Source organism: Lathyrus oleraceus, chromosome 4 (genome assembly GCF_024323335.1).
Source record: "Lathyrus oleraceus cultivar Zhongwan6 chromosome 4, CAAS_Psat_ZW6_1.0, whole genome shotgun sequence".
Classification (NCBI taxonomy): Eukaryota; Viridiplantae; Streptophyta; class Magnoliopsida; order Fabales; family Fabaceae; genus Lathyrus; species Lathyrus oleraceus.
In genome coordinates, this window is record NC_066582.1 from 440,179,017 (window position 1) to 440,235,755 (window position 56,739).

General features: G+C 37.0%; 2 protein-coding genes across 5 annotated transcripts; one reads left to right on the top strand and one right to left on the bottom strand.

Annotated features, from left to right (window-relative positions):
- The first annotated feature begins 26,396 nt into the window (after nt 1–26,396).
- On the top strand, nt 26,397–27,101 carry LOC127075958 (phosphoenolpyruvate carboxylase 2). Its single transcript, XM_051017497.1, has 3 exons — nt 26,397–26,549; nt 26,642–26,729; nt 26,871–27,101. Exons 1-3 carry the CDS (start codon nt 26,433–26,435, stop codon nt 26,894–26,896), a joined length of 231 nt encoding a protein of 76 aa, XP_050873454.1. The 5' UTR covers nt 26,397–26,432; the 3' UTR covers nt 26,897–27,101.
- Nucleotides 27,102–27,809: 708 nt separating this feature from the next.
- Nucleotides 27,810–32,580, bottom strand: LOC127075959 (putative recombination initiation defects 3). 4 transcript variants are annotated; one of them, XM_051017501.1, is made up of 12 exons: nt 32,330–32,555; nt 31,801–31,954; nt 31,372–31,516; nt 31,053–31,187; nt 30,697–30,749; nt 30,410–30,601; nt 30,100–30,165; nt 29,890–29,939; nt 29,554–29,695; nt 29,230–29,317; nt 28,348–28,456; nt 27,810–28,241 (listed from the first exon to the last, which is right to left on the bottom strand). In XM_051017501.1, exons 1-11 carry the CDS (start codon nt 32,401–32,403, stop codon nt 28,350–28,352), a joined length of 1,206 nt encoding a protein of 401 aa, XP_050873458.1. In that variant the 5' UTR covers nt 32,404–32,555; the 3' UTR covers nt 27,810–28,241; nt 28,348–28,349. The 4 variants fall into 4 exon arrangements, with proteins under 4 accessions (XP_050873458.1, XP_050873459.1, XP_050873456.1 ...); XM_051017502.1 differs by lacking the exon at nt 27,810–28,241 and having other exon boundaries at nt 28,331–28,456; XM_051017499.1 differs by lacking the exons at nt 27,810–28,241; nt 28,348–28,456 and adding an exon at nt 28,490–28,895 and having other exon boundaries at nt 32,330–32,580.
- Nucleotides 32,581–56,739: the final 24,159 nt, after the last annotated feature.

Genomic DNA, 56,739 nt, shown 5'->3' on the forward strand with positions numbered 1-56,739 from the left:
AAAAGTGAATAATGTCAAATTTATTTTACTTTAATGTTCTTCCAACACTTTACAACCTTATAAAATATGAATACCTTCACCCTTACAAAATCACTTCAACAAAAATTAAATCACTCATCTCATTTCTTTTTCACTCTTTCACCTAACTATATTTAATTGTTCTAGTTTTATCAATGATGTCAAATCCTAATCATGTCTCAACATTCATGGAACAACAACCCAAACACCAATCTGAAAATATATTTGACCTAAACAAAACATAAAACTACCACTCATTGTACCTAAACCACACAGAAGAGTGTGATCAATTTTATCATCATTCATTTTGCCAAGACTACCAACAAAGTGAACTTTTAGGCAATTGATAACTTGTTGTTAATTGCCAGTAACATCATGAAGATATTCAATTATGTACCAGCTGTATATATATTCAATTTAGTATCTATAGCATCAATGTCCTTTAATATTAGGAAATTATTTTTGGAATGATTAGCTATTTCCATTCAATCTTGTAATTATATATAGCATATGAGGACTCAATGAAATACATGACATTTTCCATCTCAGAACAATTCTGTTATGGTATCAGAGCAGGTTATACATATAGAATAAAACATTTAAATCATGTCTGACAGTGAAGGTGGAAGTTCTCCTGTGAAGGAATCTTCCAAGTCAGTCAACAATGGCGATGGAGCAGTCATCCGAAAAACCATTTCTCCCCATGATATCACTTCCAATGATAATCCTGGGAGTTTGATAACACAGGTTCAATTAAAGGGAGAAAACTATGACGAATGGGCTCGTTCACTTAGAACGGCACTTCGAGCAAGAAAGAAATTTGGTTTTGTTGATGGATCAATCAGCAAACCTGATGAGGAATCTTCAAATCTTGAAGATTAGTGGACTAACAAATCCTTGTTGGTCTCTTGGATCATGAACATAATTGAACCTTCATTGCGATCAACTATGTCGCATATGGAGGTAGCCATGGATCTTTGGGAAGACATTAAGGAGCGGTTTTCCATTGTTAATGGACCACGTATTCAACAGCTCAAAGCAGAGCTCGTTGAATGCAAACAAAAAGGACTGACCATTGTGACATATTATGGGAAACTGAAGAAGTTGTGGGAAGAATTGGCGAATTACGATCAGATCCCGGCATGCAAGTGTGGGCGTTGCAAGTGCAATCTCAGCTCTGTGTTGCAAAAGAAACACGAAGAAGAGAAAATCCATCAATTCCTCATGGGATTAGATGACGCTCTCTATGGAACAGTACGGTCCAATCTTCTCGCTCAGGATCCTCTGCCTACATTGAACAAAGTTTATGCGACATTAATTCAGGAGGAACGGTTGCGCACTGTGACCCGTACGGCCGAAGATCGTGGTGAGGTCATGGCGTTTGCAGTGCAGTCCAACTTCAAACGTAAAGAAAAAGGAGGAATGTGCAGTCATTGCAATCGAACGGGCCATGATTCAGATGGTTGTTTTCAGGTAACAGGATATCCTGATTGGTGGGGAGATCGACAACGTGGACAGTTGAAAGGAACCGGGCGTGGGAAACCAGAACAATATAACGTTGTTTCTAACAACAAAAAACATGGAGGAGTTGTTAAGGCTCATGTAGCACAAGCAAAACCATCTAAAGAAGAGGTTGCTTTTGAAACGTCAAGTTCTGATATTTGTAATCCAAGAAATATTACTAGTGATCAATGGAAAGCATTGGTCAACCTTTTGAACAATGTAAAGCTAGGTGCAACCGAGAAGCTAAGTGGTAAGTATTCCTTTTTGCCATGGATTATTGATACAGGTGCATCAAATCATATGACCGGTCAACTGGAATGCTTAACCAATGTGCACAATATTTTTGAGTGCTCTGTTCGACTACCAAACGGTGAAGAGACAATGGCGACAAAGGAAGGAATTGTGATGCTCAATGAAAGAATAAGATTAACTAATGTCTTATATGTGCCTAGTCTACATTGCAATCTTATCTCAGTATCGCAGCTGCTAAAAGATTCTAACTACACTATTAAATTTACTGATAAGTTTTATCTTATACAGGACCCCACTTTGAGGACGCCGATTGGAGCGGGTGAACAAAGAGAGGGGCTATATTATCTTAAAGAGATGGTCAAAGCAGCTACAGTGAAAACAAATAAGGAAATTTCTTTGGACCTGTTACATCGCAGACTAGGACACGCATCTTTGAAGGCTCTGCAAATGTTTCCGAATGTTAGTTCTAATAGAAACAATTATCTATGTACCCAATCATGTGAAATATGTCTTAGAGCAAAACAATCTTGAGATACTTTTCCAATTAGTGAAAATAAAGCAACTTCTGCATTTCATTTAATCCATTGTGATTTATGGGGGCCTTATCGCAACCCAACATTTTGTGGCGCTAGATATTTTTTAACCATTGTTGATGACTACTCGAGAGCGGTGTGGATTTATCTCATTGTTGAGAAAACAGAAGTCTCTAAATATCTTTGTCAATTCTTTGCAATGGTTGAGCGACAATTCACAAGTAAAGATTGTTCGTAGTGATAATGGGACCGAATTTACTTGCATGAAAACATATTTTCGTGACAATGGTATAATTCACGAAACTTCATGTGTTGGGACACCACAACAAAATGGAAGAGTGGAGCGGAAGCATAAACATATTCTCAATGTTGCCCGTGCCTTGCGCTTTCAAGCTCAATTTCCAATTCAATTTTGGGGTGAATGTGCTCTTGCTGCGTGTTATTTGATCAATCACACTCCTACAAGGAACTTGGATGGTAAGACTCCATTTGAACTCTTGTATGATAAACGTCCCTCTCTTAAGCACCTCCGTGTCATTGGTTGCCTAGCTTATGCGCATAATCAACATCATAAGGGTGATAAATTTGCTGCTAGAAGTCGAAAATGTGTATTTGTGGGCTATCCATATGGCACCAAGGGATGGCGTATGTATGATTTAGAGCTGGGCGTTTTCTTTAACTCAAGAGATGTTGTTTTCTGTGAAAATGAATTTCCTTTTGCTGCCGAAATTCCGTCTGAAAATGATCACATCTTGCCTGGTGCATCTTTCAGTAATGCTATTGAAGACGATTTTTTCCAGCTTGTTCCTACTATACCTGCTGTCCCCTCAACTCCAGCAATTGAAACTGCAACATTACTTGATAAAGATGTGTCAAGTGTCACGCCACCTGTTTCAATTGAATCTCCTACTGGATCTTCTTCATTTGACTCCCAAAATATGTCATCATTTGTTGAAACCAGTGAGGAACCACAGGCTGCAGACACTATCGAAAATTTGGGACGTGGTCATCGTATCAAATTGCCTTCTACCAAGCTGCAAGACTTTGTGACCAATACCATCACTAAGATATGCCCCTCAAATTGTTCTACTGCTTCGTCACGTCCCTCAGGTACACCTTATCCTTTAGCCAAGTATGTAAATTATGTTAACTTTTCACCACGACACAGGAAATTTTTAGCTGTTGTTTCTGCAGCTACAGAACCTCAAAACTTTGCTGAAGCCGTAAAAAATATTCGATGGCGAGATGCCATGAAGTTGGAAATTGAAGCTCTTGAAAATAATGGCACTTGGACAGTAGAAACGCTTCCTCCAAACAAAAAGGCTATTGGTAGCAAATGGGTGTATCGGATTAAATATCATTCAGATGGAACTATCGAGCGTTATAAGGCAAGACTTGTTATTATGGGGAACAACCAAGTTGAGGGGCTGGATTATCATGAAACCTTTGCACCAGTGGTGAAAATGGTAACTGTGAGAACATTTCTCGCTGTTGCGGCTGCCAAGCGCTGGGAACTTCACCAAATGGATGTTCACAATGCTTTTTTACACTGTGAGCTTGATGAAGAAGTATATATGAAATTACCTCCCGGTTTCAAGACCTCTACACCAAATCAAGTATGCCGCTTGCACAAATCTTTATATGGATTGAAACAGGCACCTCGATGTTGGTTTGCCAAACTCAAAATGCCTTGCTACGGTATGGTTTTATACAATGCTACTGTAACTATTCTCTCTTTACTCTACATCGTGACTATGTAGAGTTGTATGTGTTAGTCTATGTGGATGATCTTATCATTTCTGGAAACAACAACAAATCAATTGAGTCCTTCAAATCCTACTTGAACACATGCTTTCATATGAAAGATCTTGGCCCTTTAAAATATTTTCTTGGCCTTGAGGTGGCTCGCAACTCCAATGGTATTTTCTTGTGTCAAAGGAAATATACACTTGATATCATCACCGAAGTTGGGTTGTTGGGAGCTAAACCCATTGGTTTTCCCTTAGATCAGAATCATCATCTTCCCTTGGCCACTGGAACTCCTCTTTCTAATCCGGATCGGTATCGAAGACTAGTAGGTCGTTTGGTCTACTTAACTATCACTAGACCAGAACTTTCTTACTCTGTTCATATGTTGGCTCAATTTATGCAAAAACCTTTAGAAGAGCACTGGAACACAGCTCTCTGTGTCGTCCGTTATCTCAAGGGAAATCCTGGCCAAGGTATTCTTCTCTAAGCTGATTGTGATCTTCAAATTTATGCCTGGTGTGACTCGGATTGGGCAGGATGTCCTTTGACTAGGCGCTCTCTCACTGGATGGATTGTTTTCCTTGGGAATTCTCCTATCTCTTGGAAAACCAAGAAACAACATGTTGTCTCACGTTCCTCGGCTGAGGCGGAATATCGTTCCATGGCTACTACCACATGTGAGCTCAAATGGTTGAAAGCACTTTTGCTCTCTCTCGGTGTCCCCCAATCTCGCCCCATGAAGATATATTGTGACATTCAATCAGCATTATATATAGCTTCCAATCCAGTCTTCCATGAGCTCACAAAACACATCGAAGTTGATTGTCACTTCTTATGTGATGAGCTTCTCAAAGGCAACATTTCAACTCACCATGTGTCCACTAATATTCAACTAGCTGATATATTTACTAAAGCATTGGGAAAACAACAGTTTGATTATTTTCTAAACAAGTTAGGCATCCACAATCTGCATGCTCCAACTTGAGGGGGGTTTTAGGCAATTGATATCTTGCTGTTAATTGCCAATAACATCATGAAGATATTCAATTATGTACCAGCTGTACATATATTCAATTTAGTATCTATAACATCAATGTCCTTTAATATTAGGAAACTATTTTTGGAATGATTAGCTATTTCCATTCAATCTTGTAATTATATATAGCATATGAGGACTCAATGAAATACATGACATTTTCCATCTCAGAACAATTCTGTTATGAACTATACATGCAAATCAACATTGCTCTTATAGGATCATCAGAAGCTTGACTCAAACATCACTTCAAATAATGTCAAGGAGTGTTAAAAAAAATTTAATCAATGTTGTCCCTAGTTACATTGCTTTATCTAGTGCTGGGACTTTTGTTTCATTTTACTTTGTTCCTTTTTTATGGATGTGTTTCTTAAGTTTCTGAGATTTTAAGTCATGATCAAGTGAATAATACGATATTTTTTTATTCCGATGGAGTATGTTTACTATTGATAATGTCCGAAAAACTACAAAACTTAATTAATACTATAATAAACTTACTTGATATTAAAATGATTAAAATATATATTTTTTAAATTTATAAAATGAAAATTGAAATATAAAATAAAAAAATAAAAAAATATTAAAGGAATGATTATGCATATAATTGAAGGAGGAAGGTAATTGTCCATGTAATTATTCTAAAGATGTATATAATTGTAAAAAAATCAAAATAAAGGATTTATATCGAAAGGAACAAACAAAAGTTTTGAAAAAATCTTTTATATTAATAATTCTCAAGGATGGAGTTTTATCATATTTCTAAAAGGAGCTAGGAGCTAGGAGCATAGGTTGTGGCGTGTTCCATTCCCATTGTTTGCTTTCATATTCCGCCATGGTTGTATTATTGTTTAACCTCATATTACTTCTCTAGAGGTACCCATCTCTACTATAGAGTTGAGTCCACTGACAGTCTTATCTTAGCATAAAATTGTCTCCCCGGGAGAAGTTAGTGCCCTACTTGGATAGGGCCATAAGGGCATTTATTTGTTCTCATGAAATGACGTGGATACGTGATAGATTAACTATGAATTAACAATTCACTAAATAAAATCAATGATCAATACAATTAATTGATCAACTATTTGAATATGTTGTTGAAAATTGTGTTTAATAGTTCCAAAGAACATTTAATCAATTGAGATATTCAAAGTTTGAATTTTTTTTTAATTAAATAGTTTAGTGGTTGGAGTTTTTTTTTTAAGTTTGTACTAAAAGTTGATTCTTTGATTTTTATTTTTTTTTGAAATTGAGTCTCTGACTATATTGTTCGTAGAGATTTTTTTTCTTTTTTCTTCTCTCGAATATTCTATTAGATGAGACTTCTTCATATTCTTTTTTTTATAAAGTTTCTCTATTTGATGTTGAATCCTCCGAGAATTGTTCAACCACCAAGACAATACTTTCGAAGGAGATTACTAGAGTTATACTTTCGAAGGAGATTACTAGAGTTAATTTATCTTCAAAGGAGTTCGTTGGTGAATTTTCTATATATGTTTCTAATTTTGAGTTCATGCCTTCATTCTTTAGAAATAGAATTAACTCATCTAATTTCACGACGATTTCTTCCTTCTTTGATTTTTTCTGAAAGTTACAAACATTCTCTTCTGTTGTTTAAGGATTGGATCAGGTTTTTTATCCCAATTCTTAATCCTTAGCTATTTGTTATCAACAAAAGTTCTAACATGATTTCCAAAGTTTCTAAGGGTTGAAAAGAATTTATGAAGGAAACATTCATCTTCTTCGCCTCATGTGTCTGTTCGTTCTTGTTTAATACTTGGAGAAACTCCATAGACCATTTCAAGAGTGTCCCACATTTTCTTCGCGGATTTACAACTATTGACATAAAATAATTAAGGACTTAACTAAAAGGTTTTTAATTCTAAAATCAATTTCTCACTTTTTCTTTTCCTCTACGATCAAAAGAAAATCTGGTTTATATGCAACTTCAGAATTTGTGTAGTAAGTAGGCATATACAGACCATTGCTTATAGTTTCCCCTAATTCAAAATCAAGATATTGAATGAATATTCTAAATCTAGCTTTCCATAATTCAAACCAATTATCATTAAACGGTGAAGGTGTGTTTAGAAAAGTCATTTTGTTAAAAGTGGTGTTGGAAGTCATTTTTCTCTTGAGACGATAAGCTTTGAAACACGAGTTAGACTTTGATGCCACTTGTTGAACATGCGACTCAATACACAATAAAGGCTGAATTATGGAAGTTTGAATAGTTTAAAATAAAATCATTTTATAAATCAGAATTCAATTTTTTTTATAAATTGAGTCTCTAACTATATTACTCGTTGAGACCTCATTCTTTTTTTCTCTCTCGAATATTGTATTAGATGAGACTTCTTCGTATTCTCTTTTTGATAAAGTTCCTCTATTTGATGTTGAACCATCCGAGAATCGTTCAACCACTGAGACAGTACTTTCGAAGAAGATTACTGAAGTTAGTTTGTCTTCAAAGGAGTTTGTTGGTGAATTTTCTATATATGCTTCTAGTTTTGAGCTCATGCCTTCATCCTTTAGAAATAGAATTGACGCATTCAATTTTTTGATGATTTCTTCCTTCTTGGATTTTTCCTGAAAGTTACAAACATTCTCATCTCTTTTTTAAGGATTAGATCATTTTTTTATCCCAATTCTTAATTCTTAGATATTTATTAGCAACAAAAGTTCTAACATGATTTCCAAAGTTTCTAAGGGTTGAAAATGATTTATGAAGGAAACATTCATCTTCTTCGCCTTATGTGTCCATTCGTTCTTGTTCAATACTTGGAGAAACTCCATAGATCATTTCAAGAGTGTCTCATATTTTCTTCGCGGATTTATAACTATTGACATAAAATAATTTATTTTCATATAAGGACATAACTAAAAGGTTTTTAATTCTAAAATAAATTTCAAACATTTTCTTTTCCTCTACGATCAAAACAAAATCTAGTTTATTTGCAACTTCAGAATTTATGTAGTAAGTAGGCATATACAAACCATTGAATATAGTTTTTCCTAATTCAAAATCAAGACATTGGATGAATATTTTAAATCTACCTTTCCATAATTCAAACCAATCATCATTAAACGGTAGGGGTGTGTTTAGAAAAGTCATGTCGTTAAAAGTGGTGTTGGAAGTCATTTTCCTCCTGAGACGATAAGTTTTTAAACAGGAGTTGGACTTTGATGACACTTGTTGAACATGCGACTCAATACATAATAGAGGGTGAATTATGGAGGTTTGAATAGTTTAAAACAAAATCATTTTATAAATCAGAGTTCAATTTTTTTTTGTTAAAAATGTTTGAGTAAGCATCGAAAAATCAAGGTAAAGAAACTAAGTGGAAAATAAAATAGTTAAGGGAAGAGAGATAACACTAGAGATTTATAAAGGTCCGGTCTTTAAAAAGGTACATACTCATTCTCTTAGAAATATTCCTAGCACGCAGGCATCGGTCACACTTCCTAACAAAAATATGAATATCTTAAAAGATGTTGGGCTAGTAAAGGCCAGGTTGAAGAATCTTGGAAGTTGTCTTGGACTTACTTGCATGCCTACCATATGGGGACGCATGACAATGGGTAATAACACTCTCCATAGATCAACGAAAGATATCGTCGGTGCCCTTTTTAAATAAAATGGGGTTGTCCCAATAATACTGTTTTAAGTCATGAAAGAATTGTTTCTTACTCTGGTAGTCCATACCGGATGGAAAAAATCCATGAGCGAGGTAGTTGACAAAGTCAACATACCATGATGCTTCAGATTGAGGTAGTTCCACAATTGGTTCCTTCTTAAAACACCAAGAGATTGTTGTTTCTCCATACATAAAGATGTATCCATCAGTGGATTTTCTAGCATCTTTATCTCCACACCAGTTTGAGTCGGTATAACCAACAAATTTGCAGCTTCTACCTTTATTCGTTGAGGTAAATAGAATTTTGTAGCCAATCGAACCTTTGATGTATCACAAAATTCTCTTGACTTCTACCAAGTGTGATGCCTTTAGCTTCCCTAGAAATTTTCTCACTATGCAAACAATAAATGCTAAGTCCAGTTTCGTATTACACAAGTATCGCAATGATCCAAACAGTCTCATGTGTTGTGTTGGATTAGTATCTTGCTCATATTTATTCTTTGACATCTGCAATTTTGGCTCTGCATGTCTAATTTCCTCATTACAATGCTCCATTTCGAACTTCTTCATTATCTCAATAACATACCTTCTTTGGTGCATGAGCAACCCCTTTTTGGACTTGTGAAATTCAATGTTATAGAAATATGTCATGAGACAAAGGTAGGTCATTTTAAACTCCTTCGTTAAATAGCCCTTAAACTCGATAATGTAACCTTTATTATTTTCGGTAATCAGTAAATCATCAATGTAGAGACATAGTATGATCACTCATTTGCTTGTATCCTTCTTCACATACACACCATGTTCGGATACACCTTTATCAAATTATATCTCCTTTAGAAACCCAACAATTATTTTGTTCCAAGCCCTTGGTGCTTGCTTCATCCCATACAACGCCTTCTTCAATCTACATAACTTGAATTCGTAATTTTTCATAGTAGAACCAGGTGGTTGTGCCACATAAATCTCCTATTCCAAGGGATCATTCAAAAACATAGATTTGACATCCATTTGATATATGTACCAATTGTTGTTATTTGTAATACCAATAACTAGTCTAATGATTTCAATTCTAGCCACCGGTGAAAATACTTCTTCAAAGTCTATACATTCTCTTTGCAAAAATCCCTTTGCAACTAATCAAGCATTATGCTTGATTATTTCACCTTTGGGATTTTCCTTCACTTTGTACACCCATCTTACACCAATTGCCTTCTTTCCTTGAGGTAGATCAACTAGTTCTCATGTCTTATTTTTCTCAACTGAATCCAGCTCCTCCTTCATTCACATATCTACTTTGGATCACTCAAGGCCTCCTCCATTTTCATTAGTTCAAATTCATCCATGAACATAAAATGAACAAGATCTCCATTATCATTCACTTTATTATTTGGGATCAATTCACAATCTTGCGATCTTGCAATCTTGCAGGCATGCCTCTTTTCCTCGTTGATCTTATCATATTTCTTTAACTTGGACTTCATTGGATGCAGTTTCTACAATACAAGAACAACTATATCACCATTTGAATTAATTTCAGCATGCTGTAGGTCCCTCAGTTCATCAAAATCATATCCCAACTAATTATGATTCTTTTGTTGACTACGTCATAGAGTTTGTAGCCTTCGGTAGAGTGATACCCAACAAGTATCATTTTATCTCCCTTGTCATCTAGCTTCTTTCTATGTAGATCTGGAACATGTGTATGTGCAACCGAACCAAATACCTTTAAGTGACTCATATTTGGCTTGAATCTAGACCATGATTCTTTAGGTGTAATATTTTTCAACTTCTTTGTTGAACACATATTCAACAAATAAGCAGTTGTGAACACCGTTTCTTTCCGTAATTCTTTTGGCAAGTTCTTCCTTTTAAACATGCTTCTCACCATGTTCATAATCAGTAGATTTTTCCTCCCGACGACTTCATTTTGTTGAGACGTATAGGATGGCACTACATCATGTACAATGCCTTCTTGATCACAAAGTTTCCCAAAATCATTTGAGACATATTCACCTCTACCATCTGTTTTTAGAGTTTTGATTTTGTGATCACTTTGTCTTTCCATCATGGATTTGAAATTCTTGAATACTTTAAGCACCTCGTCTTTTGTTTTTATCAAGTAAGTCCGTAACTTTCTACTAAAATCATCAATGAAAGTGACAAAGTACCTATTGCTTCCAATTGAATCAACTTGCATCGATCCAGAAACATTTGAATATAGCACCTCAGGATGACATTTGGTTATGAATCCTGCATCTTTTCTAAAGTTGCCTCGGTGTTTCCTGGCATGCACACACTCTTCACATACTTTGATTGGCATATTAATCAAAGATAGCCCCATAACCATATTATTGTTCTGCATAACATTGAGTTCCTTGAAATTCAAGTGCCCAAGCCTATAGTGACATATCCATTCTTCTCTACTAGCATCCCTTTCAAGACAACCATGCTCCATTACTTTCAATTCAACCTTGAAGGTTCTGTTTTAAGCCATAGAAGCCTTTAGGATCAAATTCCCATTTGCATCCATAACTTTTAACACTTTATTCTCCAGGTGAATCTTGTAATTCCTTTCAAGAAATTGACCAATGCTTAAAAGAGTACATTTGATTCACGGTATATACAACACATCTTTAATCAAGGAATGCTCGTTATTTTTCCTCTTGATTGGTACATCACCAATACCCTATACTGTAAGTGTGTTGTCATCCGAGAATTTCACCTTGTTTTTCAATGCTTGATTGATTTTAACAAACCGATCCTTTCTTCTCATCATATGCATTGAACACCTGGAGTCAAGGTACCATTGATTATTTCATTCTCCACCTTCTCGCGTAATCACCATCACGTTTTCAAGTGATTGTACCCAATTTCTGATGCATTTTTCTGTGCTATTTTCCGCTTCAGCAATCACCATTAACAATGTCCTCTCATCGTCTTTTTGCCTTGCAAACTTTGCTTTAACTTCTTGTGGATCATTCTTGTTGGTATTACATTCGCGAGCAAAATGTCCAAGCTTTTGGAAATTGTAGCATTGGACATTGATCTTGTCATTTTTTCATCTTCCTTTATTGTTGACGCCTTTGTAATTTCTTGATCCACCACCTTTGATGCAACTTCTTTCACCCTTTTGAAATATTGAATTGTTGGAATTTTAGGCGTTCCTTCCACCATTGTTGTGGTAATTTCATCTACCTCTACTCATGGATCACTTTCTCTTCATCTTCTTGTTTTTTCCAACGAAACGGACTTGCAAAGCAATTTCGACCTTTGCTTTGTCAACATTCATATCCTCCATTCTCAGCTCATGAGCCTCAAGAGAACTTTGCAACTCTTATTTGCTCATGGTTGAAAGATCCTTGGACTCTTCAATACCACCCACTACGTTATCGAATCATGATGTCAACAATCTCAAGATTTTACCAACCACATATTGCTCAATGTCTGTCTCTCCATAAGTTTTCACTTGATTCACAAATCTTGTGATTCTTGTAGTGAATTCACTAATGGTTTCATTCTTCTCCATTTGAATTAATTCCAGCTACATTTTGTGAGTTTGTAATCTCACCACCTTTTCCTTATTAGCTCCTGCATAACTTTTCTCAAAGATTTCTCAAGCTTCCTTTGAGGATGTACAATCACCAATCTTCTAAAAGTTGTCAGCGTCAACAAACTGATGAATGACATACAAATCTTTGAAATATTTTGTCTCATCTTCTTTGTGTGAAGTTTTTTGTGCAGTCACTGCACCTTTTACAAGTGGACTAACATCATTTTTTATCACTTCAAGAACATCTTGATAACCAAATAGCACATTCATTTGTTTGTGCCACTTATCATAATTCTTCGCATCGAGAATTGGAAGATTTGCATAAGTACGTTCATTAGATATGAAAATCATTTTTGCAATCTAAGTGTTTGATCAACGAACCAAGCTCTTGATGTCAAATGTTGGATAAAATTCCAATCGCAATATAATGATGAATAATTGAGAGATGGTGAGAACAAGAGAACTAGAGAAAATTAGGGTGAGAATGTGGTGTTATTTCATTAATGACCCAACATAGGTATTTATACAACCATACAAAAAACAATTTAGTTAACAAACTAATGAGAAAAACAAACTTTGCAACCCTATAACCAGTTACACTAAACTTGTAACTAGTTATAGGAAACTATTAACTTCTAAAAAAAGAAAACTGAAAGGTGGTAACCGGTTACAATAAACTTGTAACCAATTACGGGAATTTACTGTAAGATATTGAGCTCTGTTGAAGGGCTGGTAACCGGTTACACTCCTGCTGTAATTGGTTATACCAACTTGAATTACTTTATTTTCTTAACAATATATGCATTTAACTTTTGGAATTATAAAACCTACCTCTTAAAAGTTTGAGGTCTTTGTCTTTTAGAGACCCTATATAACAGGCTAGATTGCACGAACCCAAAACTGGCCTTGAGTTAATGAGATGGGTATGTTGAAAATGTTAGAACTCATGTTAACATAACTAGCTTCATCCTAGAAGTTTTGGGTGCAAGTGTGAGGGGTTAAAGCCCCACATTGCATATTAATGGGTGAAATGGATTTATAAGAGAGATGATCCATTTATCTAAATCCTTAAGGTTTTGGATTGAGATGTGGTGTCTCCCTCTCTTGTGGTCCTATAGCATTATCCCATTGGTGCTCTCGACTCTCTCGGACTCCCCAATAGTGGTATCAAAACCGTGGTTCGACTTTGTGGGGGAGCGGGAGCTGGATCCGATGTTGAATCCTATTATAAGATGTGGGGGGACTCAAACTTGTGGGGGGAAATGTTGGGTGCAAGTGTGAGGGGTTAAAGTCCCACATTGCATATGAATGGGTGAAATGTTAGATTTATAAGAGAGATGGCCCATTTACCTAACACCTTAAGGTTTTGGATTGAGATGTGGTGTCTCCCTCTCTTGTGGTTCTGGAGAATTATCCCATTGGTGCTCCCGACTCTCCTGGACTCTGATACTAGTTGTTGGGAAAAAATAAACAAGGCATAGAGAAAAAAGAGGAACACAATTACAACACAAGAACATAACGTGGAAACTCCAAAATCGGAGAAAAATCACGGTCGTTGTCAATAGACAACCAGAGAATAACACTATGTGAAAATTGTTACAACAAATAATATACCCTCAACTAACCCAGGCCCCCAGTACACCCACGCCCTCTAAAACAAATATTTAACTACATCTCACAACATTTTAATACAAGAGTATAAGAGAACAAAGAAAGTCAAATACAATCTTAAAGTGCTTTTGACTGGTGCATCTTGAAATGAAGAACTTGAATCCTATATATAGCCTTGGACTCCCTCTTCCTTCACAAAACTAAGCGATGTGGGACTTCAAAGAACTTGTATCCTATATATAGTCTTAGACTCTCTCTTCATTCATAAAACTAAGCGATGTGGGACTTCTTTAACATGTACATTCTTAACGAACCCCAGCAATCTCCATCTTGATTGAAAATAATACATAAGCTTTCATTATCTTCACCGACAATCATACTCCACCATAAAGATTATCAACATGTATATTTTCAACCAACCCCAAAAATCTCCACCTTGATTGAAAATAATACATAAACCTTCATTGTCTTCACCGACAAGTATACTCCATCATAAAGAGTATAGTCACTTGAAGCGACACCACTCCAGGAATTTTCACATTGTCTCACCGACAATCATAGTTTTAAAAAACTATCATACTCTCTCATGAAGAATATATTTCACTTAAAGAGAAACCACTTCAAGAATTTCACATTGTCATCGACAATCATATACTTTATCATGAAGAATAAATTTCACTTGAAGCTAAACCACTCAAAGAATTTCACATTGTCTTCACTGTCAATCATAGTTTTGAAAAACTATCATACTCCATCTAAAGAAGAGTATACTTCACTTGAAGCTGAACCACTTCAAGAATTTTTATACTGTCTTCACCGACAATCATAGTTTTAAAAACTATCATACTCTCTCATGAAGAATATATTTCACTTAAAGATAAACCACTTCAAGAATTTTACATTGTCTTCGCCGACAATCATAGTTTTAAAAACTATCATACTCTCTCATGAAAAATATATTTCACTTGAAGATAAACCGCTTCAAGAATTTCACATTGTCATCACCAACAATCATATATTTTATCATGAAGAATATATTACACTTGAAGCTAAACCACTCCAAGAATTTCACATTGTCTTCACCGACAATCATAGTTTTAAAAAACCATCATACTTCACCTAAAGAAGAGTATAGTTCACTTGAAGCTACACCACTTCAAGAATTTTCACATGTAGAAAACCAGGTTGAAAACTTATGGTGCAACTTCCTTGTTGGCAGAAAGCTCTTCAACCACCGACACAATCTTGCATATTTTGTAATCTTGATTGTATCAACACATCTTTGACTTGAACTTTCCACAAGTAAAAAAAATTCTTCCATCAATTTTCTCTAAACCAAACTGCACAACATAATTTTTGACTGCATCTCAACAACTCTTTCACAACACTGCCCTTCTTTTCTGATGTGGAAGATCAAACAAAACCGCAACCCCATAGCATACTAAGAAAACTTATCTCCGGATCGAACCAAAATCTCTTATACCATTTGTTAAGAAAAAACATAGAGAAAAAAGAGGAACACGATCACAACACAAGAACATACCGTGGAAACTCCAAAACCGGAGAAAAACCACGGTATTTGTCAATAGACAACCAGATAATAACACTATGTAAAAATTGTTACAACATATAATATACCCTTAACTAACCCAGGCCCCTAGTACACCCACACCCTCCAAAACAAATGTTTAACTACATATCATAACACTCTAATACAAGAGTATAAGAGAACAAAGGAAGTCAAATACAAGCTTAAAGTGCTTTTGAATGGTGCATCTTGGAATGAAGAACTTGAATCTTATATATAGCCTTTGACTCCCTCTTCCTTCACAAAACTAAGCGATGTGGGACTTCAAAGAACTTGTATCCTATATATAGCCTTGGACGCTATCTTCGTTCACAAAACTAAGCGATGTGAGACTTTTTCAACATGTATATTTTCAACCGACCCCAATATGAATCTCATAATACTGACAATCATTCAAGTTGTTGCTAGCTAAATTATTTTTCTTAATGTCTTAATGTATCTATCTTAAATTATTATGAAGACATAAAAATTCACCATGGATGTGTTAAAATGTTAGATCAAATCTAAAGTACTTGCATACAATTAAGACTATATAGTAAGTTCTGTAATATTGAGAGTTTAAGAAGTCTAAAACAATAATGTATTAGAGCTGTAAATATTTGTGCTTAGTGGGAGGCTCGTAAATAGCTTGATAAATTGGTAGTTTTTCTTTACTCCTAAAATTATTGGAAACCTCTAAAAAAATTTAAAGCATCCGTTTGAAATCCTTAAAGCTTTTAGAAATATATCCTCTTTTACATCACTTATTTGAGTTAAAACTTTTGAATTCTAAATTCAAACTCGTAAAACACCCTCTCAACGTATTTGAGTTTTATAATCTAAACGTGCAAAATATCCGTAAAAAGTTGTGGATTATTGTGATATAATCCAAGTTATATCTCGAGTCCATGTTAGTTAGGGTTAGGGTTTGTTAGTTACTTAGTTACCAAGTTAGCCAATTAGTTTGTTATTTAAAATACAAGTAACTTTGTGCATAAATACATGCATAATGTAATTCAGTTTTAACAACATTCAATAATAATAATCTTTATTTTTCATTCTCTCTCTCTCTCTCTCTCTCAAAGTGCCTCATACATAAAAAATTGGTATCTAGAGCACTAATTAGTTTCTTGATCGTGTTTTCAAGAATCACACAGTGAACTTTGATCAAATTTCTCATGTTGAAATGGCAAAGGAAGCATGGGATATTCTTGTCAAGTATTATGAAGGAGGTGAGAATTTTAAAGTCATCAAATTGCATATGTTGCGAAGGCAATATGAATTACTACAGATGGGATAAGAAGAAAATATTGCAGACTATGTCTCGAAGGTGTAGAAACTTGTCCATCTCATAAAAGGTTGTGGTGAAACCCTAAATGATAAGATGATAGTTGAGAAGGTAATATGTACATTGACCTCTCACTTTGATCATGTTATTGTAGCCATTCAAGAATCCAACAATCTTGAAACCATGAAAATAGAAGATTTGGTTGGTTCATTGGAGACGCATGAGATGAGGATTGTAGAAAGGAAAGGTGTTCAAGATTCGATACAAGCACTACAAGCTTAAACATGGAAGAAACATGGTGATTCCAATAAGTTCAAGGGAAATGGATACAAGACTCAGAGTAAGAAGTCTTGGTTAAACCCTTAAAAGTATAAGGTCAATGATAGAGCTTTTGAATCCTCCAAAGGAGAAGAAGGAAACTCTTATCAAAAAGATAAAGAAGATAAAAAAAGGTGTGAAATGCTATAACTGTGAAAAGTGGGGTCACTTGGCCAAGAATTATTGGTACAGAAAATACAAGGGAGCAACAAAAAGAAAGAATGAAGGAGAAAGCTTTGCACGCCAAGATTCAGATGATTCTAAAGACATGGTGGTTATGGTTGCAGTTGCAGATGAGCATGTCGACACAAAGATATGTTTTCCCGACACATGTTATTTGAATCACATGACTGTTCAAAAAGTGTGGTTAGCCGATTTCGATGAGTTGAAGAAGAGCAAGGTCAAAGGAGCAATGAAGCAAAAGTTATGATCAAAGATGTACTCTATATATCTGGAATAAAGTGTAATATGCTAAGTGTTAGACAATTGATCGAAAAGGTTCTCAATGGTTATCAAAGATGGAGCCTTGGAACTGTTCGACACCCAGAATAGTTTGGTCTTAAAATCTCCTTCGTCGAAGAATAGGAAATTTAAGACCATGATCAATTTGACTGAGGTATAATGCCTAAAAATAGTTGTCGATCACATGAATAGGTGGTTGTGGAATTTAAGATTTGTCCATCTGAATTTTAGGTCATTCAATCAACTTATTACTCAAGATATGGTAATTGGTATACCAAGTCTTGAGATTCCCGACAAACTTTATGAAGGTTACTTAGTAGGGAAGTAATCCAAGAAGTCTTTTGTTTTGACTATGCCAATGAGGTCTTCTTGCATACTAGAAGTAGTACATTCAGATATATGTGGCTCGTTCGAGGATCATACCATTTGTGGAAACATATATTTTATCTCATTTGTCGATGAGTATAGACGAAAGCTTTGGATCTATGTTATCAAGCGCAAAGATGAAGTATTTTCAATCTTTAAGATATTCAAGATGTTTGTCAAAAACTAGAGTGAAAAGAAGATCAAGGTTTTGTGAACAGATGGAGGTGGCGAATACACATCCAAGATATTTGAGGAATTATGTGCAGAACATGGTATTGATCATGAGGTAATTAGTCCTTAAATGCCTTAACATAATGGAATAGAATAAAGAAAAAACATGGTTATATTGGATATGGCGAGATGCATGCTAAAGTAGAAGAACTTGCCAAAGTCCTTTTAAGGTGAAGTTGTCACCACAGTTGTTTATATTCTGAACAGGTGCCCTGCCAAGAAGCTGAAAAACAAGGTTCTAGAAGAATTTTGGGGTGGAAAACGACCATCAGTGAGTCATATGAAGGTGTTTGGCTCTATTTGTTATAAGCATGTTCCTGATGCAAGGAGGAGGAAGCTTGATGATAAAAGTGAACCTATGATTCTGGTAGGATATAACAAAACTGGAGCTTACATGCTATTAAATCGAATCAATGATAAGATCGTGATGAGTCGAGACATTGTGATTGAAGAGAATTCTATATGGGATTGGAATTCACGTGATACGACTAACAAGCCATTGATGGACTGTGAAGTTGATGAAGAAAGTAGTGAGCACGAAGAAATTCTAGTTAATAATGTTCCAGTCACTATTAAAGTCGAAACAGATAATCGAGAGGGTGTGGCTACCACCAGACCTTAAATAAACATAGTTCTTCCAGGAAGGATTCAAGAATTTGAAGTGGTTGGTGATGTTGAAGTCATAACAGATGGATATTCGGTTCATCTCGCTTTACTTGCAGGTGTTTAACCAATCAACTATAGCGAGGCCTTCAAAGATAAACAGAGGAAGGAAGTTATGGTCAAAGAGTTACAAGCGATTGAAAGAAACAACACATGAGAGTTAGTCAAACTGCCAACATATACAAAAGCTATCAAAGTGAAATGGGTTTTCAAGTTTAAGCATAATGTTGATGGATTGATAGTATAACATAAGGAAAGATTAGTAGCTCAAGGATTTCTTCAGAGAACAAGACTCAACTACTATGAAGTATATCCACCAACAACAAGATTGTATACTATTTGATTGGTGGTAGCCTTGACATGCAAGCAAGGTTTGCCAACATTTCACTTATATGTGAAATCAACGTTTTTGAATGGTACTCTAGATGAAGAGGTATATGTCACACAACCTCCTGGGTTTGTGATACAAGAGGAAGCGATGAGAGTCTAAAAGATGCACAAATTGCTATATGGTCTCAACCAGACACCTAGGGCATGGAACAAGAAGATTGACTCATACTTGGTCGAATTGGGATTCATCAGATGCAAATCTGAGTATGGTGTTTATGTTTAGGTTGTGGCACAAGATATAACAATCATCTGCTTATATGTTGATAACTTGTCAGTAAATGGAAATAACTTGGAGAACTTGTCAAAGTTCAAAGAGCAGATGAAGAAGGAATTTGAAATGTCAGATATGGGAAAGTTGTCATACTTCCTAGGCATGGAATTTCAAGTGTCAAAGCAAGGTATGATGCTACTTCAAAGAAAGTATGTTAAAGAGATACTCAAGAGATTCAGAATGAAAGACTCAAATCATGCATCCTCATCTGTCGAACCAAATTTAAAGTTGGAGAAGCATGGAGAGGAAGACAAAGTTGACGCTACTTTGTACAAACAAATTGTCGGATCTTTGAGATACGCGTGCAACAATCGACCTGCTATATGTTTCTCAGTCAGATTAGTGAGCATATACATGGATGAATCAAAGTTGTCGCACATAAAGGTTGCAAGAAGAATCCTGAGATACTTAAAAGGATTGACAAACTATGGAATTCTATTTCGATGAGATTCTGAAAGTAAAAAAGTTGTGATTAATTGCTATTCAGATGCTAATTGGTATGAAAACAAGGAAGATCGAAGTAGCACAACTGGTTACTTCTTTCAATTATTTGGTGCCTCAATCTCATGGTGCTCGAGAAAGCAACCTATGGTGGCATTATCATCATACGAGGCTGAATATATAGCATGATCTTATGTTGTTTGTCAAGCAATTTTGATCAGGTCTGTGTTGGAAGAGATGGAGGTCGAAGTAAAGAAACATCTGATGTTGCAGATCGACAATAAGTCATTCATTAATCTTGCAAAGAATTCAGTTCTGCATGCGAGAAGTAAGCATTGAGGCTAGGTTTCATTTCATAAGGGAGAAAGTAAAGCAGGGTGAACTTGAAGTGAGACATTGTTCGAGTGAAGCACAGTTGACCGATATTTTTACCAAATGACTGAATATCGACAAATTCCTAACTTTAAGAAAGAAATTATGAATAGTTCAAATTGACTATGATTAGTTTGTGTTCGACAACTTGGATTATAAGGGGGTACGTTGTGATATAATCCAAGTTGTAGCTCAAACCCAATTTAGTTAGGGTTAGTGTTTGTTTGATATTTAGTTACCAAGTTAGTCAGTTTGTTTGTTACTTAGAGTACAAGTAACTTTGTATATAAATACATACATATTGTAATTCAGTTTTAACAACATTCGATAATAACAATCTTATTATTCATTTTCTCTCATTTCTTCTTTCATTCAAAGTGTTTCATACACTAACCAATAATATACATTTAGTCATGATAAAGTTGTGGGTAATATTCTAAAATAGGTGTAATTCTTTGTTATTCTTCCCTAGGCAATTTTTCTCTATTATTTATGAATATTAAAGTTTTTTTTAAGTGTTTTCTCATTCATATTTAATATGCTATTTTTCATGTCATTCTATAAGATAATGTTTTTTATTTGTATGATATATCTTTGTAGAGAAACATTCTCAAATGGTTTTCAAGATTCAAAGCTCGTAAATGAAGGTGTGTATATTAGTATGGTAAACAATTGTTCTAGTACAACTACACAATGTGGTTTTGTCAACGAAGACCAGGATATGGATGCAGCCAACTCTTTAGTTTTTCCAGTTAAATATAAAAACAATGTTAAAAGCGTATTTCCAATACTTTAAAAGTTTATTGAAGATCAAAAGATAGAAAATATTTTATCCACACATCTAGTTGCATTTTATTGTGACAACATTTCAACCATACATTTCACGAACGCACAAAATACATAAATGGAGTGTCATATTGTTGGAGATAAAGTTCAATTAAATGTGCAGTTTCTTCCTATTCATTTCAAAGATCTACTTGCTGACTTGTTTATAAGTCATTGAAATCTGGACCCTGCAATCATTTGCTACCTCACCTCAACTTACTTGTCATACACTTTAGCTTGAGTTTGATTTTATACTATTAGTTAGGGGTGGACAGATTTTGAGAAAACCGCCCCAAGCCGTCCGATCCATACAAACCGTTTGTACGCGGTCGGTTTCAAAACGGGTGTCGGATTGATAAACTGAATCAACCGGGTTTCAATGGCTTTTAGCGGTTCGGTTCGGTTGGGCCAATTCAATCCAGCGAAAACTGAACCCGACCGCTTTCCTAGTTTATTATATAACTACAATTTCTGGTCTGATTTCCTTTAAAGCCCAATACCAATACCCATCATATACAAACACCACTATAAAACTAAAAAACCCTAGCCGTCACCGTTTATCTCTCTCCCCGTTTTTCTTCCCCTCTCTTCGTTTGCTCTCACAACTAAATATAAAACTCATCAAAGGCAAACGTTTCGATTTTCATTTTAACTCATGTAATCTAATCTTTGTCTTCTCGGTTTTGTTTGTTATCTTCCATAATACTGGTTGAAGCTTGGTGATGGTGTTGCTAGCTTTGTTATCTTCGTCTCAGTGTCATTCCTCTTCATTTTCTTAATTTCTTTTGTTGAAGTTTGATGCTTGTTGGTTGGAAAGATTGTATTTGTTGAAGCTTGTGTTTGAGCCGGATTGAGTGTTTGAGCCCGAATCCAACCCAATCCGATCGCTATCTATGTCTCTCCTCCGCCGTCATGACTGTCCTTTCCTCCTTCATCATCACTAAGCAGAGAATCATTTGTATCCTTATCCCTCTTAGTCACGTTCTTTTGTGTTCGTATTTGCTTTCTAAACACTAAGTCTTTCTTTGTTCTTGATTTCCGATTTTGTATTTTCAGGTTTTGTAATTTCAAGAGTTCTTTGAGTTAATGGAAGGTTAGATCGTTGTTTATGTTTTAAGAGCTTTAATCTTTTATATATTGTTTTAATAACTCCATTTGTTTTATTTTTATCGAGATATGGAAGAGGCTGTAGAAATGCAAGGAGCTGGAGAAATACAAGGAGCTGGAAATTTGCATAATAACAGTGAGTTTAGTTTATTTTATGTATGTTTTGTATGCCTATGTCGATATATCATGTTGAATATTTTGCATAATAACAGTAACTACATTTGTTTTGTATGCCTTATTAAAAGTTTAAGGTAATAGGTTCTTTAAGTCATTAGAAATGTAGTAGAAACAACTACATGAAAATAAGAGTATACATATGACTACATAAAAATAAGATTAACAAACTTTGAAACTAAGCCTATAAACACTTAACGAGTTGATGATGTTGGTTGTGTGTTGATTATAATCTTCATTAATTTTCAGTAATGGAGAATGTTACTCAAAACTAACCTTCTTCATTAACATCTGGTGTTGGTGCAACTGATGTTGCTGCCAATGAAATTCATGTTGTTGGACTTCCTCCACTTGGAAAGAAGAGAAAACAAAATGCTAATGGTCCTAGGAAATCCTCTCCTGCTTGGGACCATTTTATTAAATTGCCTAATGAAATTGAAGCAGTAGCTGCTTGCAAACACTGTCATAAGAAATATTTGTGTGATCCAAAAACCCATGGGACATCTAACATGCTTGCTCATACAAAAGTATGTACCAAGATGCCACAAAATGATCCTACTCAAACTGCCCTCTCCTTTGCCGGTGGAGAGGGTGGTGGCTTGGTTGCCGCAAGCCAACGATTTAATTTGGCAGCTTGTAGGAAGGCTATTGCTCTCTTTGTGATCCTAGATGAACATGCTTTTAAGGTAGTTGAAGGGGAAGGCTTTAAGTTGTTATGCAAACAATTACAACCCCAATTAACTATTCCATCATGGAGAACTATGGAGAGGGATTGTTTTCAACTTTTTGTTGATGAAAAAGCAAGATTGAAAGGTTATTTCAAATCTGATTGCAATAGGGTAGCCTTAACCACTGATTGTTGGACATCCATTCAGAATCTTAGTTATATGACCCTAACTGCACACTTCATTAACAATGATTGGAAGTATGAAAATAGGATTCTAAGTTTTTGTTTAGTTCTTAATCATAAGGGTGAGACAATTGGTAGAAAAGTTGAAGAGATTTTAAGGGAATGAGGAATAAGGAATGTGTCCACAATCACTGTGGACAACGCAACATCTAATGATGTAGTTGTTGCTTATTTGAAGAAGAGGACTGATAATATGGGTGGTTTAAGGAGTGATGGATCTTTCTTTCATCTCCGTTGTTGTGCACACATTTTAAATCTGGTGGTTCGTGATGGTTTAAAACAAAATGATTTATCCATTTCTGCCATTAGAAATGATGTTAGATTTGTTAGGTCATCACCCCAAAGATCTGCAAAGTTCAAAGAATGTATTGAGTTTTCTAGAATTAATTGCAAGAAACTTCTCTGTCTAGATGTTCCGACAAGGTGGAACTCATGCTATTTGATGCTAGATGCTGCTGAAAAGTATCAAGCAGCATTTGAGAAAATGGAAGGTGAAGATTTTAGCTATTTAGAATTTTTTGGATTAGTTGGCCCCCCTACTCTTAATGATTGGGAGAATGTTAGGTGTCTAGTAAGTTTTTTCAAAATTTTCTATGATGCTACTATGGAATTTTCTTCGTCAAAACAAGTATCCCTTCATAAGTCATTCCACCAACCAGCTTCAATACATTGTGAGCTTAAAAGATCATCCATGAACTTGAACATAATTTTAGCCTCAATGAGATATGAAATGAAGAAGAAGTATGACAAATATTGGGGGGAAATTGAAAACATCAACAAGTTTGTTTATTTTGGTGTGATTCTTGACCCTAGATACAAGTTAGGATATGTAGAGTGGTGTTTTAATGATATGTATAATGGCGAGTCAGTGCCTTTTACTAATATGATTAATGTGATAAAAAAGGAGTTGTTTAAACTATTCAATTGGTACAAGGGTATACATGAAAAGCAACATGGACCCTCTACTAGTCCTAATGAGGGTGGTTCATTTGGTGATGGTGTTCCTAATGTTGAAGTTCCATCTTATTTTGCAAGGGTTGAAGCTTTTAAAGAGCACCTTAAACAAAAAGGTTCAATAGATAAAAAAATGATCTTGAGAGGTATCTAGATGATAATTGTGCCGATGATTTTAACTTTGACATCCTTATGTGGCGGAAACAAAACTCTTGTAGATACCCTATTTTATCAAAAATGGTGAAGGATGTTTTAGCTAGTCCAATATCCACAGTCGCTTCTGAAAGCACGTTTAGTACCGGGGGCAGAGTTCTAGACACATATAGAAGTTCACTAACCCCTGAAATGGCAGAGACTTTGATTTGTGCACATGACTGGTTGAAACCTACACTTAGTCAACTCAAGGACTTGAATATAAATGAATAATTTGAGTTGTCTGCCACTATTGTTTCAGGTATGTAAATATTTGAGTATGAGTATTTAGTGTATTAATGTATTGGCTTTGGTTTTGATTTAATTATTTGGTTTATGTTTAATTTTATGCAGAATTTGGTGGTCCCTCTACTAGTGGATCAACATCTGGTGATGGATCTGATGTTGTTGGAAACGGAAATGAACCAGTTGCTGGTTCATCTCAATCACATACTTGATGATGGTTGTGGTTTTTGTATTTTTCATTTGATTTACTTATATCTATGTTTTTTACATGTATTAATATATTTTTGTGTTTCGTTTCAGTTTGTTTTTTGGAGTCATTTGTGAAAATGACCTTATTTTGGGCTACTGATTATTATGGATAATCAGCTTATCTATAAGCTAATATCCTCAACAGTTATTTATTTTGTGATAATATATCAACCAATATCCTCACATGAAGGTATGATGCTTTGTTGTTGGATCGATTCCTTGACATTCTTCAGGATTTGCATAGCGAAGATATCAGACAAACTGTAATTTCTGTTAAATCTTTCTTTTTATGAACTTGTGGCTAAGATTTTTTTTGTGATTTGAATGATTTGATGGTTGATAGGTTCAAGATTGTTATGAGTTATCGGCAGAGTATGAAGGGGAGCATAAGCCGGAGAAGCTGGAGGAGCTTGGGAATATGTTGACTGGTCTTGATGCTGGAGATTCGATTGTTATAGCGAAATCGTTTTCTCACATGCTTAATTTGGCGAATTTGGCGGAGGAAGTTCAGATTGCGTATAGGAGGACGATTAAGTTGTTGAAGAAAGGTGATTTTGGTGATGAAAATTCTGCGATAACTGAGTCTGATATTGAAGAGACTTTTAAGAGGCTTGTGACTGAGCTTAACAAGAGTCCTGAAGAGGTTTTTGATGCTTTGAAGAATCAGACTGTGGATCTGGTTTTAACTGCTCATCCTACGCAGTCGATTCGTCGATCTTTGCTGCAAAAGCATTGAAGGTTTGTACTGTTTATGGAATTGTGGCATTTTTTATTATATAAGGATTAGTCTTTTTGGTAGTAATCATTGTGTTTTTTGCAGGATAAGGAATAATTTAACACAGTTGTATGCTAAGGACATAACACCAGATGATAAGCAAGAACTTGATGAGGCTATACAAAGAGAGGTGCATGCTTGATTCCTTATTCAATATATATGATACCATTACTAACCTGTTTGGTATTTAGATGAATCTCTGAGTTGATTTTGATTGATATGTAGTTTCTAGTGAATTTAGACATTGAACAAATGATTAATTTGTTATTTGACAATATTTTTTATATGGTTAGGCTTAATTAATCTGATTATAGTGTTACATATAGTTTGTGTTGAGTATTGTGGTTAGAATTATAGATGAGTTTTTTTTTTTTGTAGTAAATCCATAGCTTTAATGATGTTTGGTCATACACATATTCAAGCTGCATTTCGTACTGATGAAATTCGAAGGACTCCTCCTACACCGCAAGATGAGATGAGAGCGGGAATGAGCTACTTTCATGAGACAATTTGGAAAGAAGTCCCGAAGTTTTTGCGTCGTGTTGACATTGCTCTGAAGAACATTGGAGTAAATGAACGTGTCCCGTATAATGCTCCTGTTATCCAATTCTCTTCTTGGATGGGAGGAGATCGTGACGGCATGCTTATCTTTCCAAAGAAATTAACAACTGAATGAAACTCTTTTTACCGAAGAACAAAGGCTTATGATGTAGTTATAGTTTTTGTCTTACAATATGTCTAATGTGTATTACAGGCAATCCAAGGGTAACCCCTGAAGTTACAAGGGATGTGTGTTTGCTGGCTCGAATGATGGCTGCTAATTTGTACTTCTCTCAAATAGAGGATCTCATGTTTGAGGTAATCAAATATGTCAGTCTGTATCGTGATAATAAATTATCATTAAGCATTGAGTATATTGTTCTTAAGCTCCTGCTTGTTTGATTTTGCAGTTGTCTATGTGGCGTTGCAACGACGAGCTCCGTGTTAAGGCTGATGAGCTCCATAGATCCTCAAAGAGAGATGCAAAATATTATATTGGTATGTATCATTATGCTCCAAATAACGCATGTTTAACATCATTATGCTACTGATTGTTTACTGGAAGTATATGTTGTTAATTATACATACTTGATGTTTTCCTTTGTTATAATTAGCTAATTGTGATAATGTAAAATACAGAACATGCTCCGCCTACAACAAAGTGATGGAGTTCACAATGACTCTAAGATTGATGATATTGTGATGGTGATGTAGTTAACTTTTCTTAAATATGTTGAGAATATTTTGGCTTATAATGAACTTGTAATATAATATATCAGGTTATTACTTGAATGATAATGTAATTGTAATATAATGCTAATACTTTATCACTTAGATGATGATGAAAATGTAATATAATGAAAATAGTTTATGGTTTATTAATTCTTTTAATTATATAGAATGAAGTTTAATGAGTATTCATGTGATTAGTGTTATAGGAATGATATAATTCAGGTTAGAATTTATTGGTCCAAACTGATTCGACCCAACCGAATGAACCGTATAAACCGATAATCCATCAACCGATAAAACCAAATTTAATTTTGGATGAAACTGAATTTAACTTTTTCAACCGTGGGTTAGCTCGGGTTAGCTATTTCGGACCCGAACCCACCCATAACCGACCGCCGTCCACCCCTACTATCAGTAGTTTGTTTTTCCTGTTATAGAATTAGTTAGAGCTTCTTTTTTTTTCTAGTTTTGGTCATTACTTTCGTTTTTTTTCCTGTTTTATAAATCGGATGAAAGAGAAAGAAATAATATTTAATTTATTGTATTTCATCACTTACTACAATTTCTTTAACCTATAAATTGGTCAGGGTGTTCTGTTTTAAAATATTCAAATAATAAAATGCTTTTATTCTCTTTTCCATTCTGCCACGTAGGATTTGAAATCTTGAATTATAGCATTCTATCACAGCGAGTTATTTAGTTTTTCAGTTTGACGTTAAAATGAGCAACTTTATTTAGAGCTTAAAAAATTAATCTCTTTTATAAAAAGCAAGTCATCAATATTATATACAGATGTATAATAGCTCATGTTCAGGTAGATTTTAATTGTTCATACGATCCCAATCCCTTATATTTTAGAGGCAATGGAATTGAAAGAAATGAGAGAAACTGCAAACAAAGTCAGTAAGCAGTTTCTTTTATAATCTAAAAAAAAAGAAGTTAAGAAGCAGTCGATGCTAGAGTATTACTGGGTAGAAACATTTTCCATAAACCATAAAGCTTAATTAGCTTGCTGCTAAGTTTACAGTTACACTTACATTGGGAATTATTATTTTTTTTGAAAAAAATAAAATAAAATCTACTTTGATTTTTTTTTTTATCTGTTTGCTTTGACCTGTGTTTGGATTTGGAGTTTGAGGAGTGTTGGGGGTGATATTATCAGATAACTGATAAACTTAGGAATACAACTGAAAGCTTTTGAAGGGAAGAAGGAAATAAGTCACAGGCAGCTGCGTGCCATGATTTGCGGGCACTGGAGGCTCCGACGAGACGAGGAAGCTGATCAATGGCGGAAGATGCATCAATGATCGAACAAGTGGAATGCATCAAATATTTAAGCTTGAAAAAATGTATGGTGCAAGGAAATCGGAGTTTGAAGTGTTACCTTCAAAGGATGGTTACCATAGAATTACGCCTCCTCTTGCGTCTCCTTGCATTCCTCAAAATTCGCTCGGCTTCTTCCTCTTCTTCCCTGCTCAGATTTCCGAACAAGTCTTCTCCATGGAAACACATTTAATTAGAGTAGATTGATGAGCATATGAAAAATCAGTATTACTTTTTAACAATGTGTAACAGACACAGCACACACACAAGTAGATTCTCTGTGTTCAACATTGGTAATAATTACAGAAACCTGCAGAATGCAGTTCTATCATCTATGTCTCTAAGAACTAAGTTGTTGGAAAATAAGTAGAAGAAAGCTCAGAGATAATGACTTTTACACATCAAACGTTCCCTTTTTTCTATGACTCTTTTTCTTATGCCCTTTACAGACATAATCAGCCATCATTTGGTTAGGGAGTCTCTTCCTTGCACTTCTCCTCAATGCTACCTGTCCATCTTTAGCAGCCAACTTAGCTCCCTCCATTTGGCTGACGTGAATTGCCTCATTTGTAATTTTTGGTTTGTTGTTCCCTTTCCCCTTTGCTGCTACTGGTGTCATCATAATACTAAATAACTAATGTTTTTCATAACCCAAAACTGCATCTAGAAATTGAAATTCATCCCTTATACTGCTATTGTTCACCCGTCACTACGTTAACAATCCAATTTCAAACTATTTTGAAAAAGCAAATAGATGAAAACTATATTTTTCAGGGTTACTATTGAATATGCTTGAAAATCACCTATTGCTTTTCTTGGAAAATACAAGCTAAGACAATATAAGCATTAAGCCTCCATCATATTTGTGTGTGTGTGCGCGCACGGAGACACGTATAGGCATTAAGGAACCAAAAGGAAGTCTTGTTATAGTTATGCTAATTACCTGCGTTTACTTTAACCACGCAGGAAAATTTTCCATCAGTCTCCTCGTCAGATTCAATGACAATTGCACAGTCTCTTGCTCCTCTTGTCTGTCATTTAAAGTTTCAAACAGTATTTGGCATTGGCAATAGATAAAAGCGTGTATAAGACTTGTTAAAATGATAAACACAGCCTTTACAGGTCTTTTGCATGAAAATAAAATGACAAATATCACTGGCAAGTGCATATCATATCGAGAAGTTATAAGAAGGAAGTACAACACACCAAGATTGATTTAGATGGTACGTAAATCATGAATGGGAAGAGACCAAAATTTTGATGATACCTTCTCAGTGTGTGGTTGAGTTTGCTTTTGCACCTTCTCTGTTATTCTATCTGAAAAAGTGACTCTCTCTCTTTTTACTGGCATCCAGCCTCCCGTGTCTACTTTTGAAGCTGCAATAGCTGGAGTGTTCATCTTTGCTTCACTGGAGTCAAAAGAAAAATACCTGTGACTCTTGGCGATAACAAATACTTTTGCAAGTGACGACTAATATAACCAGTTGTAAATAAAAAGGACTTCCGTAACATACTTAATTGATCAAACAAAATGATGTAATGTAAATGTCCTAGTAGTTTAAAGGAAATGTTAGTGTTATAAAAAGTTAGGAGATACACTTACTTAGCCGAGCGCTGATGCAGTTTTGGTGTGATAAATTGTTTGCTAACACACTGCAAGCTGACAATATATCAGGAACAACTATGCTTTTCACCACAGGAGTTAATACGGAGCAAGATGGGTGTGTGTGTGTGTGGAATGAAGTAATGTTCTTTCATCACAAAAATCAGATCAGGAAAGTATGTTAATTGTTTATTATTAGAGATACAGCACCTTTGGAGACAGAATAGACTGTGCCAGATCCTTTTGGTTAGTATGTTTTAAACTGCGAGAGATTTCCTGCAAATAGTGCATAAAGCATCAGTTTGTTGACAGCCATCTAGGACACTAAGATAGATATAAGCGAGAAGGAAAAGAAAGAAAGCTAAAGGGAAAATTCAAATGCATTGTACTATGTTGCAAAAAAAAAGAGGGGTTTTAAGCAATCTTTACATTGATTATCTGTAATCTTAAAAAAAATTGATGTTTATTATGTGTGCTGTGTGCATATTTTAATAATTATTCAAATCCACATCTTACGTGCCTGCATTTCCTTGGTAGTTTTCTGGAGATCATTTTGCAAATTTCTCATAGAGCCTTCAATTAGCTGAGGCATGGCTGAAACCAACATATATACTTCCTGTAACTTCTCTATGTTTGTAACATGGCTCATTTGTTCAGATACAGATTTCAAGCTCTCATTAATGCTTGCTTTAAGTTCTTCTTGTCCTCTCATCTGATTTAAAACCATTGTCTCTCAGTCTATAGAACTTCAAATATTCATTGATGTTAAAGAAATCATGCAAGCCAAAATAGAAATCAGCTAGTTACCATTAACTGAAGCGAGTTATCCTGAGCAATCAACTTCTGTCTTATGCACTCCACTGAAATGCAAAGCAAGGAGTTCAAATTGTATACTAGCTTAACTCAAAGAATAAACAATATTTTGGAAAATTTATTATTGGTAGAAAATCAAACAAATTGAAAGCCATACAAAAATTTAGTAGAATGTCCTCAGAAAAGTGATGATGCGAATTCGAATTGTCAAGGAAGAATGGATGCAAGAACTAGATTTATTTTCTTCCAGAGAGCCTTCCAAATATTAAGCACTTATGTTGATTGGTAAAAATACAACTTAACTAAATTGTTTTCAGAATATTGTCAATTTTAGAATGTTAGTCACTTACTCTCCAAATTAATTTCCTTTGTTCCTTTGTTTACTTGCATTACATCACTTTGAACAGAATCCATGATCATTGCAAACCTGCTTAATGAGGTTTCCATTATGCCAATTCGGTTTTCGAGTCCTTCACTTAACTGATCTGTATAGCAAACAGAAGATTTATAACCTTTAATAAATAATGTGCAAAAACGAAAGCACTTAATTGATTGGCTTCCTAAATTTGCATAGATTCAAGAAAGCTAGTTTATCATTCCACACGCCTAATGCGGATACTAAAATTACAAGCTATAGAAACAAAATTAGTACTTCAATGAAATACTCACTTTTATTATCTACAGAGTTCCATTTGACCAGAAGATTGGATGAAGATCTTGAGTTGTGTGGCTGACTCTCGTCCTTCGAAAAAGCAGGTCGAGGCAAACTAGAAAACCTCCTTGAAGAGTTCTCGTGTTCTTGAGAACCAGCTCTCTGTGAGAATTAAAAAATCATAATAAAACTTAGATAAGATTTTCGTAATAACTTCTAAACCTAAAAATGGCACACAGGGTTAAATAAACACGAGACATTCTGCAAAAATAATCATGATAAGATTTTTGTAATATTTCCTTTTTCACATACTTCTTAAGAAATTCATCAAAGCTGAGTCTAAAAGAAATTTCAACCATATTAAACCAGTGCGATTAAAAAACGACATTCTTCTATATGAGAAACGAAAATTTCAGCATCCAGATCGTTTATCGTTTAGGTTTAACCTGATCATTTACTGTGATAGCTTCATCGAGCGAGCTTTGAGAGAAATGAGACATAATCCCTTGCTGAGATGAAAGTCCCTGAGAAAACGACTGCTGAGACGGTTGTGATCGATGCTGCGACGCTTGCAATCCGTTCGATACATTGTTCGGCCTCCTATCACATTTTCCACACAACAAACAACAAACACCAAAATCCACAACAACAAAAATTCATAAATATTCATCCAGAATTCAGATATAGAAATATAAAACTCCACACACTCAAAAGAATCATGAATTTGAACATATACATAATTTGATTAAATCACAATTAAGCAGAGCAGTGAACTTCACTTCTAGATCCAATAATTTCACATGATCTAAATTCAGTGAATCTCAGAAATACGAAGCTAACAAATCAGCTAAAACTATCTTCAAAATTCAAATCTAGAATTTCGTATATCGCGATCAGTAACGAAACGGAAAGAGTTAAAGTGAAAGTTAAGAAAGGATTGAAAGGAATAGTAATGTGATCGGAAAAGGAAGTAACCTTGAATAAAGGTGAGGAGGAGGGAAGACGGAGATTGAGGAGAGATCGGCGGCTTTGTTGATCTTCATTTTCATTTCAGATCTGTGTTGGAAGTTCGTTGTTGTGAGAGTGTGGAGAAACGGTTAGTTATGAGAGAGAGAGGAAATGGGATTGGATTTGGAAGCTATTTGAGAAGAAGGGAGAAGGGATAGAACTAGCGATTAGTTTAAAATACGCGGGAATGGAAGGGGAATTTGAACGTTAGAGAGAGTAAAGAGGCCATTTGTTGTGGGTTTAACGGTTTTAAACGGAGATGGGCCGTGTCTTGGGCTCACTGCTTTTTGAGGATTCATTATGAAGTAATTAACTTGCCACCCTCCGGTTATACTTGGCACCCCCCTAGTTTCAAATTTGACCTGCCCCTGACAAAAAATTGAATGAAATTTTCGTTCAAAATTTTTAGTAGGCAATGCATTGTAAATTTTCGGTATATCGGAATTTATGAAATTTCCGAGAAGTTACAAATAATATCGGAAATTCTGAATTTACCATTTTATACAGGAAATTTCAACCAAAGTGAAATTTTCAGCAGTGTTATTTGTTTGAAATTTTAAACGCTCGGGATTTTCCCGACAGTTTTGGACGACTGTGATTGCATCGACTGTTTTATGTGGTCTAGAATAAATGTGAAGTTGTATAAATAGGGGGTCAGTTGTTGTTTGATAAAAACATCTCAAAAATGCTTCTTCCTCAATTTTTGATCATCGGAGAAGTTAACTTCAATGGAGATTCACCTGCTATAGAGTTTCAACTTCCTAATGGCACCACATCTCTCGCCTCCTTGACGTCCAAGTTGAATGAATTGTTTCCTGATACCAAAATAAAAAGATGAGAAAGATCGAGTTTCGTAAAGATTGGATTTATACTGACGGAAGGGTGAAATACAACCTTATCGAGTTTAAGACCGATGAAGATGTGAAGGATATGTGGAAATCATTTCACTATAGGTTACCAAAGGGATTGATCGAGTTAGATGCTAAGATTTCATGATCTCCGACGACATAATTAAGATGATGAAACGTCTAGAATCATCTGGTAGTGTCTCTAATTTACCACCATTTTTTAAAGTTATGTATAAGTTATGTAATTCATTGTCAAATGTTATTTTATGCTAATGTTGCATGAATGGAAGATCAAAAATATTATCTAATAAAAAGTTCTGATGAAGATGTATGAGTAATGTTACATGTAATATATAAATAATGTTACTTCTCCTGTCACAGATGATGGGCAAATGCTTGTATATTCAGCACTCATATCATAACACATACATAACAAATAATAATTAAGAAATGTTATTCATAACAATTAAATAAGAAATCAACAGTAAATAATCATTTCAAGTATACTTGTAACAGACTCAAATAACCAGCAAGCTGTTTAATCTCAAATATTGTCGCCACTCCAAGTGTTGTATACAAGATGATTAACACAACGTAACCCCAAGCCCAACTGGTAACGTCGAGGCTACTGAACAACCACACGTATCGGGCGTTGATATAAATACCTGACTTGTCTATAAAGAGAGTATATGCTACTAGATGTAGCATGTACACCCTAGCGACAACCTCATACCTATATGCCACAACAAGTTCCTCGTACCTATCCCAAAGCCAAGACATCCGAAGGTGAACGCACCTGTTGAAGTTAAACTCCTTCAGCACGACCTCCTTAGAAACTCCTAAATCTCGTGCAGCAGTCAAACATGCAAGCGACTGGCTAATAACAGGAGTCGTCCATAATTTGTCGGTGATTGGGAGATGGAACAATGATGAGACATCATCTAAAGTGATAGTCATCTCTCCAAACGGAAGATGAAATGAAGATGTCTCCTTGTGCCATCTCTAAACAAAAGCAGTAAGTAGTGGAACATCGAGCATAATGAGGGAGCAGTGGGAAAATTAATGAGCTCAAAATCACGTATAATACGGATGACCTCCTCAAGCATCGGAGTCTTCGGGAAGCCCTTTAGCTTCGACTCGTGCGATGTCACCTTCATTGGGAGACAGTCATGTAATAAATTTTTTTAAAAAAATTAGCAGTTAGCTTTCATGGCACAATAATAAATAAATTAAAGTTAAACATAAAATATATATACATCTATCTGACATGGTTGGTATGCCACATGGTCGACATACTCGATCAACACCGGCCAGTCAATAGGTCCTTCCGAGAATCCTCCATCAGTGTGCACAAATGGCTTGGTCGAAGGAGACATGACCTTTGTGCCAATAGTAGCATATGGGACCAGATTAGCAACAACGACATTTGGCTGCACCACCTTATCTGCAATAGCGACATCTGAATGGACCACCTCATCTGCCACCTCATCAACAACCATCTCATCAGCAATATGTATCGCATCTGTCTCGACCATTGGGTCATGGATACCATGATCATGAACAACCTCAGCATCATTTATGGGTTGCTCAACTGATCTAACCAGCCAGTGTCGGGTGCTACAGGGTGCACGATACTGCCTCTTCTCACCCAACCGTTTCTGGTGTTAATCGTTTATAACTGCTCATCCATCTCGTATCTAGGAAGACTCGGCCTCAGCGGCCATAGCTTGGTCTACCGTTTTATTTATCACTCTGCTTGCAATAGTTTCGTCAATGTCTTTGTATTTCACTACAAAAGACGGAAACAAATTAATAACTATCGAAAATTCTGAATTTTTTGATAAAAAAACGAAGTTTTTATAAATATCAGAAATTCAAAATTTTCGATAAAAAATTAAGTTTTTATAACTATCAGAAATTATGAAATTTCCGGGAATTTCTATGTGATTTTGTATCGAAATATTTGAAAATTTTGGTTATAATGTTTCCATTATTACCGAAAATTTAATAATTTATGATAAAAAAAACTTACTGATTTTGAAGTTTCCGATAGAAGAAACGAAATTCCCACTATCGTCCTAGAGAATTCAAATTTGCGCGTGGAAATTATGAATTTCTAAAATGAGTGAAAAAACTTTTGTAGGAACACTATTGTCTATTCATACGAATTTAGGGTGGGGGTGGGGGATAGTTCAAGTGGGGGGTATAAAGTTAAATGATATTCATTATGGTACCTCCACTAAACCTGAAACCCTTCATAACTTTTAAATGTAAATAACGATCTTCTCAAAATTTACATCTATAAATTTTTACGATTTTCAAAAAAAAAATTACTCTCATAAAGTAAGGTGAGTACTAAATATCTGATAAGTAAAATAAAAATTCAGAACAACCACGAAAATTTTCAAAAGCCAAAAAGTTGGGAATCTAACTAACTTTTTTTGTCAATCAAAAACATAGTATTCACTTATATAGGATATCTTGATAAATCTTATATGAATGTTTCACCTACTGGAAAATACTAAAACTTTGAAACACCCCCCTAATGCCTTTGTATTTGTTGTTAAACTGATCACCAAGAATGAATATGTGATGAATAGTGCTCTAGAAGATTTTAAAGAATTCTTCACCACTGACTTAGTTTGTTTTACTTAAAAAAATTATCTGAATTTTTTAATTGACATATATAATCTATGAGTAATTCATGTTATTTTACAATTGACATGTATTTCCCTTCCAGATAAAAGTGTTATCAAGTACACAATGTATTGGGAGACAACATTGTATTGTTGTGGTTACCATTTATTTTGATACAACAAATGGGCTAAGAGGCGGGAAGGATAAACTGATATTTAGTTGTGAGGGGGAGGAACTTATAAGAACCAAGAAAATTCGAAAGTTACTTGTAATAGAAGAGCTAAGTGTCCATTTCATTTGAGATAGCCATCTGGTTGTGGTTGGAACATAAATGTAATATGGGGTATTCACAGTCATCATTTAGTTGATGATTTAGACGGTCACAACATACTTGCTTGTCTAAAACCTGAAGAAAGACAGTTTGTGAATGACATGAAGAAGTATAACATGGCGCTAAGGTTCATAATTGGTGCGTTGAAAGATAGAAATCTTGATAATGTGCACATCTTCAGGTACAAGGTAAACATGTTTCATTGGAATCCATTCATGTATTTAGAGGAAATTACACATTAAAGAGTATGAAGTCATTGAAAAAGGAAGTGGGACACATATGGACTAAAACGATGAATGTGAAAAAATGAAGAAGTATTTCAACACCTTAGATATTATTGGTCAGAAGGCGATGAAGAAAAAGGTGTGTGAACTTACATATCCATTTACAACTTCTATGTGTCTGCCAGCCATGAAGTTCAAGACATAAAAGGTAGACAAGAAAAGTAAAAGGGGGTCAGAAGTGATGTCCAATGTGATACTTCACATTGAGAGTATGTTGATGCCTCACATGGATTTCAAACGTCCAAGAGATCATCTATTAAGGTTTTAGAGTGAGATTTCCTCTTGGGCGACTCCTCCCTTTTTCTTTTGCCCCCTTTCACATACACGGCCAACCAGACCCTATTGATCAACCCTTTAATGGCATCCTTCAGTTGGATACAGTCGTCGATGTTGTGTTCGTGTCCCTTGTGGAAGCAATAATATTTTTACTTGTCGGTCTGGGATGACTCTTTGATAGGAAAAAAGGGGTTTAATCCCTCCTTTTTTAAATTTTGTGTTAGCACAATCTTTGTAGATCTTCTCTTGAGACGTATTTTTAGCATGTATTTGTCGTACCATCCCTACATTCCCTGTTTGGATTATCCTTTTAACGGTATGATACCTTTTCGGCCAAGCGACTCGAGTTGGTGTCAGCGAAAGCGGGATTATCAAACCGTGTATTCAGTTTTTTCTCCAAGATCATGTATTTCTTGAATGGTTTGTACTCTTTTCCTTTCTATCTTCAACCTAAAGGGATGATCCCACAGAAGGCCATCCTCTAAGATCTAACACTTAATTCCTTTTTCTTCTCTCTTTACTTCAACAGTAACTTGTGCAAATCGGTCGATATAAGACCGCGTGCTCTCCTTCTTCCCTTGAACGATCCCACTCAAAGCAGTTACAGTCACAGGATGCCTTTTTGGGGTGATAAAGCATGCAAAGAATCGTTTGTAGAAATTCATCCATGATTCAATGCTTCCGCCCTACATACCATTGAACCATATTTTGGTTGGCCCAACCAGGGTTAATGCAAATAACTTCCATTTGGAATCTTCGTCAACACTAAAGTAATTTAGTTGATCGTAGGCGAGTTGCACGTGCTTATCTAGATCTCACTTTCCATTGCACTCGCCTAGGTTGGACGGCTTTTCCATGGATTTTGGTATTTTTTTCTGTCCAAAATTTTGACACATAGAGGATGATTCTGGTGATTCTTCAATGGATGATTTTATACCTTATCCGGGGGAGGAATGTGGCTGCCCCAATCTCCCTCGGGGTTTCGCGAAGAACTTTGGCGCTTATGACTCATTTACTAATTCTTCGACTTAGGAGCTTCATATTTCCCTGTCGCGATCGGCTCGGGGACGACAATTTGAGTTCTCCTTGATACAACCTCTTGAATAGTATTCTCTCACAGAGGCATATTGTGGAGGCTTTCTTCAAGGTGAATCAACATTTCTTCTATTGCTTGCTAGTTTTGCTGCCGAATGATGTTGTACATGTTGTTCAACAACTCGTTGACGCCTTGCAATCCAAGGTTAACTCGTAGTAGTTGGAAACTAGGCAAGGCTTCAGGTTGTGAAACTAGAGGTGAAATCGAAGGTCCAATCGGAGGCATTAGGACAGATCCAAGTATCTGAGGAGCCTGGACTAGACCTGGATGCAACAGAACCTCTACTCTTGTAGTTGCATTACCTTGTGGATGAGGTGGAGGTGGTTGATTGATCGTTGTTTGAGCAATAACAATGACTTCTCGCACAATGGGAGAACGAGTAGCTTTGGATCTAGCCATTACATAGAAGCATAAGAATTAAGGATTTAGAAATTCATATTATTTGAGTTGAAATGATGCTTGATTAGATCTAACACGATAGATCTTCGGGTTTGATTTTGAGTGCTCTCGATTCGATGACCTGAGAAGGTTTCAAACTGACGAGTCAAGTGAAATCATAAAAAACGCAGGAATCATAATCTATTTCCCATACACGGCGTCGATGTTTCGTATTGAAACCAAAAATAGAGTGAGGATCATAGGTTATGGAGGATATGAATTTTTGATGCAGTGGAGAAGAGGCTGACCTGCAAGGTTAACACTCTAACATTCAAGTCAGTATGATAAGAAGAAGAATCAATTGAAATTGAGTTTGAAACTGAGTATCTGGATCGGCGCGCTCTCTATATATAATAGAGAGGAAATAACAAACTTGATATTTGTTAAGCATGGATTGAGGGGAGTCGTTGAACGCACCTGAAATTAAGATCCTTTGTATTCATCTGTAAGATAATTCTTATTTGCTGAGAGAATTTTAGAAGGATTGCAACTCATTTAGAGTAGTCGACCGGGATAATATGGTCAGTCCTTAACACTAACTCATTAAATCCTAACAAATTTTTAACCTCTTTTGTGAGTTAAGCAAAGTGTGATACGGTGAACTGACTTTGTGTTTTTGCTTTGAAAAGCAATGTTACGGATAGCAAGAGTCGCCACCGACTTTTCTTTTATCCAATAAGGAAAGGCGGAAAAGAACAGGAAAGACCTTGATTAGATTTTGAGTTCGGGAGGTACATTATACAAAGGGAAGGTGTTAGCACCCTTTGTATCCATGGTTATCCATGGGCTCTTAATTGCTTAACTCACTTATGTTTTCCTTGTTTGAGAAAGTGTTTGAGAAATGTGGTGTGTTTAGAAAATATTTTGAAAGGAGAGTTTAACTTTGTAATGATTTTTGTACGAATGTATATAAAGTGTTTATCTCGTTTGATTTTGAAAGATGTTTAGAAAAATATAACTCGGCGATGATTCTGGTGCGAATGTATACCAAGTGGTGATTTTCTAAAAGATGTTTTGAAAAGTGTGAGGTGTGAAAAGTATTTTAAGTTGTGAGCAAGCATTTAAGAGTTATACCTAACCAAGGTCTTTATAGGTATTTCCTATCCTTAGGAGGGTAAAACTGTCCTTACTATTGAGAAGTAAGTAGTCTTATCTTTTGGATGTAAAGGGACATTGTGGGGTCGTGATTGGTCATTGAAGGCAACATTTGTAAGGATACCTTAGCATTCGAAGGGACGATCATCATTTAATCGTAGGCTACAACGAAGGGTCATCGAGGGATAAAGTCATATATTCGAAGGCAACGTTCGAGGGACAAGGTTTATCTCGTAGGGACATTGACCTTTTGATCGAAGGGACTATGACTTATCTGTTTAGGGATGATGATGATTTAATCGAAAGGGTCTTTGCTAAGGGTATCCCCACATTCGCGGGACATAACCGTAATATCGTAAGACAATAAAAAGAGGGATAAGATCACGTATTCGAAGGCAATGTAATTAGCCAAGTAATCAAAATAAATCTCCACAATGGTATCCCACAAATAAAGTAGAATACCGAGCTATCTCTTCAAGAATCATGGGAGCCCTTACAAAAACTCAGCAAACATGTTAGAATAACGGGGTGGGGTGCAATCGAGAGTTGCACCGAACCAAAGAATCATAGCAATAATAGTGTCAGGCAAACAGTGTGTAAACGCAATAGAAAACATGTCGAACAAATACAAAACAGATCAGAATGCAAACAGAAAAAAACGACTACTGTCACGTTTGCTACTGCCTCGCCTAGAGAGGGCCTGGCGAACCGTCGCTACAGGTTCGCTTAGCGAGGTGCTAGCGAACGACTGCGGGTTTTGGGTTCTTCTTTGATACTGGTGCGATTTCGGAAACCCTAAACTCTATGGCATCCATTACAGAAATTACATGATCGAATATTCAAAGTATTGTTTTACACATTTATGCACATCTAAACCCACATGCAAAACCTAACGATATTCGCCTTTCCAAATTCAAACATAATGCCTCATACATCTAGAAATTTCAAATTGGGAGCATCGAGTAGTGGGAATAGGGCAAACCTGATTGGAGGGATCAAACGAAGTTGAGTTACACCATTGGGTTTTCAGAGCAATCTTAGGGTTTATGCCTGATAGGGTTGGCAGAGGTAACCTTTGTGCCGATGAGTTCTCTGAATTAGCTTCTAGGGTTTTCCCCATTGTTTTTCTGATCTCCCATTGTCCCCCTTTTTCAAATGAAGTTCTGGAATTTATAGCTGATTTTTTGTGTCTTGGTGGGCTCAGACTAAAGGCAATTCAGGCCCAAAATTTTTGTATATCCGCAAGCTTCGCTAGGCGAGTGAGCTAGCGAAGGGTTTGCTAGGCAAACACTCAGCGAGTGTTCCAGCGAATGCTCCCAGACTTGGATGAAAGCATAGCTAGTACTTACTCGCTAGGCGAGCAGGTAGCGAGCAGGTAGCGAGCATTCCAGTAGCAAAATCAACAAGGTTCGCTGGAGCGAAGGAGAAAGCGTGGGCTTCGCCTAGCGAAGGTTTTGCTCGCCTAACGAGCATGACGGTTCAGGTCATCTTCTGGATTTGGTAGCCTGTGCGCTGGATCTTTGTTCCTTTGAAAAATGAATAGACCTCTGTTGAAAGTATAAAAATTAACAGGCAAATTTTGGGGTATGACAGCTGCCCCTGTTCAATATTCTTAAACCGAGAGAATTAGAATGGTATGTACGCCATTCGTGATTTGGAGGTGGAAGATTATTGAACCCTTAGAATGCCCCGAAAATTTGCACTTGTTAATTAAAGGATAGTCTTGATGGAGATGGGCTTAAAGATGCCATCCAGAAAGTTTGATGATGAGAGCTTCAGAGTGCGTCGTATATTAGACCATATCTGAAGACATGGGTGTCACATTGGGTCGTACGCTAGACCGTGTAATGAGTCATCCATTAGATGATGTTAGGGTGAGCTTAACCTGATGAGATAAGGATCATAATGGGTCATACGCCAGACCGTATCTGAGTGGTAGAATGAGTCGTCCGTTAGGCTGTATCTGACGATAAAAAGTAGTCGTACACTAGACTATATTTCAGAATGTACCGTAAGCTAGGTAGCATCTGAGTAGTAGAATGAGTCGTCTATTAGGCTGTATCTTCACTGGGGATGAAAGATCAGAATGGATCATACGCTAGATCGTATCTGAGTCGCAGAATGAGCCGTCTGTTAGGCTGTATCTGGAGAAATAAAGATCAGAATGAATCGTACGCTAGATCGTATCTGAATAGCAGAATGAGCCGTCCATTAGGTTGTATCTGAGATAAAAAGTAGTCGTACGCTAGGCTACATTTCAGAATGTACCGTATGCTAGGTAGTATCTGAGTTAGCTGAATGAGCCGTCCGTTAGGCTGTATCTGGAGAAATAAAGATCAGAATGGATCGTACGCTAGATCGTATCTGAGTTGCAGAATGAGTCGTCCATTAGGCTGTATCTGAGATAAAAAGTAGTCATACGCTAGACTGCATTTCAGAATGTACCGTACGCTAGGTAGTATCTGAGGGGCAGAATGAGTCGTCTGTTAGGCTGTATCTGGAGAAATAAAGATCAGAATGGATCGTACGCTAGATCGTATCTGAGTAGCAGAATGAGTCGTCCGTTAGGCTGTATCTGATGATAAAAGGGGTAGTCATACGCTAGACTACATTTCAGAATGTACCGTATGCTAGGTAGTATCTGAGGGGGTGAATATCCAAATGGGTCGTACGCTAGACCGTATTGGAACAGTTGAAGGAACCATACGTTAGGCTGAATCAGAATGAGCCATACGTTAGGCTATATCTGATAATATTTGTATATGTTGTATTTGCAATAAATGTCTGGGATGGGATTAAAGATGCCACCATTAGGAGGATATCAGAATGTTTGTCAGAATGAATATTCATATGGATTATATCTGAAAATGCATCTGAATCTTGAATGTAGTCGATAAAGATCCGTCTGAATGAATCTTTATTTTGACTGTATCAGGAGGATAATTAACCTGGAAAAAAAGAGTTAGCCTCATGCCATGTCATGATGCATGAGATGTTTTATGCGCTTGAAAATAAATGCAAACATTGCATGCATGTATATGCTGTGAAATGATGCATGAATGAATTATGCGTCTGAAAATTTTTGCCATGGGAAAATAAATCCCGATATTCTGGTTGGAGATATTTGTATTGATGACCCTTTCTTAGCTGGGGATATTTGATTTCTGTCTGATGGTAGAAATATTCAACAGAACCTGACTGGGGATAACAAAGATGACCAGTCTGTCTAGTAGTGCCAATTTCTTCTAGGAATGACTGGTTTTGCTGGGGAATAGGATTTGCAACCGGATTTGTTGGAAAACATGGTTAGACCTTATCCTCGATCCTAAAGTCTTTTAGTAATTGCTATTTCTATTTTATGCATGTTTTTTTTTGGCAAACATCAATCATATTCACATGCATATATTAATTCGAATTAAATCAATGGACGTTTATGCAAACAAAACGGAGAAAGTAAAACAAAAGTATCTTTTTGGAAATAAAATTGTATTGATTTTGAAAGAGGGCCTATAAACAGGCAATTTTAATACAAGGAGACAGAAATCCTAGTAAGAGGAAATTGTCAAGAAAGCAAAGAAAAAACAGCTATGAGAAAAAGTCCTATTGATTTAAATTATGCTACTGCTATTATGCCTTCAAGCATCTCATCCCTTGCTGTCGAATGGAAGTGATTGGCTTGCTCAGTCCCTTTGACTTTGGTGAGGCTAATCGAGAATGGGACATAGTCATACACTTTAATCCCTAATTTTTGCCTGGACCGCCTTTTCAGGTTTTCAGTCCACCAGGATACCCTTTTTTGCCCAAGCCGCCTTTTCAGGTTTTCGACTTGCCGGGTGTACATTTTTATATGTTTATCCCTAATTTTTGCCCGAACCCTTTTGGTTCGCCAGGATGCCCTTACTTTTGCCTAGATACGTCGACCTAGCGGGTCTCTTTTATGCGTAGTATTTTTGAACTATGTCCGCGTTCACGGGATGCGGGAAATCTTCGCCATCCATTGTAGCAAGCATCATGGCTCCACTAGAGAATACCTTCTTAACTATAAATGGCCCTTCGTATGTGGGAGTCCATTTGCCTCTAGGATCACCTTGTGGTAGAATGATACGCTTTATCACCAAGTCGCCGATTTGATACACCTGTCTCTTGACTTTTTTATTGAATGCCTGGGTCATGCGCTTCTGATATCTGCCCATGACAAACAGCCGCAAGTCTCTTTTCATCAATCAAATTTATCTGATCGAGTCGAGTCTGAATCCATTCATCTTCATCTAAGCCTGCCTCTTTCATAATTCTTAGAGAGGGAATCTGAACTTCCACTGGTAAAACGGCTTCCATTCCGTAGACTAAAGAGAAAGGAGTTGCCCCTGTCGAAGTGCGTACTGAAGTGCGATAACCATGAAGAGCAAATGGTAACATCTCATGCCAGTCTTTATATGTTACTGTCATCTTTTGTATAATCTTCTTAATATTCTTATTAGCAGCTTCTACGGCGCCATTCATCTTTGGCCGGTACGGAGAAGAGTTATGGTGTTTTATTTTGAACTACGTGCAGAGTTCGGTAATCATCTTGTTGTTCAAATTAGTACAATTATCAGTGATAACTCTTTTAGGGGAGAGCAGGTTTCCATCTTAGAAATCAATAAAGTGGTATGATTCAACATATACTGTCTTAGTCGGCGAGCAGCCCAAGCCAAAGCACAACAAGTTTTCTCAAGCAGTGAGTATCTTGTTTCACAGTCGGTAAACTTTTTGCTAAGGTAGTATATTGCATGCTCTTTTCGACCAGACTCGTCATGTTGCCCTAACACACACCCCATTGAATTTTCTAACACGGTCAAATACATGATTAGAGGTCTTCCTTCAACTGGTGGCATCAGAATTGGAGGTTCTTAGAGACACTTCTTGATTTTGTCAAAAGCTTTTTGACATTCATCATTCCATATTATCTCTTGATTTTTTCTCAGTAATTTGAAGATGGGTTTGCAAGTAGCAGTCAAATGGGAGATACATCGGGCAATGTAATTCAAGCTTCCCAAGAAACCTCTGACTTCTTTCTTGTCTACTTCAGTACCCAGATTTACAATTTCGATTGATTCCTCATGCGGCTGTATGATCTTTTCTCCTTGCAGTAACAGTCTGGCAAGCTCTCCAGGTACTTCGCAATCTTCCTCACTTCCATCAACGGCTTGGTAGATCGGATTTTCAAAGGCATAATTAACAGTAGCATCATTATTATCAACAGGATCCAGAGTGGATATGGATCTGCAATTGGTTATGTGAGTGTGTGTAAGAAAACATAGCTTATTTGAAAGATGACAGGAAAGATAAAGAATGCAATATTTGAATGCAAAAGGTCCATTGATTTATTGAATGTGAATATGCTTATGAAAATGACAAAACCCTTGAAACATTAACTATTGTGCCCCGGGCATAGACACAATGCTTTTTAAAAAATTACAAAATTTGAAACACTAAAATAGCAATAACAATTACTCCTGACTAAAGGAGATCGGGATAGTGTCTTCAGCTTTCCAATTATTGAGTCCGTCACCAATCGTTGGGAAAATCCAGTTATCCAAGTCGCAATCGCTATCAGCATCTTCTACAGCATTAACAGTCTTGTCATGATTAGGCAGAGGGGCAGTGATGACATTAGGAGTCTCCGGAGGATCTAAATCAATCTCTCCAGCGTCAATCATATCCTGAATCTTATTCTTCAACAACCAACAATCGTTTGTATCATGCCCAGGGCTATCAGAGTGATATGCACACCTGGCATTGGGATTATAACGAGGAGAAGTAGTGTTGGGATTTGCAGGAGGATCTCTAAGGGTAATTAAATTTGCTTTTAGCATACCCTGCAGTGCTTGTGCTAAAGTCATATTGATCTTGGTAAACTGCCTTCTTGGCCTGTCCTGTCTGTGTTTGAAGTTTTGAGATGGTGGTGCTGCAACCGTAACTGCTCCAACAGTATGGTCACGATTTTTCTTGTTATGACCCCTTTGAACGTACACAGCATTTGATTCATTCTTCCCCTGATAGGACTTTTTGGTGCTTGCAGAGGTAGTCGCCTGTATCTTTCCACTTCGAATGCCGCTTTCAACACGTTCACCCGTCAATATAAGTTCAGTGAAACCCGATGAGGAACTTCCCAATAGATGGCTGTAGAATGGGCCAGTCAGTTTACCCATGAACATGTCCACTAATTCTCGATCGGTCATAGGGGGTGTGACTCTGCCAGCCAAATCTCTCCATTTTTGAGCATATTCTTTGAAGCTTTCTTTAGATCCCATAGTCATAGCCTGCAGCTGTAGCCGGGTAGGCGCTAATTCAGAATTATACTAGTAGTGCTTGTAGAAAGTTGTCGCTAAATCAGTCCAGGTGCGGATGTTAGAGCTTTCGAGCTGATAATACCACTCTAACTGTGTGCCAGACAGACTCTCTTGGAAGAAATGGATCCATAGCTTCCTATCAGTGGTATACGGCTGGATCTTTCTCACATAAGCTCTCAGATGCATATGAGGACAAGACGCACCATCATACTTAGTGAAAGCGGGAACCTTGAATTTGCGAGGAATGACTGTCGCATTCGCGAAAAACAACCGGCGGGCAAAAACAAAACAAACAGAGCCGCCACCGTGCGTTATTTATCCCAAAAGAGGGAAAGGAAACGCTCGAAGTAAACCTGGGAAAGACATGGTCTCGCGACCAAAGAGAGATGGGATCGGGAGTCGGTTATGCGAAGGGAAGGTATTAGCACCCCTACGCATTCGTCGTACTCGACGGGATCCACGCTCAAAAGAATAGAAGAAAGGTTGCTAAACACTGCTCAAAAGAATGCACACACACACACACACAACACAGGTGGGAGAAGAGGGGAAAGGGCTCGCTAGGATATCGCATCCTATGCCTACGTATCTCATCTGGAATGAGAATCAGAGCTACCGTAGTTCGGCTCACGCACGCCAAATAAAACACACACAAACAGGCAAACATGGAAACCGAATGCCAATCGCTGGACTTATATCATACTCCGAACCAACAAACAGACACAGGAAACCAACTGCCAATCGCTGGACTTACGTCAGACTCCACACAAACAAACGCCAATAGGATACGGAATGCTAATCGCTGGTCTTACATCCATCTCCTAACACACGAGAGGGTTAACCAACAAAACAAGTTACTAAGGAGTCTGGCACTCGAGCCTAGTAATTGTCAAGCAAACACACACAAAAAGAAAAAAAAGGTGCCGGGAGAGATCTCGTACGACCTCTTGCCTACGTACCTCATCTGGTATGAGGATCAGGGCAACGTAGTTCCCCTTAACAGGGGAGAAACTTTCTCCTAACCAGAGACTGGGAAATGACAAACTAGAAGGGAGACTGTCTCGAGCCTAATAGTTATCATGTAATCCACCATGGTCCTAGGTTGAGGTTTCTATCTAACTTGCACAGGCGGCAAGCTATCCTAAACAGCACCGGCAAATCAAACATACACACAATTAGCACACACTATATACAAACAAAGTGGGCTCACACAAGGTTAGGCTGTGAAACACAAGCCAACTGGAATCGGGTGTAGTTAGCTCTTAACCCTAACATTGAGAGTTAGGGTGAAGCAGATGGAAGGGGAAGTGAGGGTAAGACCTCACAGCTCTTATCCCTGGCCTGGGAGAGCTTTAGACAAATGAAAGTGTGGGAGTTCAGAAAGTTGGAACTCTTCTCCACATATGACTGACTCAACAAAGATCTTGGGTTAATATCCACAATGCATCAACACAAGGTGTGTGAGCAAAGTGGATGACACACTGAGTAGCAGGAGATGGATTATACATCTCTTTTATCTGCCAATTTCCTTATCAAAGGACTTTTCCTGCTTGGCACAAACATAAACAAACACAAGCATTGGGCTTCAGACAGGTGCCTGCCCAAGTAACAGGACAGGTCTTCCAGACTACATGAAGTCAGAGATATTATACCTATGTGGTTAAGCAACCAAGCAAAGCAAGTTCAAATTGAACTTAAGCAACTTATGTACCTGAAAAAAATCTAACTCAATCAGTATACAAGTCAAAAGTCAAACAGAGAACCAATAGTCAACAGTCAACAGACATAGTCAAACAAGCAATGCAACAATGTGCAAGGTACAAGCTCAACTCAAATGAGCTAAAATCCACCTACAAAACAACTCAAGGTTAACAACTATCAACCAATTAATCAATCCAAATGAGTGAACCACTTCACTTAAGGCAATGTGCTTCTTTAACCTGAAATCAAGACTCAAACATGAGAGGCAAACCACTAGGTCAAAGCCTAGGGTCAAAGAGGGAGAAAAAATTCAAAACAGAACATGAAAATTGACATTAATCAACTTCAATCAATTAAGAACATCATCCAAAAGATCCCACATCAATATCAATTACCAATTTCATTTCATGAACAAAATATGGCAAGGTATGCAAGTTGAAAGCACATTGTGACAACAGAATGAACAAATGCACAATAAATCAAAATGATTCAATAAATCTTGGCAAAATTCATGGGTAAACAGAACATACAACATGATCAACACACAAAAAATTAGGGCAATTGGGCATGATTAAGCATGGTAATCAAATTCATCAAGTCAAGGCAATCAAAACAAGCTCAAATGAGACACCAAATGCTATATCAACTTAGCACAAGCCTAAAACAGAAATGATAATTGGTAAAAACCTCACACCAAAGCCAAAACAACCTCTGACATGTCTAGAAGGAGCGTGCAAAATTTTACATCCATAGGATAAAGCACAAGCATTTCACAAACAAATGAAAATCATGACTATTCAAAAGTTCACAAATGATCATCCAGAATGAAAAATCTCAATCAAATCAGAAATCAATCCAAAAATTCCACAAAAAAAATCCTGAGCATTCACAACATTCATATCAAGCACCATACAAAAAATCAGAACATTTGGAATTCATTTGGCATGGTAAATGCATCAATCAAATTGGACAAGCAAAGGTGTGACACAAATTGTCACACCTAACTTAGAAAAATCATAACTCAGCAATGGCAATTGATAAAAATGCAAACTCAACACCAAAATGTCCAGCAAGATGTCTAGTTTCTACATGTCAAATTTCATAGGCATTGGATGAAAATTGAGCATTTCACAAATGATATATCAAGGCAAGGTCAAAACATGATATGTACACACAAACCCTAGGGCAAAAAATAAATCAGCCAAGCACAATTCAACTGATTAGGGTTGACCAGAGGTCAAAACCCTAATCCCAAGGAGCATGATCAGGCACAATGAACCTCTTGGTGATGATAAGACCATGATGATGGTGATGTACCATGTCAACCAAGATAAAGATCAATCTCCTTGAGGAACCAAGAAACCCTAATTGAAGCACAAACCCTCAGATGATTAGTGCTCAATTCATGAGACCCTCAAGCTTGAATCTTTTAACCTCTTTATCTTCTGAACAAGACTTAGGAGGATGACTTGCTTATTATTTCCACATGATATGCCAAGATGCAATGACTAATGACCTACAAGATGAAATGCAATATGCTAAGCTAGTCCCAAGAGAGGAGGGCAAATTTTGAGGTGTTACTGTAACACCCTTCTAAAATACCCCAATTATTCAATTAAAATACTAAACATATATCAGAGTAATTATGCAGTTAAGGGTGTCACACAATCATTCACACCATGAAACAAAATAACCGTCATGCTCATTTATTTAATCAAATAAAACATTTGCATAATTCGCAGCGGGATAAAATCCAACATCAATACAAAACATGTAACACAATACATGTAAGCTTATTCAACCATCATCAATGGAAACAAGAAAGAAACATCCCATCCCGATGTTACATCTATCAGAGCACGACCCACTAAGGAGACTACACTAGACTCCAAGCATTAGCTTCTACTCAACTCATTGCCCGTTACCTGAAAAATAGTTGTAAGGGTGAGTTCCTCAATCGATATAATAAGCATTATAAAACATCATGTAATGCTAAGTAAATAACACATTTCATCACCCAAATCAGATTACACATTCAGTAACAGCAATGTCAACTCAATCATACTCAACATCAACATAACACACAACACACATATAATACTGGAATACATCCATTCATATTATACGCCATATATCAATTATGCAATGAGACTCCATGCATGCGGTACCGACTCTTTGTGAACATATAGTTCACCTCACCGTCCAAATCCAGGCACGGCTACCAAGCCCACTAGTCCCACTCATTTGAGACCTAGTGACTCACTCACTAATTCCTCACCATGGGAATTAGCTACCACCCCAAATGGGCCATGCTATGCACGCTAATCACCTAGCATGCAAACATCAACAACAGTCCAAAATGACTAACTCACTAATTCCTCACCATGGGAATTAGCTACCACCCTAAAGGCCACAATATGCACGCTAATCATCTAGCAATGCAACATCAACAACAATTCACAAGGACATATGCTCACACCCTAAGCCATACAACAGTCCATTCACAAATACATGCATAATATATATATTCACAGCATTATGCATATCCTCATACATCATCAACACATGTATCAACACATCATATCATGTCAAATAATTAAACACAGTATTAGCACACTCTACTAATACCTATACTGCTCAAAACAGCGGGAAATAATCCCTACTATATCACACACTGATATAGGCAACCACCAATTAGGCACACAACATTTAAACTAACAAATTTTCCACTCTGCAACAGCGTTAACCGGTTAACGCCCTGGGTTAACCGGTTAACGCAGGCAAAACACGCTTACTGCCCAAAACTTAACAGTGTTAACCGGTTAACGCCCTGGGTTAACCGGTTAACGCAGGCAAAACAGCACTAATTCTCAATTCGTAACAGTGTTAACCGGTTAACACCCTGGGTTAACCGGTTAACGCAGACAAAACAGTAGTTCCTGCGCTAACACAAAGCAGAATGCAGAATTCTCCGCATTTTCCGCCGTTAGAGGACTTCCGGACCCCCGATTCCAATTCCGTAAAAAGCTATGCGTTAGGGAAATTACAACACACTCAATTACAGGTTCAATTTCAGTTTTTTACACAACATATCCATCACAATTTTCAGCATTCGACAATCCCAATTAGGGTCAATTCACGGTTTATCACTACCCATTACATGCTAACCCATAATACCCATTAAACGACGATAAACCCCCCTTACCTGAGTTAATCCGGCAATCTCTAAGCTCCAAGCTCTTCTCTTCTCCAATCTTCTTCCTCTTGCTCTGCCTCTTTGCCCTTTCTCCTCTTTCTCAATCGCTTCTCTGTTTCACGTGAAAACCTTTTCTTTACCAAAAATGGGCTCTTTTTCTTTATTTCACACTTATATATTTTCCACTTTATTTTATTATTCCAATAAAATAATAATTCAATAATTCCAAAATAATAATAATAATAATCCAATTATCTAATTAAATTAATAAATATATTATTAACTTAATTTAAATAATTACCATATTATTATCGGGGTGTTACAACTCTCCCCCACTAAAAGAGTTTTCGTCCTCGAAAACATACCTCAAGCGAACAACTCTGGGTAAGACTCCTTCATCTTACTCTCCAGTTCCCAAGTCACATTGCCACCTGCTGGTCCTCCCCAAGCTACCTTCACCAAGGCAATCTCTTTACCCCGCAACTGCTTCAATTCTCGATCCTCGATCCTCATAGGCGATGTTTCAACAGTCAGGTTATCTCTCACCTGTACATCATCTATTTGGACTACATGCGACGGATCATGAATGTACCTCCTCAGCTGAGACACATGAAAAACCTCATGCAAATTCGCAAGCGACGGCGGTAAAGCGATACGATAGGCTACCTCTCCTATCCTCTCCAAAATCTGATAAGGACCAATAAATCGAGGTGTCAACTTCTTTGACTTCAAAGCTCGACCAACACCAGTTATCGGAGTAACACGAAGAAACACATGATCTCCCTCTTGAAACTCAAGTGACTTCCTCCTCTTATCATGATAACTCTTCTGACGACTCTGAGCAATTCTCATCTTCTCCTGAATCATCTTAATCTTTTCTGTAGTCTGTTGAACAATCTCCGGTCCCACCACAACACGCTCACCGGACTCATACCAACATAAAGGTGTCTGACATCTCCTACCATACAAAGCTTCAAACGGTGCCATACCAATGCTCGAATGAAAACTATTGTTGTAGGTAAACTCAATCAAAGGTAAATAACAATCCCAAGCACCTCCCTTTTCCAAAACACAAGCTCTCAAAAGATCCTCTAATGACTGAATCGTCCTCTCAGTCTGACCATCAGTCTGCGGATGATATGCAGAACTCAATCTCAGCTTAGTTCCCAAAGCCCTCTGCAAACCTTCCCAAAACTTCGATGTAAATCTAGGATCTCTGTCCGAAACAATACTAGACGGAATACCATGCAAACTTACAATCTTCTCAATATACAACTCGGCTAATCTCTCTAACGGATAATCCATTCTGATCGGAATGAAATGAGCCGACTTCGTCAATCTATCTACAATCACCCAAATAGCTTCAAAATTCTTACTTGTCCTCGGTAAACCAGAAACAAAATCCATACTGATACTATCCCACTTCCACTCTGGAATAGCCAACGGTTGCATTAGCCCAGACGGCTTCTGATGCTCAATCTTTGACTTCTGACAAGTCAAACAGGAATAAACAAAACTCGCAATTTCTTTCTTCATTCCCGACCACCAAAATAACTTCTTCAAATCATGATACATCTTCGTAGCTCCAGGATGAATACTCAGGCCACTACGATGTCCTTCTTCAAGAATACTCTTCTTAAGTTCGGTAACGTCCGGAATACACACCCGATTACCAAATTTCAAAACACCATTCTCATCAATTCTGAATTCACCACCTTGACCTTGATTCACTAAAGTCAACTTATCAACCAAAAGCACATCGGATTTCTGACCCTCTCTGATCTCATCCAGAATGCCACTCGTTAACTTCAACATTCCCAATTTAACACTATTGTGAGTACTCTCACACACCAAACTCAAGTCTCTAAACTGCTCAATTAAATCCAATTCCTTAACCATTAACATAGACATATGCAATGATTTCCGACTCAATGCATCAGCCACTACGTTTGCTTTACCCGGATGGTAATTCAAACCAAAGTCATAATCCTTCAGAAATTCTAACCATCTCCTCTGTCTCATATTCGGCTCTTTCTGATCAAACAAATACTTTAAACTTTTATGGTCACTGAAAACCTCAAATCTTGACCCATACAAATAATGCCTCCACAACTTCAGAACAAATACCACAGCTGCCAACTCTAAATCGTGTGTCGGATAGTTCCTCTCATGAACCCTCAGCTGTCTCGAAGCATAAGCTATAACCTGCTTATTCTGCATCAACACACCACCCAAACCCAACAATGAAGCGTCACAGTAAACCTCAAATGATTCCGACGAACTCGGTAATATCAGAATAGGAGCAGTAGTCAACCTTCTCTTTAACTCTTGGAAACCTTCTTCACATTTTAAATCCCAAACAAACGCTTGCCCCTTTCTAGTCAACATCGTCAACGGTAACGCCAACTTAGAAAATCCCTCAATGAAATTCTTATAATAACCAGCCAAACCAAGAAAACTTCGAATCTCAGCAACAGACTTCGGAGCTTCCCACTTAGACCCCGCTTCTATCTTAGAAGGATCAACAGCAACACCACCTCTTGAAATCACATGACCAAGAAAACTAACCTCCTCTAACCAAAATTCACACTTAGACAGTTTAGCAAATAACTTCTTTTCTCGGAGAACTTCTAAAACCACTCTCAAATGCTCGGCATGCTCTTCTTCAGATTTCGAATACACCAAAATGTCATCAAAAACACCACAACAAACTGGTCTAGGTACGGATGGAAAATATTATATTCATATACTCCATGAATACTCCAGGCGCATTAGTCACACCAAAAGGCATTACAGAATACTCATAATGTCCATACCTTGTCCTGAAAGCAGTCTTCTGAATATCCTCAGTTTTCACACGTATCTGATGATACCCCGATCTCAAATCTATTTTGCTGAACACACTCGCACCAACCAACTGATCCATCAAATCATCAATCCTCGACAAAGGATACCGATTCTTGATCGTCACTTTGTTCAGTTGCCTGTAGTCCACACACAAACCTCATAGTACCTTCTTTCTTCTAAACCAACAAAAATGGTGCACCCCACGGTGACACACTCGGACGAATAAATTTCTTATCCAACAGATCTTCCAACTGACTCTTCAATTCAGCTAACTCAACAGCAGACATACGGTACGGAGCCATCGATATCGGTCCTAGTACAGGTACCAAATCAATCGAGAACTCAACTTCACGTTCTTTTGCGGTAATTCATTCACTTCTTCTGGAAACACATCAGGAAAAAATCCACACCACGGCTAGATCACAAATCACCAGTTTATCTTTAGCCTCCAAAGTCGCTAACAGCATAAACAACTCTGCCCCATCTGCTACTGCCTCATCCACTTGTCTTGCTGATAGAAACAAATCCTTCCTTCCTCAACCTCAGGAATATCACAGTCTTATCAAAACAGTTGATATAAACTCGGTTAAACACCAGCCAGTTCATACCCAGAATAACATCAATCTGCACTACGGAAGACACACAAGGTCTATCCAAAGTCTCTACCAAAAATACTCAAAGGACAACTCAAACAAACTGAAGTAGTAGTCACTGAACCCTTCGCAGGAGTATCAATCACCATACTACCAAACATCTCAGATATCTCTAACTTAAGTTTCACAGCACAATCCAAAGATATAAAGGAATGAGTAGCACCGGTGTCGAGAATAGCTACAAGAGGAAAGCCATTATATAACACGTACCTCGGATCAAACGATCATCTGCAGAAGTCTCAGAACCCGATAAAGCAAAGACCTTGCCTCCAAACTGGTTCTCTCTCTTTGGCTTAGGACACTGTGGACTGATATGACCCACTTCTCCACAGTTGAAACAAGGTACAGTCTTCAACCGGCACTCTGCAGCCAAGTGACCACCTTTCCCACACTTAAAACACTTCTTCTCATTACTGGTACACTCAGGGACACGATGTCCAGCTTGACCACATCTGTAACACTTAGCAGGAGCACTAGAGTCTCCCCCACTAGGCCTCTTCATCCCACTCTGACTCTGGAAACCTCTGCCAGCTGCATACGGTTTCCACGATCACTCTGATTCTTGCTCTTCTATCAACCTCTGCTGATAGCTCTCCGCTCTGGCTTTGGAATCCTGTTCAAAAATCCTGCAACAGTCAACCAAGTCAGAAAACACTCTGATCCGCTGATATCCAATAGACTTGTTTGATCTCGGGACGCAACCCGTTCTCAAACTTCACACATTTCGAAAATTCTCCAGCAGCTCATTATAGGGAGTGTAATACTTCGACAGCTCTGTGAACTTAGCAGCATACTCAGTAACCGACCGATTGCCCTGCTTCAATTCCAAGAACTCTATCTCTTCTTTCCTCTAACATCCTCTGGAAAAAACTTCCTCAGGAATCTCTCTCTGAACACAGCCCAAGTGATCTCAGCATTTCCAGCAGATTCCAACTCAGTGCGGGTAGCAACCCACCAATCATCAGCTGCTTCTGATAGCATATGCGTACCGAACCTGACCTTCTGTTATCGGCACACTCAGTTACTCGGAAGATCCTCTCGATCTCCTTCAACCACTTCCGAGCGCCATCTGGATCGTATGCTCCCTTGAACATTGGAGGATTGTTCTTCTGGAACTCACTCAATTGACGAGCAGCTCCCATTCCCACAACATTCGGATTCCCTCCAAGTACTCCAGCTAGCATACCCAGAGCCTCAGCAATCGCAGCATCATCTCTACCTCTTCCAGCCATCTCTATTCTGAAAACCCAACAAGCTAAAACAAATAGTACTGATAGGGTTACACAACACCTATCCGTACAGGGAAACAGAATAATTACGACTCGACTCGACCGACTATGCTCTGATACCACTAATGTAACACCCTTCTAAATAACCCCAATTATTCATTAAAATACTAAACATATATCAGAGTAATTATGCAGTTAAGGGTGTCACACAATCATTCACACCAGAAACAAAATAACCGTCATGCTCATTATTTAATCAAATAAAACATTTGCATAATTCGCAGCGGATAAAAATCCAACATCAATACAAAACATGTAACACAATACATGTAAGCTTATTCAACCATCATCAATGGAAACAAGAAAGAAACATCCCATCCCGATGTTACATCTATCAGAGCACGACCCACTAAGGAGACTACACTAGACTCCAGCATTAGCTTCTACTCAACTCATTGCCCTTACCTGAAAAAGTTGTAAGGGTGAGTTCCTCAATCGATATAAAAGCATTATAAAACATCATGTAATGCTAAGTAAATAACACATTTCATCACCCAAATCAGATTACACATTCATAACAGCAATGTCAACTCAATCATACTCAACATCAACACAACACACAACACACATATAATACTGGAATACATCCATTCATATTATACGCCATATATCAATTATGCAATGAGACTCCATGCATGCGGTACCGACTCTTTGTGAACATATAGTTCACCTCACCGTCCAATCCAGGCACGACTACCAACCCACTAGTCCCCTCATTTGAGACCTAGTGACTCACTCACTAATTCCTCACCATGGGAATTAGCTACCACCCAATGGGCCATGCTATGCACGCTAATCACCTAGCATGCAAACTCAACAACAGTCCCAAAATGACTACCTCACTATTTCCTCACCATGGAATTAGCTACCACCCTAAAGGCCACAATATGATGCTAATCATCTAGCAATGCACATCAACAACAATTCACAAGGACATATGCTCACACCCTAAGCCATACAACAGTCCATTCACAAATACATGCATAATATATATATTCACAGCATTATGCATAGCCTCATACATCATCAACACATGTATCAACACATCATATCATGTCAAATAATTAACACAGTATTAGCACACTCTACTAATACCTATACTGCTCAAAACAGCGGGAAATAATCCCTACTATACACACATTATATAGGCAACCACCAATTAGCACACAACATTTAAACTAACAAATTTTCCACTCTGCACAGCGTTAACCGGTTAACGCCCTGGGTTAACCCGGTTTAACGCAGGCAAAACCGCTTACTGCCCAAAACTTAACATTGTTACCGGTTTAACACGCCCTGGGAACCGGTTAACGCAGGCAAAACCACACTAATTCTTAATTCGTAACAGTGTTAACCG

What these genes read in the sequence shown, in the direction of transcription:
- LOC127075958 (XM_051017497.1), top strand. Translation starts at nt 26,433, where the DNA reads ATGTGTATTACAGGCAATCCAAGGGTAACCCCTGAAGTTACAAGGGAT. An exon ending in TAGAGGATCTCATGTTTGAG is followed by an intron (nt 26,550 to 26,641) that starts GTAATCAAATAT and finishes TTGATTTTGCAG; the next exon opens with TTGTCTATGTGGCGTTGCAA. An exon ending in AGATGCAAAATATTATATTG is followed by an intron (nt 26,730 to 26,870) that starts GTATGTATCATT and finishes TGTAAAATACAG; the next exon opens with AACATGCTCCGCCTACAACA.
- LOC127075959 (XM_051017499.1), bottom strand. Translation starts at nt 32,403, where the DNA reads ATGAAAATGAAGATCAACAAAGCCGCCGATCTCTCCTCAATCTCCGTC. An exon ending in CCTCCTCACCTTTATTCAAG is followed by an intron (nt 31,955 to 32,329) that starts GTTACTTCCTTT and finishes AAAATGTGATAG; the next exon opens with GAGGCCGAACAATGTATCGA. An exon ending in ATAACTCGCTTCAGTTAATG is followed by an intron (nt 30,602 to 30,696) that starts GTAACTAGCTGA and finishes GTTTTAAATCAG; the next exon opens with ATGAGAGGACAAGAAGAACT.